The following is a 72089-nucleotide window of genomic DNA, read 5'->3' as shown; positions in this document are numbered from 1 at the left end:
ACTCCTTAACGGAAAAGGTTCATCTGAGCACTTGTCACTTCAGGCTCATTAAAAATCGAAGGACACTAGAGTCATCTTTTGCTTTTTCTCGACTCTTTAAAATTGAAAAAGCAAGTTGTGTCCAAGCGTCATTAAAATTTATTTTAAACGGAATATTCACACCCTTTTTCCTGCGTTGATCTTTAGGTTGAGAAAATGGAGCCTACCAACCAAGGAATTCCCCTTGGTGGAAATCCTAGTCCCTTCTCCTCTTGGGGAGATGTTGGTGCGCCCCATATGGCCACATTGTCGCTTCCAGGAATGACAATTGGCTTGCCGATCTGGCTCTTCTCAACCAATGTCGTTCAGAACGCCACTACTCCTGAACAGTCGAATCAGCAATTAGACAAGTCCAGGATTTCCCACCAACCTTCTACTTCCTCTAATTCTTCTCTTCCTTCCTCTTCGCGTGACGGGACTGGTAAAGCTAAAAACCAAGTTCCTAAGGAGGAAAAGGAAAAGAAGAAGAAAGGGAAAAAGAAGAAGGAGCCAAAGGCAAATAAGGGAAAGCAAGTGTCGTCTAATGAAAATCCACACACAACACTGACCAGGCCTAAATCGCCATGTGTCATCTGCAAGGGAGACCACTTTCACAGAGATTGTCCTTGCATCCCTCGGATACTAAGGGACTGGTCTCCCCGTTTGCACAATCCGGTGTCGTCAACCTCTGGTAGCCATGTTGAAAGCACACCGTAAACTAGCGAAAGTGAAGTCCCAGGACAAAAAGGGAGGGCTAGACCTCCCTATAGACTGTGCGAAGGCAACCATGCCCTCCACTGTTGTCCCTTCTTAGACGAGGCTAAAAGAGTCTTGGAAGATCGTCCGGTTTCACCGTTACGACTTCCTCCTGGATATAATAAACTCTTGCCGAGTCCTTCGTTAGTTGAGAATCCAGCTGGCCCGCTCAAGTGGTCAGTTGAAGCGTCTATCATTGAAGATAAACCAACTAAATCCACACCAGACGAAAGTCAAAAGGTCGAGGCGGCAGTTGACCCGGTTTTGCCTTCAGAGGTTTTATCTTCGAATGATACAGTCACTGAAGAGGATAAGGATGACACCGTCCAAATTCTCTTCATCAACACAGACTCCGACGAACACGGGGGCAATCCACCCATTCCTTTATCGCAGGAAGGAAGTTCGTCAGAGCGATACCCGGCCATCTACTCGGTCCCACCACCAAGCAACCTAGTTGTATCCTTCGACTGGAACCAACTAGGCAGACCCCATTTGCCGGCAAGCATACCATTCCGAATTATCGTTCAAATATATAGAATGGTCATGGCTGGCACCATCATTGATGAAGGGGCATCTGTGAGTATCCTTTCCTCTACTGCTTGGAAAGCGCTTGGTTCGCCATCGCTTTTGCCTGAGATGAGAAATCTGACAGGGTTCGATAAAGGAACCAGTCAACCTTTAGGGATCCTCCCCAATGTGACCATAACATTGAAAGGGAAGACCGTTCAAATGAATGTGATGGTTGTTCAAGGACCCTTGGATTATAACCTACTCCTTGGACGAGACTATATCTATTGCATGAGAGCCATTGTCTCCTCACTCTTTAGACTAATGTGTTTTCCGCACGAAGGAAGAATGGTCAAGCTCGTGGACCAGCTTTCATTTCCCGGATCACGCATCGCGAATAGTCATATACCATCCTGTTAGGCAGAAAGAGTTGATAGTGCGGATGCAACCAACCTCCCTAGGAGTCTAAGACTCTCTAGTGACAAACATGACAAATAAGAGCAATCCTTCTCTAAACATGCATTTACTATATAAGAAATCAAGTGTTTAGATCCTACCTGTAGTCCAACGCTATTGTAGCAGTCCAGCCTCGCTGATCTGGATGAGCTCCTCCTTCACTTCGAAACCTGCATTCACTAACAATCAAACGATTAAATAGCACTTGATAATCTCATAAAATAAAACATATTTAACACATAGACCAAGGAGTACATGAAACAACTCATAAATAACAAGTTATTGAGAAGAATGGACTCATTTGCATTAATAGGAAACAAAAGGAACAATTACAACCTGAGCCTTGGTGTTGTGCAAGTCCCTCCCAGGGTCCATCAAGAGTTCTCCTTTACTTTGACAAAGCTCACCCACTTCCAAATAGAACAAGCAAAGATGGCAATCTCTCCTCACAAGCTTCTAAATGGGAGTCCTAATTCCAGCAGCATCTACCCTTAGAAATGTTTAGCTTCCAACCTCTCCTCCTTCTGGCCCAATGCCTGTATTTATAGTGCTCTAGAGGAAGTTATTCAGGTCCACCATCAATGGGATAATCCCCTCTTTGGATGGGATAGCTCCCTTATTGATGGGATAAGTTCCTCTTTGGTAGGGGTACATGAACCATCTGGAGGCGCTCAATACACATCGAACAACCTTCTAGAATGCTCTAGAAATGACCACAAGTAACTTTTTAAAGATGAAACTTGCGCATTTTGACCTTTACAGGGGGATGCACCTGCCCCTTTACATACAGAGAGTACAAGTACACAGCTTTTGTGAACATTGGGTGCGTACCCGCAGGTAAGGTTGAGAGAACCTGCGTACCCAGAGATAAATACATTTACAAAGACTTTCTCTCTTTTTGGAGTTTGACATGGAGAGCAGAGGTATGAGACTTGCCCAGGAGGATAGCATGACTGTTGATATAGCCATACTAACTGTAAATAGTCATGGTGACATTTTTTAGTGTAATAGATTGCCCCCTAAAGTGCGAAGCCTGTAGTAGATTAGGGTTTTGTATTATCTAGGAAGGGTGAAGCGCTTTATCATTTCAAGGATTATCTCGTGGAGAGCCTGGTCAGAACCTGCAATTTTCAACACAAAATACATGTATAAGATTATATCATCACTGAGGTAGGCATTCCCATACTCAGATCAAAACTTTAACTAACAGACTAACTACTCTGATACAGGAATGATCTTGCAGTACATCATAATCATAGACTTTTGTAGACACAGTATGGGCGCAGCCATCTGTTTATGATTAGTCTACTTAGATAATGAATACAAAACTCCTCGCAGCCTGGATGGTGGAAACTAGATCCAGGGTCTTCATTTCTACTTCTCGAATTGGTATGATTCTAGCCATGCGATTAAATGGGTTGATGTCGAACATGGTAGAAACCACTTGATTACCAGTCGATGATGTAAACTGTTAACAAGTGTGAGAGAGACCACCAGTAATATCAATGGTTCTCAAAGTACCCAGTACAATCCATGAGATGTGAATGAATGAGTTGATGTCGAACATTTCACGGAATCCTTCGATCGAAAGTCAATGATGTAAACTGACGTCAAAGGTGAGAAACCTTCCATTGATGCATGCAGACTTCAAGGCACTGACGATTTCTAAGTCATCTCTCTAGATAATGTGCTGATGTCGATAGAAAGTGACCCGTTGCAGGCAAGCCCACAACACGAAATCATTGTTCAAGTTGAAGAAATGTTGCTGTAAGGACTGACTCAGGGATGGTCAAATGGATGACAAGTATTTTGCAGATGAAAGTTTTTCTTGCAGACCTCTTGAACACATAACGACACAACAGACGGCTTGGTGATAAACAACTTAAAGTTAATCCCCGGAACCCGGCTGAAGACTTTCAATGTGGTTTTATCAACTGTGAGGTAAAGGATTTCCCAACCCAGGTGAATGAAAAGTGTCGTGTCCAAGAGTGGTAATAAAGTTTCTTCTGAGACAAAAGATAACAAATAGGCTCATTCTTCTCTCTTTTCCCCCACCATTTCTGGCAAGTACCTCTTTAGTTTTAACAAGCTTGAGTAGGATAACATATGCTTGATTATAAGCTCATCCTTCGGATGAGTCCAACCTAGTTTTGATTCGAACCCTAGGAAGGAGTGGTTCGTTCCTGTTTGTAATTGAACAGGTCCTTTACTGTGAAATTTTAACGAGCTCAGTATAGGAGAAACTCGGCTTTTTTCAATTTTAGAGAGTCTGAAAAACTTAAGAAGACTCCAGGTTGAACTTTTTCGTAAATTTGTGTCCCCCAAGCCCGAAAAAGTATAAAATAATACCTGGGAGAACCGCTTGATCTTACGACCAAGGAGTACTTTCATGATTAGTGTCTCTGACCTTAAAAGTAAAAAGTGATCAAGGACACGTCGTTTTATTTCCGTATCGAGTTTGAAACGACAAAAACCCGGCAATCTTTTCCTGATTTTACGGTCAGAAAAGAGATATAAGGGGACCGTCTTTTAATTCCGTTTTAACGAGTGTAAAAGAAACGCTCGGTGATCTTTTCATGTTTTAGGAGTCAGAAAAGAGCTTAAAAGATGAATCTGACGTGAAAAATGATAATTTACCCTAAAGTCCCTTTGTCCTGCACAGAAACAACACATTACTCATACCTGTTTAAGATGGGCAAAAACTACATCGAAAATGTCCTTTCATGGTGAAAAATAAACAAATCTAGCATTTATTTATCCAAAAAACCTATAAAAAGACTTCTTACCATGTCATTTTTACCATTTTACTGTTGAGGTTGAGAAAAGGGCTTTTGACAAGAAACTTCCCGTGGAGATTGCGGAGAATGCGACCGTCAGAATCGAACGCCGTTTCACCAGGTATTCTACAACACCCCTCTCTTGTTTTCCATCCGTTTAGAATTCATTTTTAAGTTTTTATTTGATTTTTTGGGGGCATTGGAGTTTCAAAATGCGCCCTTCGGGGTACGCAGGTCATGCACTACTGATCTGCGTACCCCGATATTTTCCCAATGGGAAAATTACGGGGTGTACGCACCCGGCCTTAAGGGAACCTGCGTCCGGGCGCTCTGTCCCTAAAGGCCTGGGTGCGTACCCCGCAAAACGCAAATTGAAACCCTTGGCCTTCCAAAATAGACCAAAATTTTTAAATTTTATGGATTCTCACTGATGTTTTGTGATGTGCAGGGAGCACACCATGCTTGATTGGCGTGAAAGAGAGCACGAGGATGTTGATTTGGCCGCGATAGGTCATCAAACTTCCATTGATGCATTAAAAGCATGCGGACTGTACAAATACTGGGCCATACCTGGCATGAGGGGCCAAGTGCCTTTTCTTGAGTGGCTGGTCGAAAGGTGGAACATTCAGGAGCAATGTTTCTACATCGGAGAGCACCAGCTCGAGATAGAGCCCTCTGACATATATTTTCTCACTGGCTTGCCTAACAGGGGCGAGCAACTCTCTCTATTCCGGACTAGACCGGGTGGCCAATCCCTTGCTAGTCTCCGACTAGAGTGGTGCAACAACCAAAACCATGAGAAGGGGATAGAAATCAAGTACATATCCTGACCTGAACTTATGGTGATAGGCTTTACTGTTACCAGACTTTGCGGCACGGCCGCTTTGCACCAAGCCACCAAGTCCCAAATGCGGATGGCTATAGACTGTTTCCATGACACCATTTTCAACTGGTGTGATGCTGTGTTGGCTAATTTGAAGGGCCAACTACCCAGGGCAAAGAGAGGACAACTAAAGACCTTTGGATATGGGCCTATAGTTGTGAGCTTTTCCCTAGAGAGAGCTCCAATACTGGTTCCCCAGCATCTTACAGTTCCAGTCGGGGCGCCTCGGGAGCCTAAGTTGACGAGATGGGTTGCGGTAATGGCCCGGCATCCTGATGAGTGCGCAGCAGTTGTTCGATTTCCTGATGGTTACTTTCACTGGCTAGAGAGCCAGGTCTTTGCTATTCAGGACTTTCCTTACGCCGGAATGGATTTTTGGAATGATCCGGACATGGTTCTTCCACAGGGGGAACAATGGGACGACAGAGGTATTCATTTTTCACAAGTTTTCAAATTATGTATATATATATATATTTTTTTTTTATATATCGCCTCAAACTGACAGAACAAATTTTCAAAATGCAGATGTAGGTCCACGGCGTCCAGCCAACCTCCGGGCTTTTGAGAGGAGAGTACCAGCTATACCAGCACCATCCCCACAGGATGCGGCCGCAGAGACCTTAGCCGAGCTGGAATAGGATCTAGAGCGTCTGACGGCGGATATACCAGAGACCACCATAGATGACATTCCCATTCGACTTCAGCGCTATGTGGTTGCAGTCCCAGGACCTTTTAGGAGGTTCTTGTGTAGGGTAGCGCGGGCAGTGGTCTCGTATAGAGAGCACCACCAGTGATTGGCTAGTCACTTTTGTAGACACATATGACATTTTTGGTTTTTTGTACTTATCATTTTTGCCGATCATAAGGTGTTTTTCAACCTATGATCGAAGACGATGTATATTTTTTGACACACTCCTATCTATATATATATCATTATTACCGGCTTATCTTGTTTAACATATGTGATGAAATGTTTTTAAATTTACTTGCATGATTATCGTAAATGTCTGTCCAACATTCGAGAAGCAATTGCATCTGCTAATGTATTTAAAGACCTTGGAATATGCTGATATTCAATGTAATCAAATTCATGTTCCAAGAGACGCACTCTCAAAAACAACCTTAATAACACAGGATTTCTAATGGCATATACTCTATTAAGCTGTAATACAACAAGTTCAGAATCTAACCTCACTATCAAACGTCGAATTCCAAATGAAATAGATTCAGATAATAATTCAACCACTGCACTGTATTCTGCAATGTTGTTCGTCGTTTGACCGAGGCTTACCCCATGCATAGAAACTAACTCGTCAGAGGGCAAATAGATAACCCAAGCTGCTGTCAAGCGGAAAGAGTCGATAGTGCAGACACAACCAACCTCCCTAGGAGCCTAAGAATCTCTAGTGACAAACAAGACAAACAAGAGCAATCCTTCTCTAAACATGCATTCACTATATAAGAAATCAAGTGTTTAGATCCTACCTGTAGTCCCACGATGTTGTAGCAGTCCAGCCTCGCTGATCCGGATGAGCTCCTCCTTCACTTTGAAACCTGCATCCACTAACAATCAAACAATTAAATAGCACTTGATAATCTCATAGAATAAAACATATTTAACACATAGACCAAGGAGTACATGAAACAACTCATAAATAACAAGTTATTGAGAAGAATGGACTCATTTGCATTAATAGGAAACAAAAGGAACAATTACAACCTGAGCCTTGGTGTTGTGCAAGTCCCTCCCAGGGTCCATGAAGAGTTCTCCTTTACTTTGACAAAGCTCACCCACTTCCAAATAGAACAAGCAAAGATGGCAATCTCTCCTCACAAGCTTCTAAATGGGAGTCCTAATTCTAGCAGCATCTACCCTTAGAAATGTTTAGCTTCCAACCTCTCCTCCTTCTGGCCCAATGCCTATATTTATAGTGGTCTAGAGGAAGTTATTCAGGTCCACCATCAATGGGATAATCCCCTGTTTGGATGGGATAGCTCCCTCATTGATGGGATAAGTTCCTCTTTGGTAGGGGTACATGAACCATCTGGAGGCGCTCAATACACGTCGAACAACCTTCTAGAATGCTCTAGAAATGACCACAAGTAACTTTTTAAAGATGAAACTTGCGCATTTTGGCCTTTACGGGGGGACGCACCTGCCCCTTTACATACAGAGTGTACAAGTACGCAGCTTTTGTGAACATTGGGTGCGTACCCGCAGGTAAGGTTGAGAGAACCTGCGTACCCAGAGATAAATACATTTATAAAGACTTTCTCTCTTTTTGGAGTTTGACATGGGGAGCAGAGGCATAAGGCTTGCCTAAGAGGATAGCATGACTGTTGATAGAGCCATACTAACTGTAAATAGCCATGGTGACATTTTTTAGTGTAACAGATTGCCCCCTAAAGTGCGAAGCCTGTAATAGATTAGGGTTTTGTATTATCTAGGAAGGGTGAAGCGCTTTATCATTTCAAGGATTATCTCGTCGAGAGCCTGGTCATAACCTGCAATTTTCAACACAAAATACATGTATAAGATTATATCATCACTGAGGTAGGCATTCCCATACTCAGATCAAAACTTTAACTAACAGACTAACTACTCTGATACAGGAATGATCTTGCAGTACATCATAATCATAGACTTTTGTAGACACAGTATGGGCGCAGCCATCTGTTTATGATTAGTCTACTTAGATAATGAATACAAAACTCCTCGCAGCCTGGATGGTGGAAACTAGATCCAGGGTCTTCATTTCTGCTTCCCGAATTGGTACGATTCTAGCCATGCGAATAAATGAGTTGATGTCGAACATGGTAGAAACCACTTGATTACCAGTCAATGATGTAAACTGTTAACAAGTGTGAGAGAGACCACCAGTAATGTCAATGGTTCTCAAAGTACCCAGTACAATCCATGAGATGTGAATGAATGAGTTGATGTCGAACATTTCACGGAATCCTTTGATCGAAAGTCAATGATGTAAACTGACGTCAAAGGCGAGAAACCTGCCATTGATGCATGCAGACTTCAAGGTACTGACGATTTCTAAGTCATATCTCTAGATAATGTGCTGATGTCGATAGAAAGCGACCCGTTGCAGGCAAGCCCACAACACGAAATCATTTGTTCAAGTTGAAGAAATGTTGCTGTAAGGACTGACTCAGGGATGGTCAAATGGATGACAAGTATTTTGCAGATGAAAGTTTTGTTTGCAGACCTCTTGAACACATAACGACACGACAGATGGCTTGGTGATGAATGACTCAAAGCTAATCCTCGGAACCCGGCTGAAGACTTTCAAAGAGGTTTGATCAACTGTGAGGTAAAGGATTTCCCAACCCAGGTGAATGAAAAGTGTCGTGTTCAAGAGTGGTAATAAAGTTTCTTCTGAGACAAAAGATAACAAATAGACTCATTCTTCTCTCTTTTCCCCCACCATTTCTGTCAAGTACCTCTTTATTTTTAACAAGCTTGAGGAGGATAACATATGCTTGATTATAAGCTCATCCTTCGGATGAGTCCAACCTAGTTTTGATTCGAACCCTAGGAAGGAGTGGTTCGTTCCTGTTTGTAATTGAACAGGTCCTTTACTGTGAAATTTTAACGAGCCCAGTATAGGAGAAACTCAGCGTTTTTCAATTTTAGAGAGTCTGAAAAACTTAAGAAGACTCCAGGTTGGACTTTTTCGTAAATTTGTGTCCCTCAAGCCCGAAAAAGTATAAAATAATACCTGGGGGAACCGCTTGATCTTGCGACCAAGGAGTACTTTCATAATTAGTGCCACTGACCTGAAAAGTAAAAAGCGATCAAGGACACGTCGTTTTATTTCCAGTATCGAGTTTGAAACGACAAAAACCCGGCAACCTTTTTCTGTTTTTATGGTCAGAAAAGGGCTATAAGGGGACCGTCTTTTAATTCCGTTTTAACAAGTGTAAAAGAAACGCTTGGAAATCTTTTCATATTTTAGGAGTCAGAAAAGGGCTTAAAAGATGACTCTGATATTTTGGTTCGTGAAAAATGACAATTTTCCCTCTAAATTCCTTTTGTCCTGCACAAAAACGACACATTACTCATACCTGTTTAAGATAGGAAAAAATACATTGAAAAATATCCTTCCATGGTGAAAAATAAACAAACCTAGCATTTATTCATCCAAAAAACCTATAAAAAGACTTTTTACCATGTCATTTTTACCATTTTACTGTTGAGGTTGAGAAAAGGGCTTTTGGCAAGAAACTTCCCGTGGTCATTGCGGAGAATCCGACCGTCAGAATCGAACGTCATCTCTTCCAGGTATTTCACAACATCCTCCTCTTCAATTTCATCCGATTAAAATTTTGTTTTAGGTTTTAGTTTTGGTTTTTGGGGGGTTTTAGGTTTTAAAAACCGCTTTGCGGGGTACGCAGGTGCCCTAAGGGTGACCTGCGTCCCCCGACCTTTTCCTACACAGCAAAAAGGTCGGGGTATGCAGCCCATCTTCAGGCCAGCTGTGTCCCGACACTCTGTGTCCTAAACGCGGGGTGCGTCCCCCGCGAAGGGCGGAATTTGAAACCCCAAACCCCAAAAATAACCATTTAAAATTTCCCAAATTAATTCTAATCTTTATTTCTTGGTGTGTAGGGCACTCACCATGTTGGATTGGAGAGAAAGAGAGCACGAGGACGTTGATTTAGCTGCAATTGGTCACCAACCTTCCATTGATGCCCTAAAAGCATGCGGACTATATAAATACTGGGCCATACCTGGCATGAGGGCTCAGGTGAGATTCTTGGAGTGGCTGGTTGAGAGATGGAACATTCATGAGAAATTCTTTTACATCGGAGGGCACCAGCTCGAGATAGAGCCCTCTGACATATACTTTCTCACTGGCTTGCCAAATAGGGGCGAGCAACTCAATCTAGCCGGGACTAGGCCGGGTGGCCAATCCCTTGCTAGTCTCTGGGCAGATTGGTGCATACCCAATCAACACCATGCGAAAGGCATAGAAATCAAATACATCTCTCGGCGTGAACTCATGGTTATAGCTTTCACGATTACCAGAATTTGCGGCGCAGCCGCTTTACATATTGCCACCGGGTCCCAAATGCGGATGGCGATTGACTGTTTCCATGGCACCATTTTCAACTGGTGTGATGCTGTGTCGGCCAACATGAAGGGCCAACTGACTAGGGCAAAGAACAAACAACTGAAGACCTTTGGATATGGGCCTCTAGTTGTGAGCTTTGCCTTAGAGAGAGTTCCGATGCTAATCCCTCAGCATCTCACTGTTGATATCTTGGGTCCTCGGGAGCCAAAGCTGATACGATGGGTTACGGTGATGGCCCGGCACCCTGACGAGGGCGCGACAGTTGCTCGATTCCCTACTGGTTATTTTCACTGGTTAGAGGACCAGGTTTTTGCGATCCAGGACTTTCCGTATGCCGGAGTAGATTTTCGAGGTGATCCGGACATGGTTCTTCCACAGGGAGAACAATGGGACGACAGAGGTACTTTATTTTTCACAAGTTTTAAATTTATCTATTTTTTTTTTGTTTTTTATATATATCGTCTCAAAACTGATAGTAAAAATTTTCAAAATGCAGATGTTGGTCCACAGCGCCCAGCCAACCTCCGGCCTTTTGAGAGGAGACATCCAGTTGCACCGGTACCGGCTCCACAGGATGCGGCTGCAGAGTCACTAGCTGAGTTGGAGCAGGATCTAGAGCGTCTGACGGTGGATATACCTGAGACTACCATAGATGATATTCCTATCAGACTTCAGCGCTATGTAGTCACAGTCCCTGGACCGTTTAGGAGGTTCTTGTGTAAGGTAGCCCGTGCAATGGTGTCGTATAGGGAGCACCACCAGTGATTGGATGGTCATTTTGTAGACACATGTGACATTTTTTACTTTTTGTACTTATCATTTTGCCGATCATAAGGTGTCTTTCAACCTATGATCGAAGACGATGTATATTTTTTGACACACTCCTATCTATATATATATCATTATTACCGGCTTATCTTGTTTAACATATGTGATGAAATGTTTTTAAATTTACTTGCATGATTATTGTAAATGTCTGTCCAACATTCGAGAAGCAATTGCATCTGCTAATGTATTTAAAGACCTTGGAATATGCTGATATTCAATGTAATCAAATTCACGTTCCAAGAGACGCACTCTCAAAAACAACCTTAATAACACAGGATTTCTAATGGCATATACTCTATTAAGCTGTAATACAACAAGTTCAGAATCTAACCTCACTATCAAACGTCGAATTCCAAATGAAATAGATTCAGATAATAATTCAACCACTGCACTGTATTCTGCAATGTTGTTCGTCGTTTGACCGAGGCTTACCCCATGCATAGAAACTAACTCGTCAGAGGGCGAATAGATAACCCAAGCTGCGGAAGAGATATTCCGTGTACTACGACAAGCACCATCAGCAAATCCAATGTATGTTTGGAGAGGCGTCGACATCTGCAATATCAAGAGTAAAACCAAGATAAGCCAGAATAACGACTAAAAACACACTTTCTAAGCTAAGCACACTATCTAAACTAACAAACATACTAGCTAGAAAGAAAACCTAACCTAACTAAAATTCTCCATACCCATCATTTAAGCATAATACCTCTTAAGGTAAAGTCCATTTCTGGGTTTACCTAAAGAGTCCCCATCAAAATCTACCAGCTCATAGGCCCCTTTTGCTAGCTTTCGCTTTACAATGTAGGGTCCATGCCACATAGGAACGAATTTTCCAGCACCTAGCTTATCGTTAGCTTGATCATATAATAGCACTAGGTCTCCCTCCGAAAAACTTCGAGGGGTCACATTTCTATCATACTGAGCTTTCATTCGTTTCGCGTGAGTCTCGATTGCCAATGCAGCGTCACGTCGAGTCTCATCTAATTTAGCTAAGTATAATAAATGCTTCTCCTCTTCGGAAGTAGCTGGAAGTAATTCGACAGCCATTTGAAGTGATGGGATTTCGCATTCAATGGGTAACAAAGCTTCCAAGCCATAAACTAGCTGGAAAGGAGTGAACCCTGTTGAAGTTTTTACTGAGGTTCGGTATGCCCATAGCGCTGAAAATAACATGTTGTGCCAATTCGACCGATGAATACCAATGGTTCGTCGGATCATGATAACCAGAACTTTGTTGATAGACTCAACCAAACCGTTGGCTTGCGGATAATAAGGAGTAGAGCTATCGTGGCGCAAACCAAGCTGGCTTGTAAGCTCAGTCATCATGATGTTTCGAAAATGGCTCCCATGGTCAGTGATGATTGCTTGTGGGACACCAAACCTAGTTATAATATGATTGAATACGAAAACTGCAGCTTTTTTGCCGCTTGCGTCGAATGTAGGCATCGCCTCGGCCCATTTAGTAAAATAATCAACCGCGAGGATGATATACGCATGCCCCCCGGCCGAGTGAGGGTTACAAGTAATAAAATCGATACCCCATTTGGCGAATGGACCAACGGCAATTATAGGGTGGAGAGGAGCAGGTGGTGCGCGCATCTTGCGATCAAACACTTGACAGTTGTGGCACTTCCGGACTGCAATGATACAATCTTTAAACATGGACGGCCAGAAATAACCAGCGCGCAACACCTTCTGAGCTGTGGCATACCCAGACATATGACCGCCACATGCTCCAGAGTGACAATCATTCAAAACCCTCTCAGCCTCTTCGTGAGTTAAACAACGTCGAAAAACTAAGTCTGCCCCCCGGCGATAAAGTGTATCTCCAATAATCTTGTATTGCTGGGATTGAAACCGAATTTTTCGACGTTCCGACTTTGAAGCTTCAGGCCGAAAGGTTTGGGTTTGGAGATAGATGATTATATCCCCGTACCACGGATCTAAAGTACTGATAAGAAACAAAGATTCGTCCGCAATGGACTCCTCTGCCACAGTTTCTGTGTCAGCACGCGGGAAATCACACATCAATTCCGCAAAAACTAAGGATTTCTTAGACTTGGACTTCTCAAACTCCAAGTCGAACTCTTGCAGGATAACGATCCATTTAGAGTACTTGCCCCCTAGCAGTTGTTTTGTCAAAATATAAATCATAGGGTTGCAATCCGAAATAACTGTAGTTTTACGGAGAAGAATGTAGTGACGAAAACGCTGGACAGCTTGAACGGCTGCCAGGGCCAATTTCTCCACATGCGAATATTTTAGCTCAGTGGGATTTAAGGTCCTACTAAGATAATATATCACATGTTCCACTCCGAATTCATCTTCTTGAACTAACACCATTCCAATGGTGGAATGCGAAGCTGCGAGGTATAAGAAGTAGTCCTGGTTGTAGTTGGGAGGATGCAACAACGGTGCATGGGTCAACGCGTGTTTAAGTGCATCAAAAGATTGTTGGGCAATCTCATCCCAAAAGAATTGAGCGTTCTGTTTCAACAACCGTGTAAAACCTTTAGTGACCTCGGCGTAGTTTGGAATGAATCGGCGTAAAAAGTTCGCTTTCCCTTGCAAACTTTGGAGTTGGCGCAAACTCGAAGGAGGAGGCAATTTGATGATAGCTTCGACCTTCGAGGGATCGACGCGAATGTCGGCTTTTGAAACAACAAATCCCAGCAATCGACCCGTCTCTATACAGAACACACACTTGTGGGGATTCAACCGAATTCGATAATGCCTACACCTCATAAAGATTGCTCGTAAGTGGACAAGGTGATCAGCTCGATGTAAAGAATGAGCAGGCAAATCATCGAGGTACGGTTGCACAATGTGCTTGATGTCATGAAATGCGTAAGACATCGCCCGTTGAAAAGTGGCCCCAGCATTCTTAAGCCCAAAAGGTAATTTGCAATAAGCAAATGTCCCCCATGGACAAATGAATGCCGTTTTTGGTTGGTCGGCAGGTAGAATATTGATTTGATTATAGCCCGAAAAACCATCCATGAAGGAAAACATTTCACTTCCGGCACAATCATCAATAATTTGATCGATATAAGGCGTAGGATAGTTGTCTTTTGGACAAGCTCGATTTATATCCCTATAGTCGATACAGATTCTTATTGTTCCTTGTTTCTTGTTGACCGGAACAATATTCGATACCCAATCCGTTAACGGGATTGGATAAATGAAACCTGCTTTCAACAGCTTTTCGACTTCTGCTTTAATTGCAGCCGCTTTCTGAGGGTGAATCTGACGCAACCGTTGTCGGACGGGTTTAGCGTCAGGGTAGGTCTTTATTTCATGAACAATAATGACAGGATCGATTCCCAACATTTCCTCGTAAGACCAGGCAAACACATTGCGGAATTCTTGGAATAGGGCCTTGTAAGTTTGGATTTCATCTTCTGTACATGAGGCACCTATATGAATGTTTTCCTCAATTCCGGGCTTCACTGAAATATCAATGGGAATAGTGCGAGAAATATTCCCTAAATTCAACTCTGAATCAGAATGTTTCGTTGGATTCTGAGCGTCTTTGACATATTCAGCGGTAAATATAGATGAAAAATCATTTTCAAAGGCATCATCCTTAGGTAAAAACGAAGATCTATGATGGAGATCTTCCCATGGTAGATCGTCTACACTTAGGATTTCGCGAAGCTGCTCGTCAGATGATACGACTTCGGGAAATGCTATCCGTTCTAAGGTTGACGTGAAAAGTGATTCTTCACTGACCACATTCATTTGGTCGATTTCGGTTGAACGCGAGTCGGTAAAAGACATGACGGCTTCATAAGCAATTTCATATGGACTCAAAGGCATAGCATCACCGAATGAGTCTATCTCAGATTCAGATGGGACGATCCAAGGATCATCATAAATAATGTTTTCTGATGTAATCATATGAATTGATGCAAATGAAGGGTCTGCGTTGATTGGAGGGAAAGGAAAAGTTCCCAGTAAACGGGAATCTTTAACTAAACCTACGCCAACGTCCCTATAAGGGATTGTCGTCTTACCGACATGCTGGATACTCTCTGAAGAGGCTGGGTCGGATGAAAAGTATGTCAGTTGATCAATCGTCACGATCTTACCGTTATGTGGAAACTTAATTACTCTGAAGACCGATGAAACGACCGCTGTCATAGCATATGACCAACTTCGACCCAAAAGAAGGTTGTAGTCTAGAGGGGCATCAACCACCTCCACATCCAGACTAACGGTTTTACCTTCTACCCCTATAGGCAATTCCTGTAGAATACCAAACGGACGGAACCCACGGCCATCAAAGGCCTTAAGGATGGTGGGGGATTGGTTCAACAAAGGAGAACCAAGCGATCTCCAACATTGAATCGACATAATACACGTAGAAGCTCCCTCATCAATCACAGTCCGATGAATAGGCCTGTTTTTGACTATCACTGGAATTTGGAAAGCCATTTGATGGGGTAGTCACGGTGTACTATTTTCTAGATCGAAGATTATCAGATTCGGGTCCTGAACATCGACAGCTCCGATAGCCGAAAAAAGTAATTTTCGTTGTGCTGGGCATGATTGCAGCACTTCTAAAGCCGACATTGCTAAGGGTGAAACAGCTAAGTCCTCAACAATGTTGTAATTCTGGGCTGCTCTCGCATGTGGATTGAAAGCAGACCTTCGAAGTACACCCTTGGCGGGCGGTTTCATTACTAGGTTCGGGTTAGGTTTCTCGATCTGTAGTGGATCGGAACCAGGAGCTGAGGTTGATGGATTAGAATGAGAAGATTCTGCTTCCTTACCATCAACAGGATTCTTACTACCATAATCTTGCGATCGAGTCGCAATCCTCACATGAGACATCATCAAAATGGGTTCTTCACTGGCACTCGAGGAAGAACCTATCATCTTACTCTCCTGGTTTGGAAATGGATCTTTTAACACAGCAGGAGTGGGAGAACCTTTGACTATTTTCACAACCTCGGCCCGATGAGGGCAATCTCTTGTAAAATGATCCTCTTCACAAATAAGACAAGGATATCGAGGTTTGCGCTTTTCGTCATTGGTTTCCGACTTTTCCGTTTTCTCCTTCGGAGCCTTGTCTGCTTTAGCCTTCTTCTTTCCTTTCTTCTTTCCACCGTTTTTTGATTTGGCTGTAGATGACTCTATAGCGTGAATATCGGCGGAAAGTTCAGGAGAAGACACTCCTGTCGAAGAATCGGGCAAAGTGATTATAGGAGTAGTTGAAGCCTTGGAAGACTTCTTCTTGCTCTTTGTATTCACGATACCAATCATACCATCAGCGGCATGAGATCCCGAAGGAGCAGCAGCGATTTGATTCGATTTTGGAAGATCTGGAATCTTCTCGTGTAACGTACCCGACTGAGTATAAACTAAGTCAAGGTATTGCGCCTGAGCAATGACTTGCTCCTCAGTAACTACTTCGGCCTTAGCTACATCTTCAGTAATCTTCGGTAATAATGATTTAACAAACCATTCAGCTAAGATTTGGTCCGGAATAAAAACTTTCACTAGCCTTCTTCGACGTCTCCACTCATGAATGTGATCAGAAATATACGTGGACGTCGATTGTTTTAGTGAAGTTAATAGCTTCGTGCCATTATCGTATCTGACCGGAAACTGAAAGTGAGTTAAGAACGAGGTAGCTAACTGGCTGAAATTGTAAAAAGAGGCCCGTAGTAACTCAATGTACCACTTGGCCACAAGACCAATGAGTGTACGCTGGAAAAGACGTAAGCGGATCGAATCATCCAAGATAGAATTTGAAGCACACCAGAGGTGGTAAGTCATCACATGATTGGATGGATCCTCTCCAGACTTACCTTCGAACTTGGGTATATCACTGGGCAACTTATTTGGCATTGGCGGCCAGAACAGAAGATATTGAATTGGATCATTCGTTAGGCGCGTCAAGTCTGGTAAATCCAAAGTTGCGATAAACAGTAACTGCCGGTTAGGATCTCTAAAACTCTGGGTCACAAGACCAGTCCCAGGAGGAGGATATCCAGGATAACTAGGAACATGAGTCGCATTAGGGATATTATATCCTCCTGGAAAACCAGGATTAACCGGACCGTACTGGGGTTGTTGAGGTTGTTGATAAGTGTACCCAAGATACGGTTGATACTGGTAAACCGGCTGTTGGACAGCTTGCCCATGTTGGTACTGTCCCTGGTACGGTTGTTGAACAAATTGAGGTTGAGTAGTGACAACCATACTTATACCAGGCTGACCTGTAGGCATCTGGACCGTGGTTTGAATCGTAGATCCAGACAACGGTAAAGATGTGTGAGGAGTGGTTGCAGAGACAGTAGAAACCGGAGCTGTCGATACTCCAGAAGTAAGTGTGGCAGATGTAGCGGTAGTTGCAGCAGCCGTTTGAGATGGAGTACTAGGTGCAATTGGCGGCTGAGTAACTACCGAAGTTACAGAAGTTTGAACATTTGACTGGACAGGTTGCGGTTGCTGGGGTGGACCAGAAGCTACGGGTTGTCCAGCTTGAGGTACCAACTGTATACTTGGCTGCAACACCTGTTGACCTTGTGATGGATCCCACACTAACATTCTGGGGTATTGACCCGTAACAGGTTGAGGATATTGAGATCCATAACCGGATTGAGGATAGGATTGATAATTGAAAGGTGCAGTTCCCATACCTTGAACATATGACTGACCTTGAGGTGGATGATAACCTTGACCTGAGTATTGACCTTAAGGTTGATAACCTTGAGGTAAATACGGGTACTAGGGTTGACCTTGACCTTGAGGTTGATACCCTTGAGGTTGATACCCTTGGGGTTGATACCCTTGAGGTTGATACCCTTGAGGTAAATATTGATACTGAGGTTGACCCTGGGGTACATATTGAGGGTGGGGTTGACCTTGAGGCATGTATTGCACCATAGGTACATACTGACTTTGAGGTTGCCCCCCAGACACGATTTGTGTACCTTGAGGTTGCCCCCCAGGCGTTAACTGAGGCTGGCCCCCAGGCGGTAATTGGCCACCTTGAGGTTGGGAAACGGGAACTGAACCTGACATCATGTAAATGTCTCCTACACCCAATGGTATATTACCATTGTTTCCAGCTAATAACCCATGATCAATGGGTTGAGGAGATGCCCCCGCAAAGGTACCAGAAAGTGATTGATACCCGGTGGGAACAGAAGGACCGCCGTGTAAGAAATATTCAGGAGTTTGATTAAACACAGACGACTGACCAGACATATTTACAGGAGTATAAATACCTCCAGGTGGAAAGGGAGTACGAGGTGTAGAAAAACCTACCCCTGAGTTGTCTAAATAATTGGTTAACGAAAGGTACCAAGTAGTACTTCTAGGAGGACTGTAAAAGATAGATTCACGCTCCCTGAGCTCAATAGTAAGTTGATCTTCAAGGTTAGAGACGCCTATTTCTTCCTCTGGAGCAAGTTCTTCGATAGCAATCAGACCAGTAGGAAGATTTTCGGTGATAACTCGTTCTACTCTTGGTGAATCTGGAACACTAGAAGTCAGAGTAACAGGTTTAGATATTTCAGGTTCTTCGCCTATATCACTAGCAGACGAAAAACTACCAACAAGCTCAGAAACTGTAACAGCTTCGGGATTATAACCTGTCTCTAGACCTTGGTAATCTGAATGGACTACCAAGGAAGATTCTCCTTCTTCAGGTGAACCTACTCTACTGCCACTAGGAGGATTTATAAGGACCTTTAAACCTTCTAGATTACTGGGGTCGTCTCGAGGAGGTTCACCCCTAAGTCTACGGGATCTTCTCAACAATTCGACCACAGAAACAACTTCAGGAGACTGGCCTCGAAGTCTACGGGACTGTCTCGGTAATTCCGCCACAGCTAAAAACTTTTAACTACTACACACGAAAACAAAGTAAAATCTCAAATCAAACCACCTAAAGTCTCTAAAGAACCAAAAAAATTTTAATCACACACCTAAAGAATCTAGGGCGTCAAACCAAGCACAAACAGTAGCCTTCCAGACCGAAAACGCTAGTTGGAGATGAAACCCAACATCGCCGGATTCAGTACAGAAGTGGCGGGTGGAACAGTTACCCCGACAACCTGCTTAATGAATAGACCGGCACAAGTTCCTCCACTTTAACCGTCTCGAGTGAAGTGAACCCCCCGGAAAATCCAAGTGAGTCTAGCTGACGTTTGCTCCAGGTACAGTGGGATCTTCCCTCCACCGTCACCTCGGTAGAATCCTAAAGATAATGGTCACTAAGGTTACCAACCGCAACAAATGCACCTGGGAGAACAGTCTACACTCCGACAGCACGCAAGGGCAGAGTATCAAGCTCAATCCCCTTGCCGGTTCCTTGACAATAATCCAAGGTTTACCGACAAGTGACCCCTGGCTCCTCGACAATGGTTAATACGAGGTTTACCGTTTGTAATACGTGTGTGTCTGGCGTTGTTCCCAACGAGGGGGGATTGATCCTCTCACTGGTTCATACACGAGCTCGTGCTTCTCCTTTAAGAGGAGCTTTCCCAGAGTACAAATGAGACAATTGGATTTATTCTATCACAAGATAAGCTACTTGTTTGGTTTTGTTGTCTTGGAGAGTTAATTACTCTCCTACTCCAAGACACTAGCCTGATCTAAATTGGTGTTTCAGAGCCCTAGTAAATAAAAGTTACTACATTGATTTTACTTTAAGCGTTAATTTTATGGTTTTTCTTAAAGACAAAAGGTAGCGGAAGTGAAACCAATGGTGTGTAGACTTGACTCAAACCACTACAAAGATGCACCTAAGATGATTTACGCTACTTTTATTTTTCAATGAAATTCCTAACTAAGAGAGTTGAGAAATGCAAATTTTATAGAAAACAACTTTCTTAGTAAAGACAATCAAAGAAACAATTCTCTTTATCTTTTCAAGCATACAAAAATGACCACTCCTTACGTGCACGAAAAACTCTTTTTCTTTCAAAACTCTTCAAAGCTACTTGAAACAAAACTTTTCAAAGGAGACGTTTTTGTATTTTCTCTTGTTTAATAAAGCATATAAATCTATTTTAACGAAAATCAATCTCAAAAGTTATAAAATCTATGAAAACTCGACTCACAAGCAAATCAAAAAGAAATTTACTCTAAGCAAACCTAACGAGGCAAAAGCCTACAAGGATGATTCTAGGTTGTTTTACTTGACCACAATCAAGTCAAGGACCAGCTAATGCAGAATCAAAAGACCAGTCAAAACAAAACTCAAATCTTTTTGTTCTTTTTGTAAAATGGAATTCAATACTTAATCAACAAGCACTTCGAAATTTGCCAAAGAGACAACTCAAAGGTAAGTTGCTCTCACAGGTAGACTTTATGACAGGTCTAACTTCTAAGAATGCTGACAAAACCAAAGAGATCTAAGGCTTGACAACTTCTACCGCCAAAGTCACTACAAGACCTACTCAAAAATCAAACCCTAGGGCTTAAAGTTCTATGAAATCCATTAAAACACTCAATGCTATCGAAACAAGTTCATGTGAAGATCTTTGACAAGAGACTAATGGATCTGCGCAGTAAAAACTAAGAATAAGCAAAATCTAAGAGAAAAAATGCAAAAAATGGAAATTTCTTAATTTTTAGCAGGGGACACAGGCAACCAGTTAAGCCAGGTGCGAGCCCGCTCTGTGCACACAGCAACAGTGCGTACAAGTACGCACTGTGCAATACTCAGAGGGTGCATCCTACTGAAAAAACCAAGAAAAACTAAATTGAATCTAACCCTAAGCTAACCCACCCAAAAACAAAGTCACAGAGCCAAAAACCAGAAAATAAATGACTTTTCTTAGATCAAAGTTGCATACAAAGGAAAAGACTTTCACATCAATGGAATCCCCAGTGGAGTCGCCAATTTGTCAGGCGGAAAGAGTCGATGGTGCGGACACAACCAACCTCCCTAGGAGCCTAAGACTCTCTAGTGACAAACAAGACAAACAAGAGCAATCCTTCTCTAAACATGCATTCACTATATAAGAAATCAAGTGTTTAGATCCTACCTGTAGTCCCATGCTGTTGTAGCAGTCCAGCCTCGCTGATCCGGATGAGCTCCTCCTTCACTTTGAAACCCGCATCCACTAACAATCAAACGATTAAATAGCACTTGATAATCTCATAGAATAAAACATATTTAACACATAGACCAAGGAGTACATGAAACAACTCATAAATAACAAGTTATTGAGAAGAATGGACTCATTTGCATTAATAGGAAACAAAAGGAACAATTACAACCTGAGCCTTGGTGTTGTGCAAGTCCCTCCCACGGTCCATCAAGAGTTCTCCTTTACTTTGACAAAGCTCACCCACTTCCAAATAGAACAAGCAAAGATGGCAATCTCTCCTCACAAGCTTCTAAATGGGAGTCCTAATTCCAGCAGCATCTACCCTTAGAAATGTTTAGCTTCCAACCTCTCCTCCTTCTGGCCCAATGCCTGTATTTATAGTGCTCTAGAGGAAGTTATTCAGGTCCACCATCAATGGGATAATCCCCTCTTTGGATGGGATAGCTCCCTCATTGATGGGATAAGTTCCTCTTTGGTAGGGGTACATGAACCATCTGGAGGCACTCAATACACGTCGAACAACCTTCTAGAATGCTCTAGAAATGACCACAAGTAACTTTTTAAAGATGAAACTTGCGCATTTTGACCTTTACAGGGGGATGCACCTGCCCCTTTACATACAGAGCGTACAAGGACGCAGCTTTTGTGAACATTGGGTGCGTACCCACAGGTAAGGTTGAGAGAACCTGCGTACCCAGAGATAAATACATTTATAAAGACTTTCTCCCTTTTTGGAGTTTGACATGGAGAGCGGAGGCATAATACTTGCCTAAGAGGATAGCATGACTGTCGATAGAGCCATACTAACTGTAAATAGCCATGGTGACATTTTTTAGTGTAACAGCTGCGGAAGAGATATTCCGTGTACTACGACAAGCACCATCAGCAAATCCAATGTATGTTTGGAGAGGCGTCGACATCTGCAATATCAAGAGTAAAACCAAGATAAGCCAGAATAACGACGAAAAACACACTTTCTAAGCTAAGCACACTAACTAAACTAACAAACATACTAGCTAGAAAGAAAACCTAACCTAACTAAGAATTCTCCATACCCACCATTTAAGCATAATACCTCTTTAGGTAAAGTCCATTTATGGGTTTACCCAAAGAGTCCCCATCAAAATCCACCAGCTCATAGGCCCCTTTTGCTAGCTTTCGCTTTACAATGTAGGGTCCATGCCACATAGGAACGAACATTCCAACACCTAGCTTATCGTTAGCTTGATCATATAACAGCACTAGGTCTCCCTCCGAAAAACTCCGAGGGGTCACATTTCTATCATACTGAGCTTTCATTCGCTTCGCGTGAGTCTCGATTGCCAATGCAGCGTCACGTCGAGTCTCATCTAATTGAGCTAAGTATAATAAACGTTTCTCCTCTTCGGAAGTGGCTGGGAGTAATTCGATAGCCATTTGAAGTGATGGGATCTCGCATTCAATGGGTAACACAGCTTCCAAGCCATAAACTAGCTGGAAAGGAGTGAACCCTGTTGAAGTTTTCACTGAAGTTCGGTATGCCCATAGCGCTGAAAATAACATGTTGTGCCAATTCGACCGATGAATACCAGTGGTTCGTTGGATCATGATAACCAGAACTTTGTTGATAGACTCAACCAAACCGTTGGCTTGTGGATAATAAGGAGTAGAGCTATCGTGGCGCAAACCAAGCTGGCTTGTAAGCTCAGTCATCATGATGTTTCGAAAATGGCTCCCATGGTCAGTGATGATTGCTTGTGGGACACCAAACCTAGTTATAATGTGATTGAATACGAAAACTGCAGTTGTTTTGCCGCTTGCGTCGAATGTAGGCATCGCCTCGGCCCATTTAGTAAAATAATCAACCGCGAGGATGATATACGCATGCCCCTCGGCCGAGTGAGGGTTACAAGTAATAAAATCGATACCCCATTTGGCGAAAGGACCAATGGCAATTATAGGATGGAGGGGAGCAGGTGGTGTGCGCATCTTGTGATCAAACACTTGACAGTTGTGGCATTTTCGGACCGCAATGATACAATCTTTAAACATGGATGGCCAGCGCGCAACACCTTCTGAGCTGTGGCATACCCAGACATATGACCGCCACATGCTCCAGAGTGACAATCATTCAAAACCCTCTCAGCCTCTTCGTGAGTTAAACAACGTCGAAAAACTAAGTCTTCCCCTCGGCGGTAAAGTGTATCTCCAATAATCTTGTACTGCTGGGATTGAAACCGAATTTTTTGATGTTCCGACTTTGAAGCTTCAGGCCGAAAAGTTTGGGTTTGGAGATAGATGATTATATCCCCATACCACGGATCTAAAGTATTGATAAGAAACAAAGATTTGTCCGCAATGGACTCCTCTGCCACAGTTTCTGTGTTAGCACGCGGGAAATCACACATCAATTCCCCAAAAACTAAGGATTTCTTAGACTTAGACTTCTCAAACTCCAAGTCGAACTCTTGCAGGATAACGATCCATTTAGAGTACTTGCCCCCTAGCAGTTGTTTTGTCAAAATATAAATCATAGGGTTGCAATCCGAAATAACTGTAGTTTTACGGAGAAGAATGTATTGACGGAAACGCTGGACAGCTTGAACGGCTGCCAGGGCCAATTTCTCCACATGTGAATATTTTAGCTCAGTGGGGTTTAATGTCCTACTAAGATAATATATCACATGTTCCGCTCCGAATTCATCTTCTTGAACTAACACCATTCCAATAGTGGAATGCGAAGCTGCGAGGTATAAGAAGTAGTCCTGGTTGTAGTTGGGAGGATGCAACAACGGTGCATGGGTCAACGCGTGTTTAAGTGCATCAAAATATTGTTGGGAAATCTCATCCCAAAAGAATTGAGCGTTCTGTTTCAACAACCGTGTAAAACCTTTAGTGACCTCGGCGTAGTTTGGAATGAATTGGCGTAAAAAGTTCGCTTTCCTTTGCTAACTTTGGAGTTGGCGCAAACTCGATGGAGGAGGCAATTTGATGATAGCTTCGACCTTCGAGGGATCGACACGAATGCCTGCTTTTGAAACAACAAATCCCAGCAATCGACCCGTCTCTATACAGAATACACACTTGTGGGGATTCAACCGAATTCGATAATTCCTACACCTCATAAAGATTACTCGTAAGTGGACAAGGTGATCAGCTCGATGTAAAGAATGAGCAGGAAAATCATCGAGGTACGGTTGCACAATGTTCTTGATGTCATGAAATGCGTAAGACATCGCCCATTGAAAAGTGGCCCCGGCATTCTTAAGCCCAAAAGGTAATTTGCAATAAGAAAATGTCCCCCATGGACAAATGAATGCCGTTTTTGGTTGGTCGGCAGGTAGAATATTGATTTGATTATATCCCGAAAAACCATCCATGAAGGAAAACATTTCACTTCTGGCACAATCATCAATAATTTGATCGATATAAGGGGTAGGATAGTTGTCTTTTGGACAAGCTCAATTTATATCCCTATAGTCGATACAGATTCTTATTGTTCCTTGTTTCTTGTTGACTGGAACAATATTCGATACCCAATCCGTCAACGGGATTGGATAAATGAAACCTGCTTTCAACAGCTTTTCGACTTCTGCTTTAATTATAGCCGCTTTTCGAGGGTGAATCTGACGCAACCGTTGCCGGACGGGTTTAGTGTCCGGGTAGGTCTTTATTTCATGAACAACAATGGCAGGGTCGATTCCTGGCATTTCCTCGTAAGACCAGGCAAACACATCGCGGAATTCTTGGAATAGGGCCTTATAAGTTTGAATTTCTTCTTCTGTACATGAGGCACCTATATGAATGTTTTCCTCAATTCCGGGCTTCACTGAAATATCAATGGGAATAGTGGGAGAAATATTCCCTAAATTCAACTCTAAATCAGAATGTTTCGTTGGATTCTGAGCGTCTTTGACGTATTCAGCGGTAAAGATAGATGAAAAATCATTTTCAAAAACATCATCCTTAGGTAAAAACGAAGATCTGTGATGAAGATCTTCCCATGGTAGATCGTCTACACTTAGGATTTCGCGAAGTTGCTCGTCAGATGACACGACTTCGGGAAATGCTATTCGTTCTAAGGTTGATGTTGTTATCACAAAATCAGGTACTGAAGGCTGCCAATCAGTAAGACTCTGTGTAACTGTTTCAAACCATTCTTTAGACTAAGGTTTAGCCTCCTTAGTCAGAGAGGGATCTCTCACAGATTATGAATATGGACTAATGACAAGGAAAGATGGCTAACTCTTTAAAAAACACATGAAAATAAGCTGGCTGGACAAATATCAAATTGTTTCCCATTGGGCTTATGGAGTCTCACACATCTCAGCAAACAAAAACACCATCTTTTCATAGAAATCAGGGCTCTTTACATCTAATGTTCAAACAAAACTTACATAAAACACAATTTGCAAAAGCATACAGGAAGTCAGAGCATGATACATGAGTTCTGAGTGATTATGCCATAACAATACTATAAAAGAACATTAAAGGAATAAACTACCATACATTTGAACAATAAGATCTATTGAGAATCCTGAGAAGAAACAACAGCTGTTTGCATTACTGAAATCTGCTTTACATAAACCAAAATAGACTTGTTCTTTTTCAAAACATCCAACCCCCTTTACATTCATCTTTCAGCTCTATATAGAATGCTTACTCTACCTGATTCGAGCTCCCTCCTCCAGCGTGAGGGAAGCTCAATAATTACCTATGATGACACCTACTAACTTTTAACTAACTAATAATTATAGCTGACCACTAATTGACAGCGCTGGAATCCTAAAGCAAATAAGATCCTAATTCTACATCATGCTGGACATAGCATTTATTACAATTAAGACTCGTTCTTTGCCAAGTGGATTACTGCAGCGGTAGCTTTGATGGCTTTAATTACAATGAACTTCATTCTTTGACATCTGCTCTCTTTCTAGAAGCGGCTGTGATAGCATGAGATGAGGATTCAATGTTCCAGGTTAGCATTGGATGCTGGATGCGTTGATGATTCAATAATATTAGGATAGAACCCCTGTTTTCCCGGTCCTTGTCTTCCACCACTCTTCGAAAATGTAGCAGCATGTTCCCAGCTCTTTAATAACCCCAGGTATGGAACGCTGCCATGTTTCTGATGTGCTGTAGGTTGTATTGATGGACAGGTGTCTCTCTTTCAAAACTCCCGCTCACAGTATCACAATAGCTGCTCTGCGTTTAAAATCACCACCTACAGCAATTTCGTAGCGCGCTACGAAACTGCTGTGTAATTTAAAAAACATAGCTTCAACCCAAAATCTTTATCAACTGAATATTACTAGTGGAATTTGCAGTCACCATTATTTTTTATTTCCCTCTCCTTCAGTTCAGACCTAAAATCTTGTTTCAAATTCTCCAAGAAGTTTTGCAGCTTATTGTGCATCATCTCAGAACACTTTACCTATTAAGATTGAGAAAATCTCATGGATGTCAAACCTTTAGAGTGCTCCTTAAATTGTCAGGAATAGAGGACATCTCAGGCTTTGATGCATCTCCAACATTTGATATAGGAAACTCCATCTTTTTACAAGATACTCATTTGTTATTATTGTGCTTTCTGAAGGGGAACCATCATCAGTCGTAGAAAAACTTTGAGAACATTCAACTACTGCAGTTTCATTGAAATAGAGAGTTGGTGACTGAAAAACCTCTAACTTCTGATATTATGACGAATCTTTTAAAAACTCTGGCTCAGAAACTGTAAAATCCATTAAAGAGGGATGAAGCAGTGAGTTTAATCCTAAATTAGTAGGTCTTGTTGGTCTTTTTACAAGCTGTGCATTTGAAACAATAAGCGTATTCTCCCTTGAAAACAAAGGAAATAATCCTTTACGCGTAGGAGGGTGGTTCTGGTTTTGAGACATCAACTGGAACCGGTGTTGTACGTTACACACCTCTACCAACCACACTAAGATGCGTTACATTACCACTGGAAGGGACTGCTGGTAGACTGGGCTGATCAAAACCACTGTTTGTCGTAGCTTCTACTTCATGAGAGTAATTCACACTCATACAAGCATTTTAATCCTGAGAAACGCTCTTATCATCATAAAGAGCCTGAAGAACCTCAGACAACGGTGGAGCTGACATCATCGCCTCGAGATCTTCAATAAGACCTTTAATCACCAAAGAATGTTTAGAGGTGGCCCCGATGTATATTTTAATGGGTCCCCGGTGTCACCAATAACGGCGGCCTTGTGGCAATCAGATCCTTACCATCATTTGGCCTCTTCACTCATTCCATGTGATCCTCAAGCATTCTTTGTGAAAGCTCATTCTTTGTGACATATGCGTGCCAGGTATAAACCTATTCGCTTAGCTACTGAAAAGTAGGTTTCGAAAGCACCACTAATTTCACCGGAGGCATTTGAATCACAGTCCTTGATACCTTTTGTTATCAGAAAATCGAGCACAGGAATAATGTTTTTTTTTTTTATTTACTTGCTATTGTACTCCAGAGTTTCTCTATAAGAGCCCTGTACTCGAGCTTCACATCCATATTGTTGGGGTCAATCTCGAGTGCTTTCTTTATGTCCAGCTCTGCGAGCTCCAAATCTGCTGTCTGATTATATGCTTGTGCTCTTCTATATAAATCCTTAACGTTTTGCGATTCAATATCCAAAACCTTTGTACATAATTTTTCTGCTTGTATATAGTCTTTCAATTTGAGTTTACAAGCTGCATTGTTGAGATTACAAGTGACCTTCAAGGGCTTCGACTGCTTCTTCTCCAGCCATAAACTCGAATGGTTCTTCATCAGATCCCTTTTCCTCAAATATGGTGCCATCCTCTAACTTCCCCGTGTATTTCACTTTGACCACTGCCCCATCATTAGGTCGTTCATAACCTTCTCCTTGCTTCAGGATTTTCTTCAGCACTTTCTTATCATCAGTAATTTCATCGACAACCTTCCAAGACACAAGCTCAAGATCCACAAACAATGTTGCATTTGGTTGCGCGGTTACATCATTTCCAATTGCTTCACGTCCTTGATGTCCAAAACCATACTGAGGCTTCACTGTCAACAATACTTTTTATCCCTTCTTCATTGTTTTGACAGCTATGGCAAAAGCTGGACAGAAATATCCATCCTTCACATAAAACTCCACACCCTCCTCTGATTTTGATACAGCAGTTCCGTCCTCCAGTCTAGCCTCATATTTAACCAAAACTTCATCAGCTTCTTTTGGGTGCTCCCATTTCTTATACTTGAAGTATTCAAGGACCCTGAGTCAACATATGAAGCCTGAATACAAACATCTGTAACAATATCATCTGCTAGTTCAGTGCCAACGGCAAAACTCAAGTTTGCTTCAAGTTGTCCTGGAGAGAGAAAGCATGTGTGCTTGAAATCATAATCATTGTAATACAATGGTGGACCTGCCAAAATGCAGAGAAACTTGGGCATGTCTAAGAAATAGCATGAAGTGATGACGACACCAAATGGTGGAAAGAAGACCACTCCTGCTCAAACCTAGGAGCAATTGAAGCAAAATCATGTGTCTGAGTTGTGAAGATCTCATTGCCAGCCACTTGAATGAGTCGTTGCAATCGATGCTTGTCCTTCAAAATCCGTTGCCAAAACAGAATTGTACAAAAATTTGCCATAAGTGTCTTTGTATGATATGAAGAACCAACAGATCCATTAGCATCATTGTAATAGTTGTCCACATATTTATTGAACAAAGATTGCTGCCCAAATGGTTGTATGATAGGCATTGGTCGTGCATCCATCAATGAACCAATTATTGCACCCTCTCTAAGAAACCCACACTGACCAGACTTAATGAGAAGCATTGATGCCTCCAAAGAAAGGGGAAGACTCCCAAGCAAATTGCCATATAATGTTGGTTCATACTTTCCCCTATGATGAGATGGTGCCTTCAGAGCATCTAAAGAAACCAACAAATCTAGTGCATCTTGAAAAACAGAACGTTGCACTAAGGAACTCGGCAGTGCAATCACTTCAACCCTTTCATTCTTACCAAGGTCCTTAAAGTAGTCCCTGTATCTTGTTATATCTGCACCTTTGGGGATTAGGTTGTTTTGCGGCTGCAACACTTCAGACTTTTCCCTTGTCTCTGCTTGGCAACAGTGGTGGATGCAAAGCATAAAAGTCACCATCCCACTCAAAACACTCCTTCACCTGTAATATTTCCCTTCAGATTCAGAACTGATGACAAGCATACATGCAGGAGCTTGAGAACATGCCACCTGTAAAATGCATCCACCCCAGAACTATTTTGCATGACAGTTGCTATGGATTCGAACAAATCCCCAATTTCGTAGCACGCTACGAAATCACTAAAACAGTTTGCGCTGCGAAACTGCTAAAGGATTTATGCGCTGCGAAAACACTTTGTCCTTAAGCTAGTCTGAGCAATTTTTGGCAACAGAATTTTCAGTGATAACAGTGGCTCCACTTGGGATAGTGTGCCCTTGGGGTGCACTAAGAACCTGCAGTTGCAGTGCCTTATAAAATTTATTTGACAAACAGAAATTTGCTTGACCAGCATGACTGTAGGAGAAAGAAAGCTACTTCTACTAAAAAAATGCTCAGTTGACCTTGAGCTTATTTTGCGTTTCCCTCTACCTACCTACCCTAACAATTTCAACTTCTTTCTGCTCAATCAATATGAAATTTCCAATGTAGCCAATCCTCTGTTTTATCTGATATTTGATTTCTTTGACTACATCGGAGTTCAGAGCCAATCTGATAGTGTGATGACCCCTGCCACTGAAATTGTCTCTGATCTTTATAGGAAAACTGAAAAACTTGAGAGTAAAACTCTTCCATGTAATCAGCTACAGGATCCCAGAATACATGATCAGCTTGTTTTTCATTGTAACTTTCCAGCTGTGCAAACTGATCTTCAACAACAGTGTTCAGTTCCTCAATCGTGAAAGAGAAAGGAACCAGCATTTTCTCCTTGCATTCTGCCATAGAAAACTTCTGAAAATAATGATCATGATTATGAAAACTGTATGCCTGAATTTGACCTTCTAAACCCTCAATTTCTTTCTCAATGTCCTCAGCAACTTCATCCAAAAATCTCATCTTATCCTCTGCTTTACAGTCAAATGACTTTAGATACGAGGACAAGGACAAAGAAAAATTTCCACCTATTTCTTCATTAATATGATCATCATTCCATTGTTTGAAACCCTCAACTGAAGGAGAGTTTACCACCACCTCTGACCTATCTATCCATTCCTCCAAAAACATAAGCCATAAGTCTTGAAATGACATAACGGATTTGATAGGAAAACTTTCAATCCATTGTTTGCATTTCCCTTGAAGTGAATCATAAAATAACATAATGCAAACATCCTCATGTTTGACTCTAAGAAGCTCATCAAAATGGCAGAAATCTGAGATATGCTTCAGAGTTAAACTCAAATCTTCTCCATTAAATTTGGGACCATTCCTTAGAAAATATGCATCCTTGGGAAAATGATTTGGGAAACCATGAATTCCTGAAAAATCTATGCATGCATACCTTGAAATAAGAATGGTAGCTTCTGGGTCTTTCATAACTCCAGTGGAATCACCATGAATGTATGAATTTTGAATTCTTCAACAATGGAGTCGCCAAGGTAGATTTGCAGCCTTGAAAACCTTCTGAGCTCCTGCTACCTTCAGAAGTTCAGCTTCATAATTTCGGGAATGAGTAATCTTCAGACTCCCGGCAGACGCACCAAAATGTTATCACAAAATCAGGTACTGAAGGCTGCCAATCAGCAAGACTCTGTGTAACTGTTTCAAACTAGGCTTTAGACTAAGGTTTAGCCTCCTTAGTCAGAGAGGGCTCTCTCACAGATTATGAATATGGACTAATGACAAGGAAAGATGGCTAACTCTTTAAAAAACACATGAAAATAAGCTGGCTGGACAAATATCAAATTGTTTCCCATTGGGCTTATGGAGTCTCACACATCTCAGCAAACAAAAACACCATCTTTTCATAGAAATCAGGGCTCTTTACATCTAATGTTCAAACACAACTTACATAAAACACAGTTTGCCAAAGCATACAGGAAGTCAGAGCATGATACATGAGTTCTGAGTGATTATGCCATAACAAGACTGTAAAAGAACATTAAGAGAATAAACCACCATACATTTGAACAATAAGATCTATTGAGAATCCTGAGAAGAAACAACAGCTGTTTGCATTACTGAAAACTGCTTTACATAAACCAAAATAGACTTGTTCTTTCTCAAAACATCCAACCCCCTTTACATTCATCTTTCAGCTCTATATAGAATGCTTACTCTACCTGATTCGAGCTCCCTCCTCCAGCGTGAGGGAAGCTCAATAATTACCTATGATGACACCTACTAACTTTTAACTAACTAATAATTACAGCTGACCACTAATTGACAGCGCTGGAATCCTAAAGCAAATAAGATCCTAATTCTACATCATGCTGGACATAGCATTTATTACAATTAAGACTCGTTCTTTGCCAAGTGGATTACTACAGCGGTAGCTTTGATGGCTTTAATTACAATGAACTTCATTCTTTGACATCTGCTCTCTTTCTGGAAGCGGCTGTGATAGCATGAGATGAGGATTCAATGTTCCAGGTTAGCATTGGATGCTGGATGCGTTGATGATTCAATAATATTAGTATAGAACCCCTGTTTTCCCGGTCCTTGTCTTCCACCACTCTTCGAAAATGTAGCAGCATGTTCCCAGCTCTTTAATAACCCCAGGTATGGAACGTTGCCATGTTTCTGATGTGCTGTAGGTTGTATTGATGGACAGGTGTCTCTCTTTCAAAACTCCCGCTCACAGTATCACAATAGCTGCTCTGCGTTTAAAATCACCACCTACAGCAGTTTCGTAGCGCGCTACGAAACTTCTGTGTAATTTAAAAAACATAGCTTCAACCCAAAATCTTTATCAACTGAATATTACCAGTGGAATTTGCAGTCACCATTATTTTTGATTTCCCTCTCCTTCAGTTCAGACCTAAAATCTTGTTTCAAGTTCTCCAAGAAGTTTTGCAGCTTATTGTGCATCATCTCAGAACACTTTACCTATTAAGATTGAGAAAATCTCATGGATGTCAAACCTTTAGAGTGCTCCTTAAATTGTCAGAAATAGAGGACATCTCAGGCTTTGATGCATCTCCAACATTTGATATAGGAAACTCCATCTTTTTACAAGATACTCATTTGTTATTATTGTGCTTTCTGAAGGGGAACCATCATCAGTCGTAGAAAAACTTTGAGAACATTCAACTACTGCAGTTTCATTTAAATAGAGAGTTGGTAACTGACAAACCTCTAACTTCTGATATTCTGACGAATCTTTTAAAAACTCTGGCTCAGAAACTGTAAAATCCATTAAAGAGGGATGAAGCAGTGAGTTTAATCCTAAATTAGTAGGTCTTGTTGGTCTTTTTACAAGCTGTGCATTTGAAACAATAAGCGTATTCTCCCTTGAAAACAAAGGAAATAATCCTTTAGGTGTAGGCGGGTGGTTCTGGTTTTGAGACATCAACTGGAACTGGTGTTGTACGTTACACACCTCTCCCAACCACACTAAGATGCGTTACATTAGCACTGGAAGGGACTGCTGGTAGACTAGGCTGATCAAAACTACTGTTTGTCGTAGCTTCTACTTCATGAGAGGAATTCACACTCATACAAGCATTTTAATCCTGAGAAACGCTCTTATCATCATAAAGAGCCTGAAGAACCTCAGACAATAGTGGAGCTGACATCATCGCCTTGAGATCTTCAATAAGACCTTTAATCACCAAAGAATGTTTAGAGGTGGCCCCGATGTATATTTTAATGGGTCCCCGGTGTCACCAATAACGACGGCCTTGTGGCAATCAGATCCTTACCATCATTTGGCCTCTTCACTCATTCCATGTGATCCTCAAGCATTCTTTGTGAAAGCTCATTCTTTGTGACATATGCGTGCCAGGTATAAACCTATTCGCTTAGCTACTGAAAAGTAGGTTTCGAAAGCACCACTAATTTCACCGGAGGCATTTGAATCACAGTCCTTGATACCTTTTGTTATCAGAAAATCGAGCACAGGAATAATGTTTTTTTTTTTATTTACTTGCTATTGTACTCCAGAGTTTCTCTATAAGAGCCCTGTACTCGAGCTTCACATCCCTGTTGTTGGGGTCAATCTCGAGTGCTTTCTTTATGTCCAGCTCTGCGAGCTCCAAATCTGTTGTCTGAATATATGCTTGTGCTCTTCTATATAAAGCCTTAACGTTTTGCGATTCAATCTCCAAAACCTTTGTACATAATTTTTCTGCTTGTATATAGTCTTTCAATTTGAGTTTACAAGCTGCATTGTTGAGATTACAAGTGACCTTCAAGGGCTTCGACTGCTTCTTCTCTAGCCATAAACTCGAATGGTTCTTCATCAGATCAATTTCCCTCAAATATGGTGCCATCCTCTAAATTCCCCGTGTATTTCACTTTGACCACTGCCTCATCATTAGGTCGTTCATAACCTTCTCCTTGCTTCAGGATTTTCTTCAGCACTTTCTTATCATCAGTAATTTCATCGACAACCTTCCAAGACACAAGCTCAAGATCCACAAACAATGTTGCATTTGGTGGCGCGGTTACATCATTTCCAATTGCTTCACGTCCTTGATGTCCAAAACCATACTGAGGCTTCACTGTCAACAATACTTTTTCTCCCTTCTTCATTGTTTTGACAGCTATGGCAAAAGCTGGACAGAAATATCCATCCTTCACATAAAACTCCACACCCTCCTCTGATTTTGATACAGCAGTTCCGTCCCCCAGTCTAGCCTCATATTTAACCAAAACTTCATCAGCTTCTTTTGGGTGCTCCCATTTCTTATACTTGAAGTATTCAAGGACCCTGAGTCAACGCATGAAGCCTGAATACAAACATCTGTAACAATATCATCTGCTAGTTCAGTGCCAACGGCAAAACTCAAGTTTGCTTCAAGTTGTCCTGGAGAGAGAAAGCATGTGTGCTTGAAATCATAATCATTGTAATACAATGGTGGACCTTCCAAAATGTAGAGAAACTTGGGCATGTCTCAGCAATAGCATGAAGTGATGACAGCACCAAATGGTGGAAAGAAGACCACTCCTGCTCAAACCTAGGAGCAATTGAAGCAAAATCATGTGTCTGAGTTGTGAAGATCTTATTGCCAGCCACTTGAATGAGTCGTTGCAATCGATGCTTGTCCTTCAAAATCCATTGCCAAAACAGAATTGTACAAAAATTTGCCATAAGTGTCTTTGTATGATATGAAGAACCAACAGATCCATTAGCATCATTGTAATAGCTGTCCACATATTTATTGAACAAAGATTGCTGCCCAAATGGCTGTATGATAGGCATTGGTCGTGCATCCATCAATGAACCAATTATTGCACCCTCTCTAAGAAACCCACACTGACCAGACTTAATGAGAAGCATTGATGCCTCCAAAGAAAGGGGAAGACTCCCAAGCAAATTGCCATATAATGTTGGTTCATACTTTCCCCTATGATGAGATGGTGCCTTCAGAGCATCTAAAGAAACCAACAAATCTGGTGCATCTTGAAAAACAGAACGCTGCACTAAGGAACTCGGCAGTGCAATCACTTCAACCCTTTCATTCTTACCAAGGTCCTTAAAGTAGTCCCTGTATCTTGTTATATCTGCACCTTTGGGGATTAGGTTGTTTTGCGGCTGCAACACTTCAGACTTTTCCCTTGTCTCTGCTTGGCAACAGTGGTGGATGCAAAGCATAAAAGTCACCATCCCACTCAAAACACTCCTTCACCTGTAATATTTCCCTTCAGATTCAGAACTGATGACAAGCATACATGCAGGAGCTTGAGAACATGCCACCTGTAAAATGCATCCACCCAAGAACTATTTTGCATGACAGTTGCTATGGATTCGAACAAATCCCCAATTTCGTAGCACGCTACGAAATCACTAAAATAGGTTGCACTGCGAAACTGCTAAAGGATTTATGCGCTGCGAAAACACTTTGTCCTTAAGCTAGTCTGAGCAATTTTTGGCAACAGAATTTTCAGTGATAACAGATGTGAAAAGTGATTCTTCACTGAACACATTCATTTGGTCGATTTGGGTTGAACACGAGTCGGTAAAAGACATGACAGCTTCATACGCAATTTCATATGGACTCAAAGGCATGGCATCACCGAATGAGTCTATCTCAGATTCAGATGGGACAATCCAAGGATCGTCATAAATAATGTTTTCTGATGTAATCATATGAATTGATGCAAATGAAGGGTCTGCGTTGATTGGAGGGAAAGGGAAAGTTCCCAGTAAACCGGAATCTTTAACCAAGCCTACGCCAACGTCCCTATAAGGGATTGTCGTCTTATCGACATGCTGGATACTCTCTGAAGAGGCTGGGTCGGATGAAAAGTATGTCACCTGATCAATGGTCACGATCTTACCGTTATATGGAAACTTTATTACTCTGAAGACCGATGAAACAACCGCTGTCATAGCATATGACCAACTTCGACCCAAAAGAAGGTTGTAGTCTAAAGGGGCATCAACCACCTCCACATCCAGACTAACGATTTTACCTTCTACCCCTATAGGCAATTCCTGTAGAATACCAAACGGACGGAACCCACGGCCATCAAAGGCCTTAAGGATGGTGGGGGATTGGTTCAACGAAGGAGAACCAAGCGTTCTCCAACATTGAATCAACATAATACACGTAGAAGCTCCCTCATCAATCACAATCCGATGAATAGGCCTGTTTTTGACTATCACTGGAATTTGGAAAGCCATTTGATGGGGTAGTCGTGGTGTACTATTTTCTAGATCGAAGATTATTAGATTCGGGTCCTGAACATCAACAGCTTCGATGGCCGACAAAAGTAATTTTCGTTGTGCTGGGCATGATTGCAGCACTTCTAAAGCTGACATTGCTGAGGGTGAAACAGCTAAGTCCTCAACAATGTTGTAATTTTGGGCTGCTCTCGCATGTGGATTGAAAGCAGACCTTCGAAGTACACCCTTGGCGGGCGGTTTGATTACTAAGTCCGGGTTCGGTTTTTCGATCTGTAGTGGATCGGAACCAGGAGCTGAGGTTGATGGATTAGAATGAGAAGATTCTGCTTCCTTACCATCAACAGGATTCTTACTACCATAATCTTGCGATCGAGTCGCAATCCTCACATGAGACATCATCAAAATGGTTTCTTCACTGGCAGTCGAGGAAGAACCTATCATCTTACTCTCCTGCTTTGGAAATGGATCTTTTAACACAGCAGGAGTGGGAGAACCTTTGACTATTTTCACAACCTCGGCCCGATGAGGGCAATCTCTTGTAAAATGATCCTCTTCACAAATAAGACAAGGATATCGAGGTTTGCACTTTTCGTCATTGGTTTCCGACTTTTCCGTTTTCTCCTTCGGAGCCTTGTCTGCTTTAGCCTTCTTCTTTCCTTTCTTCTTTCCACCGTTTTTTGATTTGGCTGTGGATGATTCTACAGCGTGAATATCGGCGGAAAGTTCAGGAGAAGACTCTCCTATCGGGGAATCAGGCAAAGTGATTATAGGAGTAGTAGAAGTCTTGGAAGATTTCTTCTTGCTCTTTGTATTCATGATGCCAATCATACCATCAGCGGCATGAGATCTCGAAGGAGCAGCAGCAATTTGATTCGGTTTTGGAAGATCTGGAATCTTCTCATGTAACGTACCTGACTGAGTATAAACTAAGTCAAGGTACTACGCCTGAGCATTGACTTGCTCCTCAGTAACTACTCCAGCCTTAGCTACATCTTCAGTAATCTTCGGTAATAATGATTTAACAAACCATTCAGCTAAGATTTGGTCCGGGATAAAAACTTTCACTAACCTTCTTCGACGTCTCCACTCATGAATGTGATCAGAAATATATGTGGACGTTGATTGTTTTAGTGAAGTTAATAACTCCGTGCCGTTATCGTATCTGACCGGCAACAAAAAGTGAGTTAAGAACGAGGTAGCTAACTGGCTGAAATTGTAAAAAGAGGCCCGTGGTAACTCAATGTACCACTTGGCCGCGAGACCAATTAGTGTACGCTGGAAAAGACGTAAGCGGATCGAATCATCCGAGATAGAATTTGAAGCACACCAGAGGTGGTAAGTCATCACATGATTGGACGGATACTCTCCAGACTTACCTTCGAACTTGGGTATATCACTGGGCAACTTATTTGGCATTGGTGGCCAGAACGGAAGATATTGAATTGGATCGTTCGTTAGGCGCGTCAAGTATGGTAAATCCAAAGTTGCGATAAATGGTAACTGTCGGTTAGGATCTCTAAAATTCTGGGTCACAAGACCAGTCCCAGGAGGAAAATATCCAGGATAACTAGGAACAGGAGTCGCATTGGGGATATTATATCCTCCTGGAAAACCAGGATTAATCGGACCGTACTGGGCTTGTTGAGGTTGTTGATAAGTGTACCCAGGATATGGTTGATACTGGTAAACCGGTTGTTGGACAGCTTGCCCATTTTGGTACTGTCCCTGGTATGGTTGTTGAACAAATTGAGGTTTAGTAGTGACAACCGTACTTATACCAGGCTGACCTATAGGCATCTGGACCGTGGTTTGAATCGTAGATCCAGACAACGGTAAAGATGTGTGAGGAGTGGTTGCAGAGACAGTAGAAACCGGAGCTGTCGATACTCCAGAAGTAAGTGCGGCAGATGTAGCGGTAGTTGCAGCAGCCGTTTGAGGTGGAGTACTAGGTGCAATTGGCGGCTGAGTAACTACCGAAGTTACAGAAGTTTGAACATTTGACTGGACAGGTTGTGGTTGCTGGGGTGGACCAGAAACTACGGGTTGTCCAGCTTGAGGTACCAACTGTATACTTGGCTGCAACACTTGTTGACCCTGTGATGGATCCCACACTATCATTCCGGGGTATTGACCCGTAACAGGTTGAGGATATTGAGATCCATAACCGGATTGAGGATAGGATTGATAATTGAAAGGTGCAGTTCCCATACCTTGAGCATATGACTGACCTTGAGGTGGTTGATAACCTTGACTTGAGTATTGGCCTTGAGGTTGATAACCTTGAGGTAAATACGGGTACTGGGGTTGACCTTGACCTTGAGGTTGATACCCTTGAGGTTGATACCCTTGGGGTTGATACCCTTGAGGTTGATACCCTTGAGGTAAATATTGATACTGAGGTTGACCCTGGGGTACATATTGAGGCTGGGGTTGACCTTGAGGCATGTATTGCACCATAGGTACATACTGACCTTGAGGTTGCCCCTCAGACACAATTTGTGTACCTTGAGGTTTCCCCCCAGGGGTTAATTGAGGCTGCCCCCCAGGTGGTAATTGGCCACCTTGAGGTTGGGAAACGAGAACTGAACCTGACATCATGTAAATGTCTCCTACACCCAATGGTACATTACCATTGTTTCCAGCTAATAACCCATGATCAACGGGTTGAGGAGATGCCCCCGCAAAGGTACCAGAAAGTGATTGATACCCGGTGGGAACAGAAGGACCGCCGTGTAAAAAAGATTCAGGAGTTTGAGTAAACACGGACGACTGACCAGACATATTTACAGGAGTATAAATACCTCCAGGTGGAAAGGGAGTACGAGGTGTATAAAAACCTACCCCTGAGTTGTCTAAATAATTGGTTAACGAAAGGTACCAAGTAGTACTTCTAGGAGGACTGTAAAAGATAGATTCACGCTCCCTGAGCTCAATAGTAAGTTGATCTTCAAGGTTAGAGATGCCTATTTCTTCCTCTGGAGCAAGTTCTTCAATAGCGATCAGACCAGTAGGAAGATTTTCGGTGATAACTCGTTCTACTCTTGGTGAATCTGGAACACTAGAAGTCGGAGTAACAGGTTCAGATATTTCAGGTTCTTCGCCTGTATCACTAGTAGACGAAAAACTACCAACAAGCTCAGAAACTGTAACAGCTTCAGGATTATAACCTGTCTCTAGACTTTGGTAATCTGGATGGACTACCAAGGAAGATTCTCCTTCTTCAGGTGAACCTACTCTACTGCCACTCGGAGGAGTTACAAGGACCTTTAAACCTTCTAGATTACTGGGGTCGTCTCGTGGAGGTTCACCTCGAAGTCTACGAGATCTCCTCAACAATTCGGCCACAGAAACAACTTCAGGAGACTGGCCCCGAAGTCTACGGGACTATCTCGGTAATTCCGCCACAGCTAAAAACTTTGAACTACTACACACGAAAACAAAGTAAAATCTCAAATCAAACCACCTAAAGTCTCTAAAGAACCAAACAAATTTTAATCACACACCTAAAGAATCTAGGGCGTCAAACCAAGCACAAACAATAGCCTTCCAGACCGAAAACGCTAGTTGGAGATGAAACCCAACATCGCTGGATTCAGTACAGAAGTGGCGGGTGGAACAGTTACCCCGGCAAACTGCTTAATGAATAGACCGGCACAAGTTCCTCCACTTTAACCGTCTCGAGTGAAGTGAACCCCCCGGAAAATCCAAGTGAGTCTAGCTGACGTCTGCTCCAGGTACAATGGGATCTTCCCTCCACCGTCACCTCAGTAGAATCCTAAAGATAATGGTCACTAAGGTTACCAACCGCAACAAATGCACCTGGGGGAACAGTCTACACTCCGACAGCACGCAAGGGCAGAGTATCAAGCTCAATCCCCTTGCCGGTTCCTTGAAAATAATCCAAGGTTTACCGACAAGTGACCCCTGGTTCCTCGACAATGGTTAATCCGAGGTTTACCGTTTGTAATACGTGCGTGTCTGGCGTCGTTCCCAACGAGGGAGGATTGATCCCCTCACTGGTTCGGACACGAGCTCGTGCTTCTCCTTTAAGAGGAGCTTTCCCAGAGTACAAATGAAACAATTGGATTTATTCTATCACAAGATAAGCTACTTGTTTGGTTTTGTTGTCTTGGAGAGTTAATTACTCTCCTACTCCAAGACACTAGCCTGATCTAAATTGGTGTTTCAGAGCCCTAGTAAATAAAAGTTACTAAGTTGATTTTACTTTAAGCGTTAATTTTATGGTTTTTCTTAAAGACAAAAGGTAGCGGAAATGAAACCAATGGTGTGTAGACTCGACTCAAACCACTACAAAGATGCACCTAAGATGATTTACGCTACTTTTCTCTTTCAATGAAATTCCTAACTAAGAGAGTTGAGAAATGCAAATTTTATAGAAAACAACTTTCTTAGTAAAGACAATCAAAGAAACAATTCCCTTTATCTTTCCAAGCATACAAACATGACCACTCCTTACGTGCACGAAAAACTTCTTTTTCTTTCAAAACCCCTCAAAGCTACTTGAAACAAAACTTTTCAAAGGAGATGTTTTTGTATTTTCTCTTATTTAATAAAACGTATAAATCTATTTTAATGAAAATCAATCTCAAAAGTTATAAAATCTATGAAAACTTGACTCACAAGCAAATCAAAAAGAAATTTACTCTAAGCAAATCTAATGAGGCAAAAGCCTACAAAGATGATTCTAGGTTGTTTTACTTGACCAAAATCAAGCCAAGGACCAGCTAATGCAGAACCAAAAAACCAGTCAAAACAAAACTCAAATCTTTTTGTTCTTTTTGTAAAATGGAATTCAATACTCAATCAACAAGTACTTCGAAATTTGCCAAAGAGACCACACAAAGGTAAGTTGCTCTCACAGGTAGACTTTATGACAGGTCCAACTTCTAAGAAGGCTGACAAAACCAGAGAGATCTAAGGCTCGACAACTTCTACTGCCAAAGTCACTACAGGACCTACTCAAAAATCAAACCCTAAGGCTTAAACTTCTATGAAATCCACTAAAACAGTCAATGCTATCGAAACAAGTTCAGGTGAAAATCTTTGACAAGAGACTAATGGATCTGGGCAGTAAAACCTAAGAAAAAGCAAAATCTAAGAGGAAAAAAGTAAAAAATGGAAATTTCTTAATTTTTAGCAGGGTACGCAGGCAACCGGTTAAGCCAGGTGCAGGCCCGCTCTGTGCACACAGCAATAGTGCGTACAAGTACGCACTGTGCAATACTCAGAGGGTGCGTACTACTGAAAAAGCCAAGAAAAACTAAATTCAATCTAACCCTAAGCTAACCCACCCAAATACAATGTCACAGAGCCAAAAATCAGAAAATAAATGACTTTTCTCAGATCAAAGTTGCATACAAAGGAAAAGACCTTCACATCAATGGAGTCCCCAGTGGAGTCACCAATTTGTCAGGCCGAAAGAGTCGATAGTGCGGACACAACCAACCTCCCTAGGAGTCTAAGACTCTCTAGTGACAAACAAGACAAATAAGAGCAATCCTTCTCTAAACATGCATTTACTATATAAGAAATCAAGTGTTTAGATCCTACCTGTAGTCCAACGCTGTTGTAGCAGTCAAGCCTCGCTGATCCGGATGAGCTCCTCCTTCACTTCGAAACCTGCATTCACTAACAATCAAACGATTAAATAGCACTTGATAATCTCATAAAATAAAACATATTTAACACATAGACCAAGGAGTACATGAAACAACTCATAAATAACAAGTTATTGAGAAGAATGGACTCATTTGCATTAATAGGAAACAAAAGGAACAATTACAACCTGAGCCTTGGTGTTGTGCAAGTTCCTCCCAGGGTCCATCAAGAGTTCTCCTTTACTTTGACAAAGCTCACCCACTTCCAAATAGAACAAGCAAAGATGGCAATCTCTCATCACAAGCTTCTAAATGGGAGTCCTAATTCCAGCAGCATCTACCCTTAGAAATGTTTAGCTTCCAACCTCTCCTCCTTCTGGCCCAGTGCCTGTATTTATAGTGCTCTAGAGGAAGTTATTCAGGTCCACCATCAATGGGATAATCCCCTCTTTGGATGGAATAGCTCCCTTATTGATGGGATAAGTTCCTCTTTGGTAGGGGTACATGAACCATCTGGAGGCGCTCAATACACATCGAACAACCTTCTAGAATGCTCTAGAAATGACCACAAGTAACTTTTTAAAGATGAAACTTGCGCATTTTGACCTTTACAGGGTAACGCACCTGCTCCTTTACATACAGAGCGTACAAATACGTAGCTTTTGTGAACATTGGGTGTCTACCCGCAGGTAAGGTTGAGAGAACCTGCGTACCCAAAGATAAATACATTTACAAAGACTTTCTCTCTTTTTGGAGTTTGACATGGAGAGCAGAGGTATGAGACTTGCCCAGGAGGATAGCATGACTGTTGATATAGCCATACTAACTGTAAATAGTCATGGTGACATTTTTTAGTGTAACACATCACTAAATGGTCTCTTCATGCAAGAAATGTCTCAACCCACGGTCCGTCCTCCCGATGAGCGCGAGTGATTCGGAGGGATATGACTGGAACCCAGGGGGCATGCGTCCTGGTCTGCTTCGGTAGGAAAACTTCAGGTATAGAGTAGGTTTCCGCGGGAGAATATGACTAGTCCGTACCCCGTCCGTGATTGGAAGAGGGGTTGTTCTATAATAAGATTCTTTTGTCAAAGTTATGTGTTTGGCGCTCGTTGTCACTCACCTTTGTCTGCTTCGGTAGGCATCGCCGAGGAAGTGTTTTGTTTGCACCGCGAATAGAACAATCCTTGGATAACCTGTAAGAGGTAGTACCCTTCCTGATAAAACAAATGTTTTGTCAGCTCGAATAAAGGGTGACCCTTCCTGATAAAATGAAAGTTTTGTCAGCTCGAATAGAGGGAGATCTCGAAACTCTGTTTTATACTTGGGGGCATGCAAACCTTTTGGAGTGCAAGCAAGGGGCGGCTATTTATTTTTTTAAATTTTTAGGACCTCTAACCCTTTAAACTTGTAGGATTAGTCGTTTCCGAACTTGCATAAAGGAAGGATGCGGGGCAAAGCTTTGTAAGGTGCAAGCTCCATAAAAAATGGCATCTTCAATGTGACATTCTTATCATATGACTGGATTAATTGAGCAATTTCAGCACATAGTTCATGCTCGTTAAAAAATAAACATAAGATCGAGCAAGTGTTTCAATCCGCGTTTAAGCTCGTTAAAAAATGAACTATCCTCCGGTAAATAACCACCGTGAATGTAACATTATCAGCCATTAAAGCCTTGGTCATGTTTGCACCGTCACCTCCACTTTTCTATTTGGCCGATCATTCACCTCCATTTGATTGTTTACCCATTTTGAGGAACAGCTGCGAAGAGTGATTTCACTAGCCATCCTTGTGACACTGCCGTGATTGGAAAATTCCAACCCTTACCTGGAATCAACTGCTACCCGTCTTATCACTCGTTCCTCAAAAGACGAGTTTTCTTTAAGCTCTTTTCATCTGACTCGTAAAATATGAAAAGATTTTCGAGTCTTGGCCTTCCAGCTCGTTAAAGCAACCGGAAGTGCTATCCCTCCTCTAGATTTTAATCTTTTTGGACCTGAGGGATTATTGCACAAAAAGATCGAGCGCTTGTTTTGTTCGGCTCGTTAAAATTATCGAAAATTCATCCCTTCTGTATTGTTTTATACTTTTTCGGACTTAAGGGATTAGATGACGAAAAAGGAATTCTAGAGTTAACTTTACGTACCTTTTCAGACTCCCTAAAAAGGAAAAGGACCGAGTTATCTTTGTCGTTAGACTCGTTAAAATGATTAATAGCGACAAACTTGTCTTTAGACGAGAACGAGTTTCACTATCGCTAGGCTCGTTAAAACATAGCGATGGGTTTGCCCGAAGGGAAAATTATAGAACAAGCATATGTTATCCTCCTCAAGCTTGACAAAAATAAAGAGGTACTGGTCAGCAATGACTGGGGAAAAATTGGGAAGAAACTCAAAGAACCTTTATTGGTAGCAAGTCGCTCTTGAACATGACACTTCCACTCCGTGCCTGAGTCGGGTTGGGTTGTTTCATTCACCCGTCACATCACCATGGTTTCGCCATACCATCCACCTTTGGGGTAAATGCTACCAATCCATCATATAAGTGTCGCCGATATGTTCAAGAGAAGTCATCCAGAGAAGTCACCCGTGTCCCATCCACTACCATACATTATACTTCATTCTTTCATGACCACCACCCTGAACCATATATCATCAGATCGTTTTCACCTCCATCAAAATCATTTGCTCCGTTCCGTGTCAATGATGTGGGATACATTAAGGCCCTGCTTTGACGGATCGCTTCTTGTCGACATCAGCTCATTATCCAAGAAGTTGATCTAGGAACACCCCCTTCAGTACTTTGAAGCTTGCATGCCTCAATGGCAAGTTTCTCACTTCCGGCGACAGGTATACATCAATGACCTTCGACCGAAAGATTTTGCGTGGTGTTCGACGCCAAGTCCTTTATTCACACCACGTGAATTGCACTGCAGTACCTTGAGGGTCATTATCATTATCGGTGATTCCTCTCGCGCTTGTTAACAGTTTACATCATTGACTGGTAATCAAGTGATGTCTTTCCATGTTCAACTTCAAAACATTTCTCACATGGATCGACTTGTACTTAGAGTGAAGATCGGACGAGATTGAAGACCCCGGATCTAGTTTCATCCATCCGGGCTGCGATATATATTCAGGAAAAATAAAGACATTGACATGTACAGCATTGCAGCACAGATAATCATCCTACCAAAAGGATGATGACTTCATCAAAATCATCAGTCTACCATCAGACGATTGTCTGTCCTGTGTACATAAGAAATGAATTTATAAAGTTGAGCATGGGAATGCCCACCTCAGCTAGATCATGAAAACAGTATGAAAATAATGTATTGTATTGTATCTTATTACAGGTCTCCTCCCAACATTGAAAGAACTTCGGATCCTCCTAATAAAGCATTTCACCCGATAAACGACCTCATACTTTAGGGGGCAACTGTTATAGACATTTTTGTGCCTTACAGCTATAAGCATGAAATGTCCATAAACCAAGGGATCCTAAGTCCCTAAAGATGTTGTTCCAGCTCCTAAAGAAACAAGGTCAACCAATGACAGCTTCTCCCAGAAGTTCTCCACCAAAAACTACTCAGAATCAGTCAAATCAGGATCAATTCAAGTGCTCCACTAGCTGCCTGCGTTGCAAAGCACCCCAGTACACTAGCTAGGTGTGTTGCAATGCACCTAAATGCACTACCAGGGTGCGCTGAACGAGAAATGCCAAATGGCAGTGTCATTCCGCGAGGTGTACAGACAATGGAAGCTTCCAGAATCGTCCTCAATGAAACTTGCATCACTGAGTTCGACCAAAGATGAGTAAGAGGCTCTCAGCCTCCAAGTGGAAGCAAGAACTGACAGAGAGAAGCCACAAGTCAAAACATAAGCTGAATCATCCTCTCTGCTTACATCTATATATGGATCCCTCATCCCAGAGATCTAGAGGCTGGAATTTTGTACTTTGCAGAGAATTGTTGTTGGTTTGAGATTGAGATTAGTGCATTGGGTGATTTATGCTTTGTTGGAGGTGAGGAAGGGATTCCTTTGCTGGGAGGTAGATGCTGGATTGGGACTCACTTGGTTGTATCTCCTCTTGGAATTTCTTATAATATCAATAAAACTATTTGAGTTTCTCCTATATGCTTGTATATCAATGATGCTTTGTTATATTTGCATGTTTAGCTTAAATATGATCCTAAGCTATTTATGAATGTAAATCTATGTTTTTGTGTAGTTTTGCTCCTCTGTGATCTTGCAGGAACCTGGTGAAGCTGGACCAGTAAGGGAGCAGGTAGCGGGAAGTGAAAAAAGAGGAGAGCGATTGGATCAATAAACTAGCGAAAGACACAGGTTAGTTTGTCCTTCCTCTTCGTTTATATTTCATAAAGAAGAATACACAAGTAGTTTTCCTTGTTTGTTGCTAAGGCACTGTCACAACTTAGAGTGGGATAGGGGCGTTCTGAATAGATACTTTTCCCAACAACAAAAACTGTACTGGATCCCTAGGCTCAACTCTTATCCACAAATCTAGTCCATTTTCTTGTCTTTGGAAAGCGTTATAGGCTTTAAGCCATTTAATTTGATTAACCCCAAATGAAATAAATGCTTGTAATTGGATATCCCCAACAAAAGGGCTAGGGTTCAGCTCGGTCTCCTGGTCAAATACAAGGTTATGCAAATAAAACTCACATAGTAGTCTCTGAACTTTTACCTTGTAGTGTTTACAGTAGTTTATAAAATCATCGATGGTGTTAATTTGTATGGGAGCACCTGCTTTAACAGCCTTTATTTTCAATTGCAAATATCGTTCCATTAAAAACAAGGCATAATTCTTAGCAGGGGATCTACATGCTAAGACGCCATTGTATAAGGAACATAAGGTATCCATCTGCTTGATAACTATATCTAACCTATGAGTTACCTTGGTGACTTTTTCTTCTTCCCTTCGCCACCCTTCAAAGGCCTGGATTTCGGATAGATTGACGTTCCTAAGCTGCTACTGTAGCTCTTCATACTTTTCTCAAGGGATCGTTTGCTCTCTAAGCTTTTCTACTACTTGCTGAGCTTGCTTCAAACCATTTCGTAAGGTTACCGTTTTTGGATCTCTTTTCCATGCAGCAGTGGAGGCCCAGAGTTTTACCTGAATTTTCCTATTGCGTTGTTTTGAGTTCATGACTCTGATCACTCCCAAAGGTGGTGTCTCCGTCTGAATTTCCTTATCGCAGGTCAACATCTCATCCATTTCTATCTTAACGTGGATATCAGTCCATTGCTGTTCCTTTTCAATTGGAACAACAGTCTGCTTCCCAGCATCATTTGGAACAGTAGCTTAGTTTTCGATAGGGTTTTGAACAGCAGGATGGACTCTGGTCCTTCGCCCCTTTGTCTTGAGGGGTTTTGCTGGAGTGGTTGCATTTTTCCTTCCCGAAGTCCTTTTTACCCTTTTCCTCGCTTTTAGAATCCTAATCTACTGGTGGAGCTGGACTATTATATTCAGTAATCTCTGTTCTTCATTTCGCAATTCCTTAAGTTCCTAAATTTCCTTAAAAGGAACAGCAGGCTGTTCACTGTGGCCTGGACTGTGACTAACTTCCTGATTTTGTTCCTGGGGTGCTTCTTTGTTGTTTTTCTCTAGCTGCTCTGGGGTAAGAACCCTAGCTGGTTCTGTTAATAACAATGTAAACTTTGAAACGGGAACTGATACTGTTACCCGTTTTGTAGAGGTGGCAAAAAAATGACCCGATTTTCAAAAGTGGTGATGCAGAATACACATGTTTTTTGGAACTTTAATTTTTTCATGTGCATTAAGTTTTAGAATGGTAGTGAATGGTAGTGATTTTCATCCTGATTTTAAAAAGTGAGTATTCTGCATCACACCCTTTTTTTAAAAGACCTATTTTTTGACTTTAAATTTTCTAGTGTGTGAAATGTAAAAAATTATTTTCTAAATTTGATAGTTTTTGAAGTGGTCATTTTATTCATATTTTCTTGTTCTCTATCTTAATTTTTTATTTTTTTTAGTGGGGTTTTTATTGTTTTGCGTTTTTAAATTAGAAAGTCGATAGTTTGAATTTTAGATAATCTACATATTTATACATCCTTAATTAAATTTTCAATCCACATGAAATAATTGTTTCTAAAAAACAACATTTTTTAACAATGGACATAAAAATAACCATTTTTAACATAAATATAACAAAAAAACTAAATGTTTTGATAATTTTTTGCTAGAATTAACATGTCAAAATCACAATTTTTATACAAAAATATTAACTAAAAATGGTCAAATAATAGTTTTTTTTATGAATTTCATGTCAAAAAAATAATAATAACAACTTTTTTTTTTCAAAAAATAATAATTAACTTAAAAATCAATGCGAAAATCACAGTTGTGCTCGCCCCCGCCCACCCCTCCACTGCCACCGCCCCCGCCCACCTCTCCACCGCCACCGCCCCGTCCCCGTCCACCCCGCCCACCCATCCCCCTCCACCGCCACCGCCACTGCCCCCCCGCCCACCCTGCCCACACCCTCCCCGCCCCCCCTCCACCGCCACCCCGCCCACCCCTCCACCGCCACCGCCCCCTCCCCGCCCACCCCTCCACCGCCACCGCCCCCTGCTCGCCCACCCCGCCCACCCATCCCCCGCCACCGCCCCCTCCCCGGCCACCCCGCCCACCCCGCGCACTCCTCCCCGCCCACCCATCCCCCAACACCGCCCCCTCCCGGCCCCCCTGCCCACCCCTCCACCGCCACCGCCCCCTCCCCGGCCACCTCTCCCCCTCCCGCTCCCCCGCCCCCTCCGCGGCAGCGGCACCCCCGGGCCGCCTCGCCCCACCCGACCGGCGGCGAGTCGATTCCGGGAATCGACCCGCCGCCGGTCGGGCGGGGCGGGGCGGCCCGGGGGTGGCGCTGTGCGGATCTAGAACACATCTACCCAAATCTTCAAGTAATTTCGAATCAAACAATGAATACTTTATTCTCCCACCTTCACATGCAATTGTTTTATTTCTAGACGCACGTTAGGAGGGACAATGTTGAAAATGGATCCACCTTTTTTAAGAGTTGATCTAGTCTATATACTCGTCACACTTCATTTTATCCCATTCTCTTCTCTTAAACTTCTCTTTTCATTCCTTTTTTTCTAGTTTGTTTCCTCCTATTTGAATTCTCTCATGCATCCCCCTAGCAACTTCCCCTGAATCCTTCTTCTTATTCCAAGAATGGAGGTGAGACACCTCTTTAGTCTTCCTAGTCAGAATTTGCCTCCAAAATTTCTTAGGAGCTAGCTTAGAGAGGTGTAAGAGATTCCCTTGTCTTTGACGAATGTATTGCCTCTTTTTCCTTTTAGTTAGGGCTTTATATATTTTTATCTTGTCCATTTTAAGAGATTCATCAACAGCTTCCTTAATTGCTCTCCTCGCACTTTTACACTCTTTGTCATACCATGGATTGGTTTTGCTATTTCTTTTATTATTTGATATAGGAAAAATAATTTGCAAAATTTGATAACTAATTCTCTAAATCCCTTTCCAAGACTAACACTTGAAAAATCAATTAGGTAACAAACATGCTATTAGATAGAACTATTTGTTTCTTTATTTCACCAAACCAAATTGAAAAGATAATTTTATAAATTAAAAATCAATAATACAATCTTAGAAGGAGTTTAAACCTATTATTATAATCATGATGTGAAATTGAATAGCTAGATTCTTAGCACATCTAATATTCTCTTTTATTCTGCTATCAATGATATCATATTTTCCAACGTTTGATACATTGTGCAAGGCCTATCTATATAAAAGGATCATGAAATACAAAAAATGGAGAACCTTTTCCCACGAGCATGTGTGTGCTTGACACAATGGGTGTTCTGTATGTACAGGTAATATCATAAAGTTAGAAAATAATGATATTACCTGTACATACAGAACACCCATTTTGTATTCTTAATATACATATCATCAATAATTTCAAATTAATCTTTCTTGTCAAGTGGAAATTTGATTACAGTCATTAGATAAGTTTTTGAGAGTGAATAGCCTTATAAGTAATTATACTCGGGGAGAATTTTCTAACTATAATAGCTAGTTTAATTTTATAACATGTTATGTCAATTTTTTCTTTTCTTTTTATAAAAATCTCATTGCCAACTGATTTACCAACCAATGGTGACAAGAAATAAGTACATTTTTATATAGTCAACCAAAAAAAAGCAATATAACTAAACAAATTGTTTAAGTTTGTTTTTGTTTAAATCACTAAATAAATAAAATTTATGATAAGCAACTTAAATACTTATAAATCGAATTTATAATTTCAATAATTTTTGTAAACCAACCTATCAAAAATGTTGCCTTCCTTAAACTCTCAAGTACTTTTAAATGAAAAAACTTTTCCGTGCAAAATCAGATTCCAGAGAATTCCAAAGCTGCATGGAACCCATAATCTTTCATTAACTTTTTTTCATTAAAATAATTAAACAAACATAAAATATACACACCTTAACATAAATTTAACCATACAAAATATTTATTATTAAAAACTCCATCTATTAATTTTTATTTATTTATAATGAAATAATTACACAAACCTAACATGAATTTAGAGATATTTTTTTTTTATTACTGAAAGCTCCATCCATTGATATATAGCTGAGACAATATCAATATAACACCATCGTTGATTCCAGATAATAATATTAAAATTTTGTAAAGAAATTGACCTACAAACTTTTGATAGAGAATTCCTATTAAAATAATAGAAAGACCAAAAGTAAACCACCTTGAGTGTTATAAACTTAAACTTCTTATTATTTTGGATAAAAAGAAAAGACGGAAGCATTGTTGTCATCGTTGATATATCAAAGTATCATTGTCCCGTGCGATGCTTGAAAGCTCAGTGAACAATAGTGAAACTGTAAAGAACGTGTAGGAATGAATTAACTAGGGACAATTGTGTGGCTTATATTGCAATCCTTTTGCCCTCAATGGGAACTCTGAATCACATCCTCCGCCAAATAAAATTTATTTTCCTACCATGCCATCTGCTTCCTCATTTTCCAATGTGCAGGAATGGTTACTGGACAAGACCAGTCCCTGTTTCGTGTTGCTCATGACTGTCAAAAAAGTCATGGCACTTGACGATGCCGTGCGAATGTTACTTGAGGGAACCCATAATCTTTCCACCATCTACACATATAAACTTCCCATTTTTACTTACTTGATTTTTTCAGGACTCAAATTCAATTAATTTGGAGACGATATGCAATGACAACTCATCACCTCACCTCGAGAGAGATTGTAACTCTCTCTTCTGTATAGAGTGAAAGATGTTGAATTCCACTTTTGCAAGTTCTAACAGTTTCTCCCTCATCAAATATGGCGTCCTAAACCAAAAATTTGTGAACTAGAGCTCACAAGCTCCGAAGCCCGTACGGGTCGATTCCGGGTCGGGCGGAGCGGGGCGGCGCGGGGGTGGCTGGGCGGAGCGGGGCGGCGCGGGGGTGGCGCAGCGCCACCCCCGCGCCGCCCCGCTCCGCCCGACCCGCGACGGGTCGATTCCGGGAATCGACCCGTACCGGCTTTGGAGCTTGTGAGCTCTAGTTCACACATTTTTGGTTTAGGACGCCATATTTGATGAGACAGAAACTGTTAGAACTTGCAAAAGTGGAATTCAACATCTTTCACTCTATACAGAAGAGAGAGTTACAATCTCGCTCGATATAAATTGTATATTCATTTTTTAAATTGGTAGTGAGATTTTTGAATATAATAAGTATACAGCAATTTGTGAGAAAACATGTGGCATTACCAATCTGAATACCAATCTAGTCAGTATAATATGGATGTCTCGATAGCGGAATTTTGGAATATAATAATTATTTACTATTACAAGACGTATTAAAAATGAAATTACACGGACGATTGAAAATATCGCCAAAAATTAGAAGTACAGTAAAAGAAACCGGAAGCAAAACATAATAGTCGCTATTTTGAACCATTCAACCTAGCATCCAAGCTCTTAATTCTCAATTCATCAAAGAAACCAGAAGCAAAACATAATAGTCGCTATTTTGATCCATTCAACTTGAATTAAAAAAAATTATAGAACAACGCACTTAATTCTTCGGTCACAGAAAACACTTTATTGTCAATTGCACGAGGGTTCGATTACAGGTCTCTTCCACACGAAAACTCTTAGTAGAAAAACGACAGAAGCTTATAACGGCAACAGAGACAATCAAGATACCTGTAATTCTTAAAGAAAAAATCCCATTGAAAACTGCAAATACAGGGGAGGAGATTCAACAACGGGAAGTGCAAACAAAAATGAAAACAAAACACAGATCCACTAAACCAAGAGCATTCTAATATCAAAAGGGGTAAAGTTCAAACAAAATTACATGACAATGAAATCTCATAACAGTAATTCGTCCTGCAAGCAGCATGGTTGAAAAATCTCACCTCGAGCGAGATTGTAACTCTCTCTTCTGTATAGAGTGAAAGATGTTGAATTCCACTTTTGCAAGTTCTAACAGTTTCTGTCTCATCAAATATGGCGTCCTAAACCAAAAATGTGTGAACTAGAGCTCACAAGCTCCGAAGCCCGTACGGGTCGATTCCCGGAATCGACCCGCCGCCGGTCGGGCGCAGCGCCACCCCGCGCCGCCCCGCTCCGCCCGACCGGCGGCGGGTCGATTCCGGGAATCGACCCGTACCGGCTTCGGAGCTTGTGAGCTCTAGTTCACACATTTTGGGTTTAGGACGCCATATTTGATGAGACAGAAACTGTTAGAACTTGCAAAAGTGGAATTCAACATCTTTCACTCTATACAGAAGAGAGAGTTACAATCTCTCTCGAGGTGAGGTGATGAGTTGTCATTGCATATCGTCTCCAAATTAATTGAATTTGAGTCCTGAAAAAATCAAGAAAGTAAAAATGGGAAGTTTATATCTGTAGATGGTGGAAAGATTATGGGTTCCCTCAAGTAACATTAGCACGGCATCGTCACGTGCCATGACTTTTTTGACGGTCATGAGCAACACGAAACAGGGACTGGTCTTGTCCAGTAACCATTCCTGCACATTGGAAAATGAGGAAGCAGATGGCATGGTAGGAAAATAAATTTTATTTGGCGGAGGATGTGATTCAGAGTTCCCAGTGAGGGCAAAAGGATTGCAATATAAGCCACACAATTGTCCCTAGTTAGTTCATTCCTACACGTTCTTTACAGTTTCACTATTGTTCACTGAGCTTTCAAGCATCGCACGGGACAATGATACTTTTGATATATCAACGATGACAACAATGCTTCCGTCTTTTCTTTTTATCCAAAATAATAAGAAGTTTAAGTTTATAACACTCAAGGTGGTTTACTTTTGGTCTTTCTATTATTTTAATAGGAATTCTCTATCAAAAGTTTGTAGGTCAATTTCTTTACAAAATTTTAATATTATTATCTGGAATCAACGAGCAAAAGGATTGCAATAGAAGCCACACAATTGTCCCTAGTTAATTCATTCCTACACGTTCTTTACAGTTTCACTATTGTTCACTGAGCTTTCAACCATCGCACGGTACAATGATACTTTGATATATCAACGATGACAACAATGCTTCCGTCTTTTCTTTTTATCCAAAATAATAAGAAGTTTAAGTTTATAACACTCAAGGTGGTTTACTTTTGGTCTTTCTATTATTTTAATAGGAATTCTCTATCAAAAGTTTGTAGGTCAATTTCTTTACAAAATTTTAATATTATTATCTGGAATCAACGATGGTGTTATATTGATATTGTCTCAGCTATATATCAATGGATGGAGCTTTCAGTAAAAAAAAAAATATCTCTAAATTCATGTTAGGTTTGTGTAATTATTTCATTATAAATAAATAAAAATTAATAGATGGAGTTTTTAATAATAAATATTTTGTATTGTTAAATTTATGTTAGGTGTGTATATTTTATGTTTGTTTAATTATTTTAATGAAAAAAAGTTAATGAAAGATTATGGGTTCCATGCAGCTTTGGAATTCTCTGGAATCTGACTTTGCACCGAAAAGTTTTTTCATTTAAAAGTACTTGAGAGTTTAATGGAGGCAACATTTTTGATAGGTTGGTTTACAAAAATTATTGAAATTATAAATTTGATTTATAAGTATTTAAGTTGCTTATCATAAATTTTATTTATTTAGTGATTTAAACAAAAACAAACTTAAACAATTTGTTTAGTTATATTGCTTTTTTTTGGTTGACTATATAAAAATGTACTTATTTCTTCTCACCATTGGTTGGTAAATCAGTTGGCAATGAGATTTTTATAAAAAGAAAAAGAAAAAATTGACATAACATGTTATAAAATTAAACTAGCTATTATAGTTAGAAAATTCTCCCTGAGTATAATTACTTATAAGCCTATTCACTCTCAAAAACTTATCTAATGACTGTAATCAAATTTCCACTTGACAAGAAAGATTAATTTAAAATTATTGATGATATGTATATTAAGAATACAGAATGGGTGTTCTGTATGTACATGTAATATCATTATTTTCTAACTTTATGATATTACCTGTACATACAGAACACCCATTGTGTCAAGCACACACATGCTCGTGGGAAAAGGTTCTCCATTTTTTGTATTTCATGATCCTTTTATATAGATAGGCCTTGCACAATGTATCAAACGTTGGAAAATATGATATCATTGATAGCAGAATAAAAGAGAATATTAGATGTGCTAAGAATCTAGCTATTCAATTTCACATCATGATTATAATAATAGGTTTAAACTCCTTCTAAGATTGTATTATTGATTTTTAATTTATAAAATTATTTTTTCAATTTGGTTTGGTGAAATAAAGAAACAAATAGCTCTATCTAATAGCATGTTTGTTACCTAATTGATTTTTCAAGTGTTAGTCTTGGAAAGGGATTTAGAGAATTAGTTATCAAATTTTGCAAATTATTTTTCCTATATCAAATAATAAAAGAAATAGCAAAACCAATCCATGGTATGACAAAGAGTGTATAAGTGCGAGGAGAGCAATTAAGGAAGCTGTTGATGAATCTCTTAAAATGGACAAGATAAAAATATATAAAGCCCTAACTAAAAGGAAAAAGAGGCAATACATTCGTCAAAGACAAGGGAATCTCTTACACCTCTCTAAGCTAGCTCCTAAGAAATTTTGAAGGCAAATTCTGACTAGGAAGACTAAAGAGGTGTCTCACCTCCATTCTTGGAATAAGAAGAAGGATTCAGGGGAAGTTGCTAGGGGGATGCATGAGAGAATTCAAATAGGAGGATTCTCATAGATATGATTGCGCTTAGTTAAAAAACAACCGTGCATATTCATTGAACCCTTATGCTTTGGAACAATACAAATATTAGGATTGGATAAGTTCTTTAGTGATGCATACGCCCTTTGGTTGGAAGTCCTCACATGTATAGTGTATTTCAAGACCATATTACACTTTATGGACTCTTAAAGACTATTGTAATATATTGTATTTTATTATATGATACTGTGAAGGATGCCTCTTAGGTCAGCAGTGGTCCAAGTAGCATGTTTTTGAAAAATTAATTGTATATATTAAATTTGTTATTTATTATGTGAATGTTTGAGCAACGATATCTATATTTGGTCGAGCTCTATTATTTTGTCTGTACTCCAATTATATATAGTTAGCATTATAGTTTTGATGAAAATTTTAAGGTGACGTTAGGTTGCCTTCGCATCCCCGACTACAGGTTCGAGGGTGGACGTCAGCTTGTATGTGTGATACAACGGACAGAGAGACAGTACGCAACAGAGAGACTCGGCAAAGTGAAAAGACGCAGACATTCTCCATTGACGGGCAGCTTGGGTTTTACCAATTCCACGCATCAAATGACGATCCACATTACCAATTCCACGCAGCGTCACCCCCGAGCCGCCCCGCTCCGCCGGACCGGCGGCGAGTCGATTCCAATATCAACACTTTCGTTCTGAAGCTATATTTTGCAGGAAAATTTCGTAGAAAATTTCGTAGTCACTGCCATTTTTAAAACATCCGCAAAATTGACACCTAAAAAAATAAATCATTATTCCAGTATCAACACTTTCGTTCTGAAGCTATATTTTGCAAGAAAATTTCGTAGAAAATTTCGTAGTCACTGCCATTTTTAAAACAGCCGCAAAATTGACACCTAAAAAAAAAACATCGTTCCAGTATACACACTTTTCGTTTTGAGCACTGTTTTTGTGGTTTTTTTGGGGTTTTTGGGCCAGAGTTCCCGTTTTGAGTTTATAGTTCCCGTTTCAAAGTTTACATTGTTTAATTCTTGGGTGACTTCCTTTTCTGCCCCCCCTGCCTCCGGAGTTTCTTCTGGTGTCGTCTGGCTAGGAACACGTTGTCCCTGTTCTGCATCTCCTGTCATGTTTTCATCATGAACAGGCAGATTCTCTTCTTCTGCCTCCTTTGCATGTGATTCTTCAGGTGCATTTTCCTCCTGAGGTTTCTCTTCGGCATGGAGGTCTGATGGACTGGAAGGTTGGCCATATTCGCCCATATTGGCCAAAACTTTGGCCAATTCATCTTCTCCCAATGGGTCCTGCAATGGGCTACCTTCCTGCTATTCTGTTTCCTCCTCCTGCTCAGATTGCTCGGCTTCTTCTTCTTTTTCTCCTTCTTCTTCAGATTGCTCGGCTTCTTCTTCTTTTTCTCCGTCTTCTTCAGATTGCTCGGCTCCTTCTTCTTTTTCTCCTTCTTCTTCAGATTGCTCGGCTCCTTCTTCTTTTTCTCCTTGTCACACGGAATGAGTCGATCTTGCAGACAAGATAGACCTTCCTAGAATCTAACGATATCTAGTGACAAGCAAGCCAATAAAAAACTATCTTTCTCTAAATATGGATTTATAAACAAAGGCAAACAAGTGTTTAGGCATACCTTGGGTCCAATGCAAGTTTGTGGAAGCCTCGCTCCTTTGATCCGAATGATCTCCCTTGTTGCGAATCTGCAAACACAAACAAGCAAACAAATTAAATAGCACCTAAAAAGCCAATATCATAAAGCATACTTAACATGCTGATCAAGGAATTCATGAAACAGATGACATAAGACAATTTGTTGAGAAAAATGAATCTGATTGTATTAATTCAAATCAAAGAAGAACTTTACAACCTGTGCCTTGATTTTATACAAGCTCCTCCTAGGGTCCAACAAGAAGTCTCCTCTACTTTGACAAGTTTCACTCTCTTCCCAATGAAGCCAAAAGGTATCTGATCTCTCCTCTCAAGCTTAACTAGGAAGTCTCAATTCCACCAGAATTTACCCTCAAAAATGTTCAGCTTCTAACCTCCCTAGCAACCAGCCCAATGCCTTAATTTATAGTGCAATGGAGGGAAGTTACTAGGTCCTCATTCAAAGGGATAAATCCCTCCTTCAAAGGGATAGCTCCTCTCATCAAGGAATTGGATCCTTCTCTTTTGGGATGCATGAACCACCTAAGAGCGACCAATCCACGTCAAAATTCCTTCTAGAATCATCTAGAATTAACCCAAAGTGAGTTTTTTAGAATAAACTTGCACCTTTTTGACTTTCACAGGGGTCCACACCCACTGCTTTAGGGACATAGTGGGTAGGTCTGCAGTTTTTGTGAACAGGAGGTATGGGACCACAGGCAATAGTGAGAGAAAGTGCGGAACCAAAGCTTTGTTGATTTTTAATGTCTTTCTCCCATTTTTAAAGCTTGACTTGAAGGGTTGAGGTCTGAAACTTTCTTAGGAGGACAGTACAAGTGATGATAGACCCATACTGACTGCAAATAATCATGGTGACAATATTTTTGTGTAACAGATTTCCCCCTAAAGTGCGAAGTTTGTAGTAGATGAGGATTTATTTTATCATTTAGGAAGAGTGAAGTACTTTATCATTTCGAGGGTCATCTTGTGGAGAGCCTGGTCGGAACTTGTAAAAAAAATTCATTGCAAAATATATATATGAGATCATATCATCGTTGAGGTAGGCATTCCCATTCTCAGATCAAAACTGACTTAGAAAACTAACTACTGCTCTGATATAGGAATGATCTTGTAATACATCACAAGCATAGACTCATGTGGACACAGTATGGATGGAACCATCTGTTTATGAATAGTCCACCATATAATGAATACAAAATTCCTCGCAGCCTGGATTGCAAAAACTAGATCCAGGGTCTTCATTTCTACTTCTCGAAACAGTACGATTCTATCCATGCGAATGAATGTGTTGAAGTCGAACATGGTAGAAACCACTTGATTACCAGTCAATGATGTAAATTGTTAACAAGTGTGAGAGAAACCACCAGTGATGTCAATGGTTCTCAAAGAACCCAGTACAATTCATGAGATAGGAATAGATGTGTTGATGTTGAACATGTCACGGAATCCTTTGATTGAAGGTCAATGATGCAACCTATCATCAAAGGCGAGAAACCTGCCATTGAGGCATGCAGATCCCAAGGTACTGACGATTTCTAGATCATCTTTCTAGATAATGAGCTGAATTCGATAGAAAGCGATCTGTCACAAGGAAGCCCACAACACGAAATCATAGATCAAGTTGAAGAAATTTAGTTGCAAGGACTGACTCAGGGATGGTCAAGATGGATGACAGATATTTTGCAGATGAATGGCTTATTGGCAGTGACCTCTTGAACACATAACGACACAACAGATGGTTTGGTGACAATTGACCCAAAGTAAATACCCAGAAATCGACTGGAGACTTTCATTGTGGTTTGATCAACTGTTAGGAAAAGGATTTCCCAACCCAGGTGAATAAAAGTGTCGTGTTCAAGAGTGGTTACAAAGTATGACAAACAGGCTCATTTTCCTCTCTTTTCCCCCACCATTTCTGGCAAGTACCTCTTTATTTTTGACAAGCTTCAGGAGGATAAAATTTGCTTGATTATAAGCTCATCCTTCGGATGAGTCCAACTTAGTTTAAATTCAAACCCTAAGAAGGAGTCGTTCTTTCCTGTTTGTAATTGAACATGTCCTTTACTGTGGAAATTTAACGAGTCCAGTATAGGAGAAACTCGGCGTTTTTCAATTTTAGAGAGTCTGAAAAAACTTAAGAAGACTCTAGGGTTGACCTTTTTCATAAATTTGTGTCTCCCAATCCCGAAAAAAGTATAAAATAATACTTGAGAGAACCGCTTGATCTTTACGACCAAGGAGTACTTTTCGTAATTAGTGCCTCTGATCCGAAAAAGTAAAAAAGCGATCAACGACACGTTGTTTTATAACCAATATCGAATTTGAAACGACAAAAATCCGGCAATCTTTTCATGTTTTTACGATTAGAAAAGAGTTGTAAGTAGACTGTCTTTTTAGTTCCGTTTTAACGAGTTAAAAAGAAAAACTCGGTGATCTTTTCATGTTTTAAGAGTCAGAAAAGAGCTTAAAGGTGACTCTAAATGTTTTTTTTTTTGTCGAAAATGATCGATTTCGCCTGAACAATCTGTTATCCTGAACAAAAATGCAAACATTACTCATACCTATTTGAGATGGATAAAAATGTTGTAAAAATTACCTTTCTAAAGTGAAACATAAACAAATTTGCAATTCATCTATTCAAAAAACTTATAAAAAGGGCTTTCGTCAATTCATTTTTACCGTTTAAGATTTGGGTGAGAAAATAGTGCTTTTGTTCAGAAACTTCCCGTGAAGATTACGGAAAATCCGTCTGTCGAAATCGAACGCCGTCTTCTCCAGGTAATCCACATCATCCTACTCTTCAATTTCAACTGTTTCAATTTGTGTTTTAGGGTTTTATTCCATTTTTTAGAGGGTTTTTAGGCTAGAAACCCGCACGTGGGGGCCCGCAGGCATAACACTGGCAGCCTTTTCTCAATGGGGAAAAGTCAGGGGTCCGCACCTTCCATGAAGGCAAGGTGTGGACCCATGCACTATCTCTAATAGAGAGGGTGCGGTCCCCGCAGCAAGGGTTTTTAACCCAAAAATTCTCAAAATTGACCCAAACAATTTAATTTCTTGCATTCTAATTTTCCTTTTTGTTGGATGTAGAGTGTACATCATGCTTGATTGGTGAGAACAGGAGCATGAGGACGTGGATCTTGCTGCGTTGAATCACCAACCTTTGATCGATGAATTGAAGGCATGCGACTTGTACAAATTCTGGGCCATACCTGGCATGAGGGACCAGGTGGACTTCTTGCAGTGGCTGGTAGACAGGTGGAGCATACAGGACCAATGCTTCTTCATTGGTGGCCACCAGCTCGAAATTGAGCTGGCAGATATATACTTTTTGACTGGTTTGCCTAAGAGAGGCAAATACATGACTCTATTCGGGACTAGGCCAGGTGGCCAGTCTGTCGATAGCCTCCGGCTAGAGTTCTGTAACAACTAGGCTAGAGACAAAGGGATAGACATTAAAACCATATCTCATCTTGAACTCATGGTGATCACGTTTACTGTTACCAGAATTTGCGGGAGTGCTGCACTAAATATTGCCACCAGATCCCAGATGCGGATGGCAGTTGACTGCTTTCGAGGCACCATCTTCAACTGGTGCGATGGTGTGTTGGCTAATGTAAAAGGCCAACTGACCAGAGCCAAGAACGGACAACTGAAGACCTTTGGTTATGGGGCTTTGGTTGAGAGTTTTGGTCTGGAGAGGGTCCCAATGTTGGTCCTACAGCACCTTACTGTTGGAGCTGGGCTTCCTCGAGAGCCCAAAATGATCCGATGGGTTGCAGTTATGGCCCGTCATCCAGACGAGGGGACAGAGGTCATTCGATTCAAACCTGAGTATTTCCACTGGTTGGAAAACCAGGTTTTGCTATTCAAGACTTCCCTTATGCTGGGGTATATTTTCGCGGTGACCCAGACATGGCTCTTCCACTAGGAGAGCAATAGGATGATTCAGTTAAAATCATTTTCAACATTTTCCTATTTAATTTTTTTATTTTTTTTATGTTTTTATGTCATCCTAAAACTGATAGTAAAAGTTTCAATGCAGATGTGGGTCCACAGCGACCAGCCGCTCTCCTGCCTTATGAGAGGAAACAACTAGCTGTAGGCCAGCCCCACAGGACGAATCAACAGAGACCTTGGCCGAGTTGGAGAGTCATCTAGAGCGCTTGACAGGGGACATTCCAGAGACCAGCATAGATGACATTCCTCGTCGACTACAACGCTATGTGATTGGGATCCCAAGACCTTTTAGGAGGTTCCTTTGTAAGCTAGCCCATACATTGGTTTCTTATCGAGATCATCACCAGTGATAGGATGATCGCCTATTGTAGACACATATGCCATTTTTGCTTTTTGTACTTATCATTTTTGCCGATCATAAGGTGTTTTTCAACCTATGATCGATGACAATGTATATTTTGACACACTCCTATATATATCACTATTATTGGCTTATCTTGTAAAACATGTTATGGAATGCTTTTAAATTTACATGTATGATTATTGCAAATGTCTACTTAACATTCGAGAAGCAATTGCATCTGCTAATGTATTTAAAGATCTTGGAATATGCTGATATTCAATATAATCAAATTCACGTTCCAAGAGACGCACCCTCAAAAATAATCTCAATAACATTGGATTTCTAATGGCATACACTCTATTAAGCTGTAATACAACGAGTTCAGAATCTAACCTCACTATCAAACTCTGAATCCAAAATGAAATAGATTCAGATAATAATTCAATCACTGCACTATACTCGGAAATGTTGTTCGTTGTTTGACCGAGGCTTACCCCATGCATAAATGCCAACTCGTCAGAGGGCGAATAGATAACCCAAGCTGTGGAAGAAATGTTCTGTGTATTACGACAAGCACCATCAGCGAAACCAATGTATGTTTGCAGAGGCATTGACATCTGCAATATCAAGAGTAAAACCAAGATAAGCAAGAATAATGACGAAAACAACTCTCTAAGCTAAGCACACTTTTTAAACTAAAATACACCAGCTAGAAAGAAAACTATCCTAACTAAAAATCTCCACACCCATCTTTAAGCATAATACCTCTTCAGGTAAAGACCATTTCTGGGTTTACCTAAAGAGTCTTCGTCAAAGTTTACCAATTCATAGGCCCCTTTTGCTAGCTTTCGCTTGACAACATAGGGACCATGCCACATAGGAACCAATTTTCCAGCGCCTAATTTATCATTAGCTTGATCGTACAATAAGACTAGATCTCCTTCCGAAAAATTTCGAGGGGTCACATTTTGATCATACTGAGCTTTAATACGTTTTGCATGAGTTTCGATTGCCCATGCAGCATCACGTCGATTCTCATCTAATTGAGCCAAGTATAGCAAATGTTTTTCCTCTTCAGAAGCGGCTGGAAGTAACTCGATGGCCATTTGCAATGACGGGATTTCGCATTCAATGGGTAACACAGCTTCCAGACCATAAACTAGTTGGAAAGGGCTGAACCCTGTTGACATTTTTACTGAGGTTCAATACGCCCAAAGCGCTGAAAATAGCATGTTATGCCAATTCGACTGATGAATCCCAATGATTCGTCGGATCATGATGACTTAAACTTTGTTGAATGATTCAACCAGACCATTAGCTTGTGGATAATAAGGAGTTGAACTATCGTGACGCAAGCCAAGCTGGCCTATAAGTTCGGTCATCATAACGTTTCGAAAATGATGCCCATGATCAGTGATAATCGCTTGTGGAACACCGAACCTAGCAATTATATGATTGAACATGAAAATCGCAGCTGTTTTGCTGTCTACCTCAAATGTAGGCATCACCTCGACCCACTTGGTAAAATAATCTACCGCAAGGATGATATACGCATGCCCCCCGGCCGAGTGAGGGTTGCATGTAATAAAATTGATACCCCATTTGGAAAAAGGACCAAAAACAATTATAGGGTGGAGAGGAGAAGGTGGAGCGTGCATCTTTCAATCAAAAATTTGGCAGTTGTGGCATTTTCAGACCGTGTTAATACAATCTTTAAACAAAGACAGCCAGAAGTAGCCAGCGCACAATATCTTTTGGGCTGTGGCATACCCAGACATATGACCGCCACATGCTCCAGAGTGACAGTCATTTAGAACCCTTTCAGCTTCCTTGTGAGTTAAACAACGTCGAAAAATAGAGTCCGCCTCACGGCGATAAAGAGTATCTCCAATAATTCTGAATTGTTGGGACTAGAATCGTATTTTTCGACGTTCTGACCTTGAAATTTCTGGCCGAAAGGATTGGGTCTGGAGATAAATGATGATATCCCCATACCACGGATATATAGTGCTGATTAGAAACAAGGATTCATCCGCAATGGGCTCCTTCACCACATTTTCCGTGTTAGCACGCGGGAAGTCACACCTTAACTCCGCAAAAACTAAAGATTTCTTAGACTTAGATTTTTCAAATTCCAAGTCGAACTCCTGCAGGATCACAATCCATTTGGAGTACTTGCCCCCTAGCAATTGCTTGGTCAAAATGTAGATCATAGGGTTGCAATTAGAAATTACTGTAGTTTTACGTAGTAAATGTAGTGACGAAAACGTTGGACAGCTTGAACAGCTGCCAATGCCAATTTCTCCACATGTGAGTATTTTAGCTCAGTTGGATTTAAAGTTCGACTAAGGTAATATATCACATGTTCAGTACCGAATTCATCTTCCTGAACTAAGACCATTCCAATGGTGGAATGAGAGGTGGTGAGATACAAGAAGTAGTCCTGGTTGTAGTTGGGAGGATGCAATAACGGTGCATGGGTCAACACATGTTTTAGTGCATCAAAAGCTTTCTAATCTATCTCATCCCAATAGAATGGAGTATTCTGCTTCAACAACCGGGTAAAACCCTTTGTAACCTCAGCGTAGTTAGGAATGAATCGTCGTAAAAAGTTTGCTTTCCCTTGCAAAATTTGGAGTTGGCGAAGACTCGAAGGAGGAGGCAATTTGACAATAGCTTCAACCTTCGAGGGATCGATGCGAATGCCGGCTTTCGAAACAACAAACCCCAGCAATCGACCCATTTCTATACAGAAAAAACACTTGTGTGGATTCAACATAATCTGATAATGCCTACACCTCATAAATATTGCTCGTAAATGGATGAGATGATCAACTCGATGTAATGAATGAGCAGGCAAATCATCGAGATAGGGTTGCACAATGTGCTTGATGTCATGAAACGCATAAGACATGGCCCTTTGAAAAGTTGCGCCGACATTCTTGAGCCCAAAAGGTAATTTGCAATAAGAAAATGTCCCCCATGGACATATGAAAGCCGTTTTTAGTTGATCGGCAGGTAAAATATTGATTTGATTGTATCCGGAAAAACCATCCATGAAGGAGAATATTTCGCTGCCGGCACAATCATCAATGATTTGATCGATATAGGGAGTTGGGTGATTGTCCTTTGGACAGGCTCGATTAATGTCCCTATAATCAATACATATTCTTATTGTTCCTTGCTTTTTGTTAACTGGAACAATATTTGATACCCAATCCGTTAACAGGATCGGAAAAATGAAACTTACTTTGAGTAATTTTTCAACTTCTACTTTAATAGCAGCAACTTTTCTTGGGTGAATCTAACGCAAACGTTTCCGGACGGGTTTAGCATCTGCGTAAGTCTTGATTTCATCAACAACAATTACAGGGTAAATTACTGGCATTTCCTCATATGACCAGGAAAACACGTCGCGGAATTCTTGAAATAGGGCCTTATATATTTGAATTTCATCTTCTGTACACGAGGCACCTATATGAATGTTTTCAACAATTCCAGGCTTAACCGAAATGTCAATAGGAATAGTTCGAGAGATGTTTCCCAAATTTAACTCTAAATCAGGATTTTTCATTGGATTCTGAGGTTCCTTGACATATTCAGTTGTAAAAATTGATGAAAAATCATTTTCAAAATGATCGTTCTCGGGTAAGAACGAAGATCTGTGACGGAGATCCTCCCATGGTAAATCATCTACCCATAGGATTTCACGAATTTTCTCATCCGGAGTGAACAAGTTCGGAAAACGTTGTTGAATCCGAGTTTGATGTGAAAAATGATTCCTCATGGACCACATTCATTAAGTCATTTTTGGTTGAAGATGGGTCAGAAAATGATTGCACAGCCTCATACGCAATTTCATATGGACTCAAAGGCAAAACATCACCAAATGAGTCTATCTCAGATTCAGAAGGTACGATCCAAGGATCATCATAAACAATGGTGTTTGATGAAATCATATGAATGCTTGCAAAAGCAGACAATGCATTGATCGGAGGAAAAGGAAAAGTTCCCAGTAAACCGGCATCTTTAACTAGTCCTACTCCAACATCCTTATACGGGATAGTCGTTTTACCGACATGCTGAATGCTTTCAGAAGAGGCTGGGTCAGACAAAAAGTAAGCTAGCTCGTCTATTGTTATCATCTTTCCATTATGAGGAAACTTTATAACCTGAAAGACCGATGAAACGACAACTGTCATAGCGTAAGACCAACTATGACGCAATAGAAGGTTGTAATCTAGAGGGGCATCAACCACCTCCACATCTAGATTAACAGTTTTTCCTTCAACCCCTATAGGTAAATCCTGTAGAATGCCAAAAGGATGAAACCCACAGCCACCAAAGGCCTTTAGAATCATCAGGGATTGATTTAGTGAAGGAGAACCAAGCGATCTCCAACACTGTATCGACATAATACACGTTGAGGCTCCCTCATCAATTATAGTCCTATGAATAGGCCTGTTTTTTATTATCACTGGGATCTGGAAAGTCATTTGATGAGGTAAGCGCGGTGTACTATTTTCTAGATCGAAAATTATTAGGCTCGAGTCCTGAACGTCAACAGCTCCTATAGCCGATAGAAGTAATTTATGCTGTACTGGACATGATTGCAGCACTTCCAAAGCCAACATTGTTGAAGGTGAAACAGCTAAATCCTCAACAATGTTATAGTTCTGAGCCGCTCTCGCATGTGGATTGAAAGCTGAATTTCGAAGTATACCCTTGGCGGGCGGTTTGATTACTAAGACTAGATTAGGTTTCTCGATCTGTAGTGGATCGGAACCGGGAGCTGAGGTTGATGGGTTAGAATGAGAAGATTCTGCTTCTTTACCATCAACAGGATTTTTACTACCATAATCATGCAATTGAGTCGCAATCCTAACATGGGACATCATTAGTATGGGTTCTTCATTTGCATTCGAGGAAGAACCTATCATCTTACTGTCTTGACTTGGAAAAGGATCCTTCAAAACAGCAGGTGTTTGGGAACCTTTGACAATCTTCGCAACCTCTGCACGATGAGGGCAGTCTCTTGTAAAATGCTCTTCGTCACAAATGAGACAAGGATAACGAGGTTTGTGTTTCTCATCATTGGGTTCCACTTTTTCAGGTTTCTCTTTTGAATTTTTATCCGTTTTATTTTTCTTCTTCCCTTTCTTCTTACCACCGGATTTTGATTTGGCTGTAGATGACTCTACAACATGAATATCAACGGAAATCTCCATGGAAGAGTCTCCTGTCGGGGAATCTGGCAAGGTTATGATAGGAGAAGAATTCTTGGAAGACTTTTTCTTACTTTTGGTGTTAACCGTACCAATCATACCATCAACAGCATGAGACCCTGAAAGAGCTACAATGATTTGATTTGCTTAGGAAGATCGGGGATTTTCTCATGTAACGTACCTGACTGAGTATAAACCAAGTCAAGGTACTGTGCTTGAGCAATTACTTGCTCTTTAGTAACGACTCCGACCTTAGCTACATCGTCAGTGATCTTTGGCAATAAAGATTTTACAAACCATTCAGCTAAGATCTGATCCGAAATAAAAACCTTCACTAAATGCCGTCGACATCTCCATTCATGAATGTGATCTGAAATGTAAGTGGACGTCGATTGCTTTAATGAAGTTAGTAATTTCATGCCATTGTCATATCTTACTGGCAACTGAAAATGAGTTAAAAACGAGGTAGCTAACTAACTAAAGTTATAAAAAGTGGCTCGCGGTAACTCAATGTACCACTTGGACGCAAGACCAACTAGAGTGCACTGGAAAAGCCTTAGACGGATTGAATCATCTGAAATGGAGTTAGACGCACACCAGAGGTGATAAGTCATCACATGGTTCGACGGATTCTCTCCTGATTTTCCTTCAAACTTAGGAATATCACTAGGCAACTTATTTGGCATTGGCGGCCAAAACAGAAGATAGTTAATGGGATCCTTCATTAGGCGCGACAAGTCAGGCAAGTCCAAAGTTACGATAAATGGTAACTGACGATTAGGGTCCCTAAAACTCTGTGTCATGAGACCAGCCCCAGGAGGAGGATATCCAGGATAACCAGGAATAGGAATTGCATTTGGGATATTGTATCCTCCCGGAAAACCAGGATTAACCGGACCGTACTGAGGTTGTTGAGGTTGTTGATATGTATACCCAGGGTATGGTTGATACTGATAGACTGGTTGTTGCACAATAGGACTGAATTGGTATTGTCCCTGGTACGGTTGATAAGTAAATTGTGGTTGACTTGTGACAATCGTACTTGAACCAGGTTGTCCTACAGGCATCTGAACCGAAGTTTGAATTGTGGATCCAGACTAAGGTAAAGATGGCTGAGGAGTAGATATAGAAGCAGTAGAAACCGGAGCTATCGATACTCCGAAAGTAGGTGGGGTTGATTGAACAGATGTTGCAGCAGCCGTTTGAGGTGGAGTACGAGGCGTAGTAGGCCCAGGCTGAGAAACTACCAAAGGTACAGAAGTTTGAATAGTAGACTTGACAGGTTGCTGGGGTGAACCAGAAACTAAGGGTTTTCAAGTTTGAGATGACAACTGTATATTCAGTTGCAAGACTTGTTGAGTTTGCGATGGATCCCACACTAAATTCATTTCGGGGTACGGACCCATAACAGGTTGAGAATATTGAGGACCATAACCAGGTTGAGGGTAGGGTTGATAATTCAAAGGTACACTTCCCGTTACTTGAACATATGATTGACAGGAGGGTGGTTGGAAACCGTGGTTTGAGTACTAACCTTGGGGTTGATACCCTTGAGGCACGTACTGATACTGGGGTTGACCTTGAGGTACATATTGAGTCTGTGGTTGACCTTGAGGAATGTACTATCCCGTAGGTATGTAATGTCCTTGAGGTTGCCCCCCAGGCGCAAATTGGGTACCTTGAGGTTGCTCCCTAGGCGATAATTGAGGATTTTGAGGCTGCCCCCAGGCGGTAACTGGCCACCTTGAGGTTGAGGATTAGGAATAGTACTTGACATCGTGAGAATATCTTCTACACTCAACGACTTAGTACCATTGTTTCCAGTTAATAACCCTTGTTCAATGGGTTGAGGAGATGCTCCCGCAAAAGTACCAGAAAGTGACTGATACCCAGAGGGAACAGAAGGACTGTCGTACAAAAAGGAGTCTGGCGATTGAGTAAACATGGAGGACTGTCTTGACATATTTAACGGAGGATAGTAACCTCTAGGTGTTGGGTGATAAGGAATATGAGGTGGTGAAAAACTTAGCCCTGGGTTTTACAAAAAATTAGTCAATGAAAGATACCAAGCACTGCTCCTAGGTGGACTGTAAAAAATTGATTCACGCTCCCTAAGTTCAATAACAGGTTGATTTTCAGGGATAGGGATGCCTACTTCTTCTTCTGGAGTAGCAAGTTCTTCGATAGCTATAAGTCCAAAAGGAAGATTTTGGGTAATTATTCTTTCTACCCTGGGTGAACCAGGACCACTAGAAGTTGGAGAGGTAAACTCCGATGTTGGAGTAGCAGCGAATTCACTTTCAGGTTCAGATATTTCAGGTTCCTCACCTATATCACTAGTAGATGAAAAGCTACCATTAATTTCGGAAACAAACACTGATTTTGGATTATAATCTGCTACTAAAGCTTGAAAATCAGGATGTACCACCAAAGAAGACTCTCCTTCTTCAGGTGACCCAACTCTACTGTCTCTAGGAGTTACGAGGGCTCTTAACCCTTCAGGCTACCTCGGTGAAAACTCAGGAGGTTGGCCCCAAAGTCTACGGGACTTCCTTGGTAATTCAGCCATGATAAAAAATTTTAACTACTTCACACGCAAACAAAGTAAAATCTCAACGAAAACCACCTAAAGCCTCTAAAGAACCAAACAAATTTGAATCACACGCCTAAAGAATCTAGGAGATCAAACACACACAAACAGTAACTTTCCGTACTGAAAACACTAGTTGGTGATGAAGCCCAATGTCGCAGAGTTCAATACAGAAATGGCGGTTGGAACAGTTACCCCGGCAACCTACTTAATGAATAGACTGGCACAAGTTTCTCCACTAAACCGTCTCGAGTGAAGAGAAAACCTCAGAAAATCCAAGTGAGTCTAGCCGACGTCTGCTCCAGGTACAGTGGGATCTTCCCACCACTGTCACCTTAGGAAGAATCCTATAGAATGTGGTCACTAAGGTTACCAATGGAAACAAATATACCTGGGGGAACAGTCTACGATCCGATACGCACGCAAGGGCAGAGTAACAAGCTCAATCCCCTTGAAGGCTCCTTGACATAATCCAAGGTTTACCAACAAGTGACCCCAGGCTCCTCGACAATGGTTAATCTGAGGTTTACTATTTTTAATACGTGAATATCAGGCATCGTTCCCAATGAGGAAGGATTGATTCCCACACTGGTTCGGACACGATCTCGTGCTTCTCCTTTAAGAGGAGCTTTCCCAAAGCATAAATGTAACAATTGGATTTCTCTCCTACCGCAAGATACAGCTACTTGTTTGTTTTACTGTCTTGGAGAGTTAATTACTCCCTGCTCCAAGACACTAGCCTTAGCTATGTTGGTGTATCAGAGCCCTAGAAACAAAAATATTACTAGATAGATTTTACTTTAAGCGTTATTTTTATTGGTTTTTTTTTTAAGTCAAGAGGTGCGGAGATGAAACTCGTTATGTGAAGACGCGAATCGAAATCACTAAAAAATGCACTTAAGATGATTAACCAATCTTTTCCCTTCAATGAACTTCTAGCTAGGAAAGAGTTTGAGAATGAAAATACTTGTAAACACAAATCTTTCTTAACAAACAAATTAAAATAAGAGCTTTTTTCTTTTCCAATGCACTCAAAATGAGACAACTAGTTATTTTCAAAAAAAATTCCCTTTTCTTTCAAAACACTTAACCACTACAAAAGCAAACTTTTTCCAAAAGAGATTTTTTAATTTTTGTAAAACACTCAAAACTATGGAAATGACTAATCTTGAGATCTATAAACTATAAAAACCTATTTGAAGTCAAAGCTTACAAGATGTCTTTTTCAAGGATGTTTTACTTAGCTACAAGCAAACTGAGGACAAACTTGTCCAGAATCACAAATCAGTCAAAAAACAACCAATTTTTGTTTTCTTTTCTAAAAATGAAATCCAAACTTTTAACACAAGCTTTTTCGAAGTTTCGTAAAGAGAAAACACAAGGTGGATTCCTCACCAAAGGTAGATTTTGCAAATGGTCAGACTCATAAGAAGGCTAGTAAAAACCAAGGTGATCTGAGGTTTCTACCTCTTCTAAGCTCAGAGCTACTACAAGACCAAAATGAAAAACAAACCCAAAAATCAAAACTTCTAAGAATTTCACCTAAAACCATAACACCAATGGAATTAACCTAAGAAAAGCTTCTGACAAGTTATATGCAGGTCTGGGCAAGGGATAATAACATCTAAAAAAAAACTAAGCTGACTAACAGAGAAAATCTTAGGTTTTCCAAAATTTTGACAGGGTCCGCAGGGCCACAGTTAACACAGGTGCAGTACCGCTCTGTGCTAAAAGCAAAAGTGTGGATAGGTCCGCACTGTGTCACAAGCCGAGGGTGCGGTCCTCTCCCAAAGTTATGAAAAACAAAAAATAATCCTAGATCTACTAAATCTACCCAATTCCACACACAACAAGCTAAAAATAGAAACAAAACACAGTTTCTCAGGTCAAAGTAAAAACAAGGAAAAAAAATCAAGTCCCCAGTGGAGTCGCCATTTTGTCACACGGAATGAGTCGATCTTGTAGACAAGATAGACCTTCCTAGAATCTAATTATATCTAGTGACAAGCAAGCCAATCAAAAACTATCTTTATCTAAATATGCATTTATAAACAAAGGCAAACAAGTGTTTAGGCCTACCTTGGGTCGAATGCAAGTTTGTGGAAGCCTCGCTCCTTTGATCCGAATGAGCTCCCTTGTTGCGAATCTGTAAACACAAACAAGCAAACAAATTAAATAGCACCTGAAAAGCCAATATCATAAAGCATACTTAACATGATGATCAAGGAATTCATGAAACAAATGACATAAGACAATTTGTTGAGAAAAATGAATCTGATTGTATTAATTCAAATCAAAGAAGAACTTTACAACCTGTGCCTTGATGCTGTACAAGCTCCTCCTAGGGTCCAACAAGAAGTCTCCTCTACTTTGACAAGATTCACTCTCTTCCCAATGAAGCCAAAAGGTATGTGATCTCTCCTCTCAAGCTTAACTAGGAAGTCTCAATTCCACTAGCATTTACCCTAAAAAATGTTCAGCTTCTAACCTCCCTAGCAACCAGCCCAATGCCTTAATTTATAGTGCAATGGAGAGAAGTTACTAGGTCCTCCTTCAAAGGGATAAAGCCCTCCTTCAAAGGGATTAGCTCCTTCTCTTTTGGGATGCATGAACCACCTGAGAGCGACCAATCCACGTCAAAATTCCTTCTAGAATCATCTAGAATTAACCCAAAATGAGTTTTTTAGAATAAACTTGCACCTTTTTGACTTTCACAGGGGTTCGCACCCACTCCTTTAGGGACAGAGCGAGTAGGTCCGTAGTTTTTGTGAACAGGAGGTGCGGGACCGCAGGCAACAGTGAGAGAAAGTGCGGAACCAGAGCTTTGTTGATTTTTAATGTCTTTCTCCCATTTTCAAAGCTTGACTTGAAGGGCTGAGGTCTGAGACTTGCTTAGGAGGACAGTACAAGTGATGATAGACCCATACTGACTGCAAATAATCATGGTGATGATATTTTTGTGTAACACTCCTTCCTCTTCTTCCTGCACTCCTTTCTCATCATCTTCCCCTTCTGTTCACGGGGGCTACTCATCTTCTATTTCTATTGGCTGGATGGTGTTTCTTTGGGGCTTCTCCAGCCTCCCTCGTGGTCATGCTATCTGGACCGATTTCCTGCATTTTTCTAGACACTCGGGTGTACTGGTGGCATGTTTACGTTTTAGGGATGGTGCGGTCAATCTTCCTTCTAT

At 41.0% G+C, this 72089-nt stretch overlaps 1 pseudogene; it reads right to left on the bottom strand.

The window, feature by feature from the left end:
• Positions 1-27427: 27427 nt before the first annotated feature.
• LOC149161541 (70 kDa peptidyl-prolyl isomerase-like) lies at positions 27428-51008 on the bottom strand (annotated as a pseudogene).
• Between the last annotated feature and the right edge of the window lie 21081 nt (positions 51009-72089).

Source organism: Pinus tabuliformis, chromosome 5_2 (assembly GCF_031772625.1).
Source record: "Pinus tabuliformis cultivar Carrire ecotype Pingquan chromosome 5_2, CPIR1, whole genome shotgun sequence".
NCBI classification, from domain to species: Eukaryota; Viridiplantae; Streptophyta; class Pinopsida; order Pinales; family Pinaceae; genus Pinus; species Pinus tabuliformis.
The sequence above is the reverse complement of the archived record's forward strand: the minus strand, read 5'-3'. Positions and strand labels throughout refer to the sequence as shown.